We start from the raw sequence: 64,524 nt of genomic DNA, 5'->3' as shown, positions 1-64,524 counted from the left end.
AGAGCAGACTCGAGGTGTCAGTGACCCGGGTCCCTGGGGGATGCCAGCACAGCACTGGGGCCCCTCTGTCCCTCCATCACTGCTCCTGGGAGCTTTACTGATGCTTTCCCAATGCCAGGAGTTTGCTTCTTTCCCCTGTCCTTCCAGCCTACCTGGCCACTCCATCTGTTCCCTTTGACCACTGTGCCTTCTCTCAGGCGTCCCTTCTTTGTGTTCCTTCTTCGTGTCCCTTCCTTGTGTCCCTTTCCCTGCCTGCTGCTACCTCCCCCCATGGCTGCCACTCCCCAAGGATTCAAGAGCTGCTGCAGAGGAGTGGGATCTGAGGGATGTGTGCTGCTTCCTCAGAGCCTCGCAGGCAGAGAGCTCCTCATGGGGGTCCCTGTGAGCTTGTGCCCACCCCAGCACCCTCCTACCTTCAGATGCCTGCCTGGGTGAGTGTGGGGGGATGCAGAGGAAGGGAAGGGGAAGTTCAGGAAGGGAAGGGGCTCTGTCCAGGCTGTGGGTGGGCAAAGATGCAGCCCCTGAGGAGCTGAGCACCATCCTGGCTGCACACAGAGGGGTCAGGGGAGCTCACCTGCTGGAATGAAGCTTCAACGAGGTTAGAAGGAAACATGTTTCTGTAAGAGACCAATGACACAGGGTTAAAGTGAGTTATGAGAGCATAGGAAGCATCCTGGGAAGCATTTCTGGTGGGCACAATGTCTGCAAGAGGACATGAAAGCCTCTTGCAGACAAACGGCTTATGACAGCTGTGCAAGCTGAGAGCACAGAAAGGCTGAAGGCGAAGGCAAAGCAGGACTGAGGACCATGTGTAAATGGGTTTGGTGGAAAGCCTGAGCTTCAGATAGACATCTGCCATCTGCAACCCCCTGCTCAGAGCCTGGTCCAGTAGCCCCAAAAATGGAGCTTCTCCCCCAGCCCCTGGGTATTTGCTGCAACCCGTCCCCAAGTAACCTCATCCACTGCCTTAACCCAGCTTGGGCCAGCTCTGGGCTTGGCATGGCCCAATTGGTGCTGCAGAGGAAATCCAAACCTTGCAGGGAACACGACTCTGATCTCTGCTGCAATGCAATTCTTTGCTGATGGCTTTGGGAGAGCAGTGGCAGTGTGGCCAGAGGGGCATGGGTGGGGAGAAATGAACCCCGTGTTGCTGGGCTTGGAGGTGCCAGCACCTGGCCAGCAGTTCTCCTGTTCCCCTTGAGATCTCAGGGTCTTCTGGGACCTCAAAACCTTCTGGGAAGATTTTGTTATCACAGCCTTGGCTCTGCTGAATTCCTGTGACACACCTGATTAAATCCAGTAATGCATCAGCAGAGCTGAGCACCACTTTCCGCACAGAGTAGTTGTCCTTCTGGGCAGCTGCACCAGGATGGATGCTGACCACGAGGATGATCCCCACAGTCACTGCCATGAAGGTTGTCCAAAGGTAGTAGGTGATGGTGATCACCCCCATCTTCCCGCAGGCCTTGGAGTCCATGGTGGCCAGCCCAGACATGAGGCTGCAGCACAGAACAGAGTGGTCACTGACTGCTCCCCAGACTGCACAAGATGCACCTGATGGGCAAAATCTCCAGGGTGGCAGGGGTTTCCACAGGTTTTTTAAACCAAAGTCTAAGGGCATCACTGAGCTCTTGCACGTTCCTCTGCCAGCGCCCACAGGATCTCACACCCAGGATGAGCTTGTGACAACCCAAGCTGAGCTGTGAAGGGCAGGAGACACCTCCAAGCCCCTTCTCAAGGTCTGGCTGTGTTTTCTGTTTTCTGTGAGGGTTAGGAAGTTTCTATTTTTACTGTAATTTTACGTTGAATAACTGATGCTGCCCTTTTTCATGAGATCCTGTTATATCTCCATCACCTCGTGCCACTGCTATGTGTCATTGTGAGGAGCAATGGAAGGTACCAGCAAGGTTCATAAAATCCTGGTGGAGATGGACTCCATGCCCCCAGGAGAGGCCTGCAGGTTCAGATTTCATGCACATGTAAGCTTTCCTAAGAAGTAACCCATAAGCTACTTCCCAGCAAAACTGGGCTAAAAATAGAGAGGGCATTACAGGCTGCCCCAGCAGGGAGAGCAGTGCTGGTGGTGGGGACAAGTTGGGTACAGGGCTGGGTTTGCTGAGGCCACTCACTTGGGAGGAACTGCTGACATTCTCAAGGACAGAGAGGCCCCACAGGGAGACCCTGACAAGTGTGAGGATTGGGAAATCCCCAGCCATGTGATGTTTAACAAGGGCAAGTGTCGGATCCTGCTCTGGGATGGGGCAGCCTGGGATGCAGGGACAGGCTGGGAATGAGAGGCTGGAGAGCAGCACCGTGGAAGGGACCTGGGGGTCCTGGTCAGCGGCAAGTTGGATCTGAGGCACCGCTGAGTCCTGGCAGCCCAAAGGGCCGCCCTGTCCTGGGGGCAGCAGGCCAGGGAGGGATTGTCCCACTCTGCTCTGCCCTGGGGCAGCCTCAGCTCCAGTGCTGGGGGCACTTTGGGCACCACAAGGTCAGAAGGGCCCAAAGCTGTTGGAGAGTGTCCCAAGGAGGGACACGGAGCTGGGGAAGGTCTGAGGAGCGGCTGAGGGCACTTGGCTCGTTCAGCTGGAGCACAGGAGATGAGGGGAGGCTCCTCGGGGCTGCAGCTCCTCCCGAGGAGAGGCAGAGGGGCAGGGGCTGAGCTCTGCTCTGGGACAGCTCCTGGAGCCCAGCGAGGGCTGGAGCTGTGCCAGGCCTTGGCATGGAGCTCAGGGAAAGGTTCTTCCCCCCGAGGGTGCTGGCACTGCCCAGGCTCCCCAGGGAATGGTCCCGGCCCCGAGGCTGCCAGAGCTGCAGGAGCGTTTGGACAGCGCTCTCAGGGCTGCTCAGGGTGGGGCTGTTGGGGGGTCTGGGCAGGGACAGGGCTGGGCTGATGATCCCTGGGGGTCCCTTCCAGCTCAGGGTATTCCAAGATTCTATGAAATGTGAGTGTTTGGGAGCTCCAGTGTACCCCCCATGCATACAGACCCACACTGAGCCTCTGCAGGACCCAGCCAAGCCCTGACCCTGAGACAGGACACAACTGAAGGCTGCAAGGGTCAGTGCCAGCCTTGGGGACACACAGGGTGGCTGAGGTGGTGGTCAGCCCATGGATGCCATTCAGCAGCCACACATCCAGGAGGTGAAGGGCCTTGGAAACTCAAGAGAGTCCAGAAAAGCAACATTGGCATAGGTGGTGCTTTCCAGCTTGGGGCTTGGAGATCTCCAGAGCTCCATCCCAGAGCACACCAAGTCCCCTCTGGGATGGTGCATAGAGGGAAGACACCACTTCACCATCATTCACACCTGGTTCAATCCAACATGAAAGAAAACTCCCAGGAGGCTCTGCAGACCCCACACCCACAGACAGCAGAGTGATCAGAGGAGACCACTCAGCAACTGAGCTGCAGGGAGGGCTGAAAGCAAAGGGAAACCCTCAGGAACCTCAGGGAGGGATGTGAGGTACAGACCTCTGTACAAGGGCTGGTCCTCAACAGGTCAAGAGTGGCCAGGATAGAGACCACTCTGTTCTCAGAAATGAACCAGAGGCAAATGGGACAACAAGCAAACTCTGACAAACAATAGAGAAAAGACACCTCGAGGGAACATGGACTTGATCATTTGTGTGTGTCTGATGAGCACATGCCAACATATTGTTTGCAATACGTTAATCCATACAAGGTTTTCAAGAACTTTCTTAGACCCCAGTAGGAGTGCTGGCTCTGTTCCTTATTTCTAGGTCTGTATGGGCCAATAAAATGAGGATTGCAAACACAAGACACAGCACTGGGGAATGCTTATGATTTTTTACCTGAACTTTCTCAAATCCCTCTAAGAGAATCTGCTTTGAGGTTAAACAGCGCATCACAACTGCCCACAGATGGTCCTGGCATCACCAGCTGCCCAAAAGAAGGGAAATACCCCAGCCAGTGCAGGTATCTGAGATGGGGGCAAGTGCCTGCCTCCAGGTGAGGATTTGTCCTAGACTGTTGCTGGGAAATCATGGGGTTTGATGGACACCAAGCCATCTGCTTGACTGCCAGCTGCTTGGAGCCAGGAGTATTCTCATCCCATGCAGTTTTGGGGTTATCTCCTCAATGGGTGGGGTCGCAGGGTGATCTTTTCAATGTGATGGAAAGATGGTCCTTTAGAGCAGAAGGTGATGTCTTACCTGGAGGTGATCAAGGGCAGGATCAGCATCTTCAGCATCCTCATGAGGAGCTCTCCAGGAAAGGAAAAATACTGCTTCTCCTGCACATAGAGCAGAGCAAGTGTCAGGCAAATGATTATGGGCTAAGGGCCCAAACTTGATCAATCTGCCTTTTTCCCAAGCAGACCCAGCTCTGAGCTTGGTTCTGAACTGGCAGCCACTCCTTGAGGCACTCCATGATGCCATTTCTCTACTGTCCCTTACTGGGAGTTGGCTCAGGGATGGGGAATCCTGGCCACATGGCAAACCTGGCTGTAAGCAAGGGAGGAGCATGTGGGGTTGGTCCCCTCCCAGAAACATTCTTGGTTCTGTAGCCTTCTAGGGAATGGTTCACATGGCCCCACCACTGGCTCCTCCCAAAAGTCATTGCACTTGTTATCAGGCAGCAGAGTGCCCCAAAGCTGCGGGCAGCAACAAAAGGTGGGAATTATCTCATGGCTGCAGGTGGAAAAGATGAGCTCAGGGAGAGCCCAGGTGTCTGACCCATCCATGGGACAACTTTGGTGCCATGGCACCTCTCCACCCGCTACAACCCTCATGTGGACATGGGGTAAGGGCTGCAGAGACATCCCCCAAAGTCTGGATCCCACAGCCATGACTAAGGGGAGAGTGAGGGGTCTGTGGGACCAGCGACCTGGTCAGCATCCCTCCTTCCTTCTATCCTAGCTGTACCCACCATCCATCCATCCATCCATCCATCCATCCATCCATCCATCCATCATCCATCCATCCATCCATCCATCCATCCATCCATCCATCCATCCATCCATCCATCTTCTCTCCCTCCATCCCTGATCCCCCCATTTCACTGTGCCACTGTAGAGGTGTCAGGGAGGGATCTGAGCTGTCTCCAAGACAAGAAGCCACCACCTCATGCTGGGGCTTTGAGCATTGCCAAGGCAGCTGTTCAATTACTCCCCTGTGCTGCCCCTGCACTGTCCCAGTGTGTGACCTGGACATGGCTGATGTCCCCAGGGAGCAGAGCTGTGATGGGCCCAGCAGGGTGCAAGGGGTAATGCCAGATCTGAACAGCATCTCTTTGCCAGGGGGTCTCTGAGCTTTGTGACACTTTCTCATTGCAAGGAGGAAAGCAGGGACTGGCCACCTCTCCAGCTCTCCTCCACATTTTGTGACAAAAGTCTCTAGTGGGGACAGTCTCTAGTGGCTGCCAGGCCCACAGCAGAGCTGTGGCAACAGGGCAGGATGGGCTGGAGCAGAGGATGGATAAACTTGATGCATGGCAGGACGAGGGGCTGGAGCCCCAAGACTCTGCCAGCGTCATGCCCACCATGGGTGGCTGCTGGGCTCTCACGGGTGTATGCACTGGGAAGCAGGGAGATTACACCCAGCTTCAATTAAGTAACGAGATCATCCCTGCCGTGCTGATGCTGAAGGGCCTAATTGAAATGACAAGACTTTGCTAAATCCTAGTGGGCAACACAGGGATGTTCCAGCATCAGCCGAGCTCTCCCGGAGCAGCATTCCCCCCCAGCAGACTGGCTGAGAATCAGGGCTGAGCCTGACCCAGCTGCCCCAAGTCAGAGATCTCAGCTCGGCCCCGTTTCGCAGCACGATGCTTCTGGAAAGGGCTGAGCCAACTGTGCCTTTCTCGTGTGTGTTCTCCAATCCATTTGTCTCCAAGGCTCCTCAAAGGAAGGTGACTCCTCAAAGCGCTCCAGGCTCCTCACCAGTCCTCTATTTATTTGCTGAGTCCTCTCCAGAGCATGGAAATGTGCTTTGATTGCACACAGCTGGGCAGACCCCATCCCTTGGGCCCCATCCCTCTAACCCCATCCCCTGGACCCCCTCCCTCAGATCCCAGCGCTGCTGGTGGTGTTGGGAGACCCCATTTACTGAGCATAGAGCCCCTAAGTAAACATTCCCCCCTTTCCCATCCTGATCCCAACTTGAGCTCCTGCTGCCCCATGGAGTCCAACTCAGAGCTCCCCACTCTCATTGGAGGGAGGTAAGATTTGTCCTATAGCTTGGGCATTTGTTAGCACTTTCTTGAAAAAAAAAAAAGAAAAAAGAGAAAACAGAAAAAAGCCACGGGCAGAAATGTGCCTTGAGGTGGTTTTCTTGAGCAGGTCTCTGCTTTTGGGGCTGTGCCCATCTGGAACCCTTACTTGGGCACCAGGGCTTGCCGCCTGCCCCACTCCATGCCCCTCACTCCCATCACTATCCCAGCCAGGCTTACCAGGTCTGTCAGCTCCAGCGCCCGCAGCAGGAACCCCAGGAGGCATCCAGTGACAACTGACAGCATTGAGAGAGTCAAGAGGCCATTTTTGAACCAAAAAGCTCGTACCCACTTCCAGAGGCGCAGGAGGGCCGTGGACAGCGAGGGCAGCACAGCTCTTCTGACCCACTCCCACATGGTCGTCCTCAGCCACCCAGATTATGTCCCTGGGAGCAGCTCCCAGCCCCACTCATGGCCACGGGCCCCGCGGCACCAGTGGACCCCTGCTCTGTGCCAGGAGCTGAGTGTGCTGGTGGTTAATCCCCAGAACCAAAAGCTTCAGGGATATTTGGGAGCCTTTCCCATAATGGAAAGTGACGTCTTCAACTGGTTAATCTGGGCTTGGCATCCCGCCGTGAGGTGCTGAACCCTCCCAGTTTAACCCTCCAGCCCCTGGGATGGGGACCAGTGTGCAGACTGAGAGCAGGGGCTCAGCCCCAGGACTCCTCACTGTTCCTGATCCAAAAGAATCCACCAAAAGGTGGATCCTGCCACCAGATTTGTGCTACCCACTGGCTGTGAGTGCACCCCGATCCTGCCCCTGTCTGTGAGATCTTCATGGGCAGGGTCTGCAAAGGGAAACTTTCTCAGTGAATGAGAGAACTTCCTGTGGCACCTGCAGACACAGCCCAAGGCACCAACAGGTGATGCTGAATGTTCCCACACAAATATCTGCCCCAACAGATCCAACCTCCTGCCAGCTCCCCAGGGAATCTGCCCCAAGGCCATGAGATGCTGCTGGTTCCATAATTCGTGATATATTAGAGTATTTCTCTGTCCAGTTTGCCTCTGGTTCAGGCCAGGAGTGCCACCAGGGCCAGAGTGTGGTGCAGAAAGGGCAGGTAGCTCCCAGGCTCAAGATGCTCTGGGAATGGGAAAATATTAAAATCTTTATGGGCCTGATTTCACCCCTCTCTCTCCCTAGTCCCCAGAAGAAAAAAAGGGCCATAAACCCCTCTTGAACCATTGCTGTATTTTACAAAGACAAAGCAGAGCTATGGTAATGGTGTGACTCGAGGATCTGGGACAGGATCTGTGCAGCCCCAGGTGCTGAGCAGCCATGCTACTGTTCTGCTCTGGCAGGAACAGAAAAAGGTGGTTTTGAAGTCTGTCGCAGAGGAAGCAGAGCTCCTTCACAAAAGGAGCCTGGTGTCTGGCGCTGTTCATGTTTCAGCCCTTGGGGAGGTCTCTGTGGTGCTGTCTTGTGCCTTTGGCCTCAGCGTGGTTAGCTCAGCCTGCCAGAATTAGATAAAGTGTGTGCTTGTGAGCAGAGATGAAATACAGTTGTCTCTATTCAGCTCCATCTTCAGAGCCAACTGCCAGCCAGGGATGGAGTTTGCATGTCAGGACAGAACATCTGCTTGGGAAAGGGAAGTCTGAGTTGTCTGGTGGATCAGGGACACCTCAAAGGATATTGAAGGGGCTCTGGGGCTGGCAGCGAGTAGAGGGAGCAAGCTGAGAACAGGGTGCACAGAAGTCCAAATAACTGGGAACAGAGGAACATGAAGACTTTTAGGGAACTGTGAGTAAGTAAAGGAAACCTCAGGGAGATGAAGAGGAATTACACAGAGGGAAGAGAGAGAGGGAAGGCAGCAAAACAGCAAAGGGTCAGGAGGAGAGGAATCCTGGTGCTTGGTGTGGTGGTCACTGTGGTCAGTGAAGGGGTATGGCAGCAGTTCTGTGCACCTACCATAAATCTCAACGTCATCATAGATGTCAGTGTCCCTGCAAGGACAAAGATGGGGTGCTGTGGGTAGTGTGGTGTCCCACATTCCACCACCTCCCAACCCTGAAAGGCCAACTCCTGCTGCCGTGTCTGTCTCACCTCCTCCTGACCTATCTGTGGTCTCTGGTGTTCCACCTGCAGCCCTGTTTCCCCCTCCCAGTGCTGTGCTCTCCCTGCATGGCTGGGACCATCTGGAGTGAGGTTAGGATGACTTTGGCCCCTCTCAGGATGGTGGCCCCATCCTGAGCTGCCAGGAGCTGCAGATCTGCCCCTTCAGAGGGGCTGCACCCTCATCCTGTCCCAGCAGCAGCCTCTGAGCAGTGTCTGGGCAGGTCTCACACGAGGAACCACAGCCTGGGGAGTGCTTCCAGTGCCCCAGTGACAGAATCTCTCCTGACACCAGAAATGGCAGATTCCAGCTCAGGAGAATCTGCTGGTGTTAGGCTTATGGTCACAGCCTGAGCTGGGTAGTTTTGAGTTGTCAGCCAGGACTAGTTTGGTACTGGCCACTCATGGAGCAGTTGTTGCAGCTCATGGAGTGGAGATAAGGGGCTGGGAAAGGGTACTCACAGAGGCAGCATCACGGCCCGGGGCACGTAGCCATCTGCAACAGAGTGAAGAAAAACATGTTAGGTTGTGCTGGGAACCAGGGCATGAGCAGGAATCACCCCAGCACCTGTCCCTGCCCAGGGTTTAGCAACACCTCATGTTCCTAGAAAAAGTTGGGACAAGGAGCAACCCAACTCTGGGCAGCTGAGCTGGACCTTAGGAGGAACCTGCTCTGGGCAGGGTCAGGAAGGACCCTGCCAGGCCTAATGGCAGCTGGCAGGGAAGAGCCTGATCCCTTCCCCTCTCCCTGGGGGATCTGCAGCCCATTGCACCTGGAGGTTTTGAGGACGGCAAAAGCTTTTAGCAGAGTGAAAGGACAAGCCCAGCTCACAGCAGAAATGCTGCTGCTGAGTGGAAGGAAGAGCAGGACATTTGTGCAGAGAGAAGTGGGAGCCTTCTCAGGGTAACAGGGTACCTGTCAGATCTGTCCAACAGGTAGAGGAGATCTGTCAGGAGGTCTGCCAGGGGGCATTTGCACGAAGAAGCTTCTTCCCAAAACTGTGCTGTGCTCCCTGCTGTGGGTGAGCCCCATCACCCTCTAGACTTACACCTCCTCTGGCTGTTCCGGCAGAGGATTTGCTCCTGATTTGTAAACTGAATGACATCAAGGATTTCTCCCCGTCTCAGTGGCAGGTTCTTCGCTCCGCCCCTCTTCTCTGTCGCTGCAGGGTCGACCATCATCTGAGTCAGGACATTGATGCTGCCTTCGAACTGAAACACAAACAGCAGTGCCCATGGGAGTTGAGTCAGGCATGTCTGACCGCTCTCCCTCCTTGAAAAAAAAAAACTCTCTGGCCAAATAGTCTGTGGGACTGGTCTGATCTGGGGGAATGGGGCAGGTGTGACCTGGGGGAACAAGGCAGGGTGTGATCTGGGTATCACTGGTGCCTGTGGAGCACAGCTCCTTTCTGCCATTGCACTGCACCCTTCTCAGAAGGGGAGAAGAAGCTCAGAGGGAAAAGTGATCACCCACTGCAGCTCACCTTGAATTTCTTCTGAAACTCCCTGTCCATTTTCTCTTCCTTCTTGCATGCCTTGAGTGTCATGTTCTTCATCTTCTGGGAGAACTGGGATTCTCTGCAGCCATTGAAAGCCATGGGAAGGTTCAGATGACCCCATGCTCTCTCCCTCCCATCCACCCCCTTCTCCCTGCCAGCTGCTCCCCATTGCATTTCCCTGTGCCAGCCCCGGGGCAGTGGAGGCTCTCGGGGCAAGGTGTACAGCCTGCAGCTTGTGCTCTTCATGAAAGACCTTCCTATTGCAAGTCCAGCAGAGACCATTAAAGCAGCAACTTTGTCAGAGCAGCAAGGAGCCCTGGCCATTTTGAGACCCTTAGAAAGAGTAAAAACTCCCCATTACCTCAGTGTAGTTGCCAGCAAGGTAACCCTGTTAGAGGCTTGGCCTGCATTTCCACCTGTAAAACCAAACCCCGGGAGAGGTGCTGCCATGAGACTGCTGTGAGGTGTAAATACTTGCCAAAACAGGATACAAAGAGCAGCAAGAGCTCTCTTCTCCTGGGACCAAATCCTGAGTTTGCCCCCAGGTGTGGGGGGATCAGGGTTTCCTGTGCCCATTCACAAGAGGAACCCGCTGCCCTCCTGTGTGGGAGAGCAGCAGGCTTAGCACAGGCCCTGCGGCTGCCCATGGCTCACTGGGGCCTCGCAGCTCTCAGAGCTGCAGGTCTCACCCCAAACAGCACCCAAGCCCCTCCTGCACTCACCCCCTCTGGGGCAGGGATACACTGCCAGCTGGGACACAGAAGGAAGCAGAAGGCCTGGGCATCTCCTGGCCAGCTCAACAGGCTCAACATCATCGTATAGCTCATCTTCATCCCTGCAACGAGGCAGAGCACCGTTAGCAAGTGCTGCTGCAGTGATGGCGCTGGGGGCTGGGGGCAGAATCAGGGCTGCCAGGAGGAGGGTGGGCTGGCCATGCACTGGCCCTGGCTCTGGGCCAGAGCTGGACAGTAGCTCCGTGCCCTGTGCCAGCAGCTCCTCACACAGCTGGATGTGGATGGACAGCAGGGTGCAATGGCCACAGTGAGGTAACACAGCCCCAAGGGATGGTCACGCTTCACTCTGTGGGACCTGCTTCCACACCCTGGGCTCCAGCAGCAGGCAGGAAAACCCAAACATCCTCTTGCTGTCACACCTCATGCCCTTCCCAGTGGCTTGGCACAGCCTAGAATAGCAGTGCTGCCTCAGTCCTTACCCTGTGCCACTCGGAGCATCCTGCAGAGGGAACCATGCAGGTACTGATGCAGCACAGCCTGGTTGCGGGTGACCTGTGACAAACAACATAACAGGAGGGAGCAGGGAAGAATTATTTCGTATTTTCTCTTCAGCTCTATTAGCCACCCTGAGGGCAGAGCCATTCCGGGCTGGACTTAGTGCAGGGGAAGGTGGGGAGATAAAAAACTGACTACACATCTTGATAGAGCAAGGAGTTTTTTACTCCATAGCCGATCTAGGGATTTTTTCCAGCACACTGGTGCACAGCTCATCAGATTCCTCACTGAGGGCCTTGAATACATATTTTTCCATTTGCATATTTCTAATGTTACTTTCTTCTTGCACAAATGATGGAAGGAGAGGGGAAGAAGCCAAAACGGGTATCACGAATGTGGAAAATCCCTAAATTTCAGATATGTACCAGAGTCAGGGCAAGTCCATGGCTCAGGAGCATCATAACCAGAACATACTGATGCCCCTTTTAGAATTGCCAGCATGACCACACCCCTGCTAACATGCCCTTATTTGTATCACAAGCCTTGTCTCCAGCCTGGTCAACCAGACCAACCAAGAATGGGCACAAAGACCTGAGTACAAAATCAAATCTCTGCTGTTTTATGGTACCAAATAATACACAATCAGATACTTGGTCCTAAAAATAATAAGATTGCCCTAAAAATTAATAAAAATTATCAAATCAAGGCAAGGCATGATTCTAGATGTTGCAGCTTGCCTCAGGACCCATGAGACAAATAAATACTTGTAGCTAGTCATGTGAGAGAATCTCCCAGCACAACAGCATGGCCAGTCCTGGTAACACCTTTTAATTATAACATAGATCAGCTTGATTTTTCGGTTCTCTTAAGGAAAGGAAGTTTACTCTTATGGTTAGAGAAACTGAGCAAGAAATGTTATTTGAAACAGCTTTCATCACCTGCAGTGTGGATTAGCAGAACAGCAACTGTGAGAAACCACCACAGTGGCCTAGCTCTGGAAGGCCACTGTGGAGCGTGGTGGGGCAGTGTCTGACTGGCACCTCCCCTGCTGGTCATGCCCATCACCCCCTGGGCACCTCTGGGAAGAGTCTGGCCCCATTTTCTCCCCTTTAGGTAGCTGTGGGCAGTGAGATCTCCCCTTCTTCCCTCTCCTCCCAGCTGAACAAGCCAGGGTCTCAGCCCTTCCTTCTCCGTGTGCTCCAGTTCCCAGCCATCTTGGGCTCACTCCAGTTTGGCAATGTCTCTCATGTTACTTACTCCAATCTTACTTCCTACAAACACTCCAGAGATGGAAACTTGTGCCCAGCCAGGGACAGGGCACTTTATTTCTTTCCCTGCCCTCCTCTCTCATTCTCATCCTCATGCTGTTGCCTATAAAAGCCCCTCTGGTAATACAAGCCCCCACCTCTCCATAAACCCTCCTGATATTTCCATCTCCCAGGAGCTCAGGCTCTAACTGCGGAGATTTTCCTTCCTAAATGAGCAGCTCCCTTCCCTGAGGGAAGGCCATACCCAGCTGAGCACTCCGTGGTGGTTCTGTAGCAGGACAGATGGATTTCCCAGGATGTGCAGCTGCTCTGAACTTTGCCAAATCCACATCAGGAGGGCGCCGGGGCTTGCCTGGCTTCACTCCCAGTGCCCTGACGGGTGGCAAAGGCTTCCTCCGGGGCAGAGCTGGGTGCTCTGTCCTTTGGGGGCTTCCCACAGCAAGCAGGGGGGCTGCAGCAGCTGCACCTTTGGCAAGAACCACTGGAGCCCCTTTGTCTTTGGCAGGTGGCCATGTCTGGTGGGCTGGCTTCCTGTGGGGAGGATCAGAGCTGGCTTCCACCTTCTTGTTCAACACATCTCCTGGTTTTGCAGGCACTGGGTGGAAGTTGGCACCTGGAGCCGTCTCCTTCTTCCGACACACCATTCGTGCTGGGGTCTCACAGGCAGAATGAGGTGGATGCTGTCCCATGCTCTGACCTGTACTGTGAGGTGGAGAAGGCCTGGTGCAGTCCCTCCTGCTCCAGGGAGCCTCCTGAAGAGGATCACCCTTGGAGGCACTGACAGTCTGTCCTGGCTCTGGTCCATGAGAGGCTGCAGGGTGACTCTCTGGCCAGCCACACACGTTGGGAGGTTCTTTCCTGTTCTGTTGGAACTTTGCCCGAAGGTGCCTCACCACAGCGTCTCTCCCCTCCAGATGCATCTGCAACCATTAAGAAAAACAGTTACAGTTAAAACACCATGGAGGAAAATAAGTCAGAATTCCCCCTGGGAAATGTGGTATTCCTTCAACATGGTCTCACACCAAGTCTTCTCCACAAAACAAGGTCTTTGCTCAAAAAGGTCCTGAATATATCTGAAAAAACAACATGCGGCTGCGCCAAACTGGGACCAGGTTACTCCACCATGAGGGCACCCAGGAGACCTTTCATGGTGTCTTTTGGTCTGATCCACCCTCTGTCCACTACCAAGGGCCATCAAATCAGAGGAACTGGGTGGTAGTAGCAAAGCTCTGGAGGGCAGAATCTGAGATCCAGAGATTTCCCAGAGCTCAGATGGGAGCAACCTGCCTTGCACTGGTCCTGTTTTCTATGATGAGTTGGTGGGGGAGACCACACAGGGCAATTGGATCCCTCCCTGGAGGAAAAGCTGGGATGGCACTGCTGAGACTCATCCCACCAAAGCCTGTGTGCAGAAAAAACAAGGCCAAGAGGCAGCAGACTGCCCTACTTCTCTGACATGTGTCTTTCCTGTGTGGTTCACACTGTGCACACACAAACCAGGACACATCTGCTCCAGCACAGAGCTGCCTTTAGCTTCCTCAGTGACCAAAATTCACCTTTCTCTAGAGCCTCCAGAGAAACACTGCCAGGAGGAGGCTGTGAACTGCTCTTGGAAGAAGACTGCCAGGTTGGAGGTATGGCACAAAGCTATGAGAGGGGGCTACATTTTTTCTTAATTCTTCTCAGATGGACCTTGTGAGAGGGGAGGGAACACCTTACTCTCCCCATCTTTCTCCCACGCCCCTGTCCCCAGACCACAGTGTCCTTTTGCACTGGAGCTGGCTGCTTCACTGGAGCTGTACACTTTGATTTTAGAGTTTTAATCCTTCTGGGATTTCAGTTTGGGTTTATGATTGCATAATTTTTATTTTCACAAAGGAAAGGCTGCTATGGAGAGAAGCTGATGCAATATTTTTAGACATAACTGATCAAATGCATATATAGAGACTGACAGAAGTGCAAGTTCCCCAGGCAAACACCCCAGTTTTCCTGGTAAACCCTCAAATGCACACTTGGTATAGCAGTGCTGAAGAAGCATGAATGTGCCATTTCCTGTATACCATCACTGGGGCTTTCACTCAAATTAGTGAAAAAGGTAATGTTTTCCAGATTCCTAAACATGCCATTGGAATTTTTGACACGTGAATGACTTGGTGGTTTGTAATGATCAGTTTGGGGCCTGTTCCATGAGCTGGGACTTGCTCAGAGCCCTTGGATGTACAGCACTGCCATCACTATGATCAGTTCCAGCTTTTCCAATCCATTTTGTATTGGTGGGGGCTCTCCTGGACTCGGTGGGAGTGTGGCCTCCTCCTTTCACATATGTTTATATTCAGCCTAAGTTCACCCAGCAAACCTTCCTCTGAGCCCAGAAACCAGTCAGAGACCTTTGAAGCTCCATCCAGCTCAGATGTACAGGAGGACTGCCTTTCAGAAGGAGTGAGGATGTTAGCCAGATTCAGCCCCTCACAAGGACATCCCCCAAACCCTTCCAACCAGGATGTATGGCTCCCAATGTCCCATTCCATTGTCCACTAAAGCCCAGGTCTGGTCCTTACTCACCATCTTCCATCAGTAGATGCTTTCCTGTGTGCTCACCTCCTTGCTGAAGACCACCTGAAGCATTCTGGACAAGCCTCTCTGAGGCCTCCTCCCTTGAAACCAGAAGCTCTTTCCTGACAGCTGGTGAGGAGCTGTGTGCAACACCAGGAAGTTGCTTCTGCTTGATGAGACCTGGTGAGACCGCACAAGGAGGAGGAGAAAGAAGAGGAGGAGCAGCTCTTGGTACACTACTAGTTTGGCTCTGCTGCTGTTTGACACTTGCAGCCCACCAAGTCCTGCTGGCCATAAAGGAGAGCCCCAGATTTGGGAACTGACTGCGGGATGCAAGGGGATGGGAGCAGGAGGGTGGGCAATGTCTATCCAGTGGTGGCCCAAGATTCCTCTGCAGGTCAGGTCTAAAAGCTGCATAGGACTTGCAGAGAGGGGAGGTGCAGGGGGTACACAGCTGAGCTCTGTGGGAGCACAGAAAAGCTGGGTGAGGGCTTATGGCTTCCTGGAATTAGGCTCTTCATGGAGGACATGAGCTCTGCTGAAGAGCCTATTTCCTCTGGGAAGCAAGGGGAAGCTTTTCACGGCAGGGTGCTGTGCCGAGCCATCACAGTGCCTAGCTGTCCTGCTGTCACTGTTCACTGCCTCTGAGGCAGGAATGGTCTGATACCCTGGCAGGGTGCTCTGGCCTGCAGCTGGTCCTGGTGTCCCGGCTCCAGGACTGGCGCATCCCTACAGCCCTTTGGGACAGTGTCCCACCAGCAGAGCCCGGGTGCTCCTGCCTGCTGATGGTTTAAGGATAAGACAGAGTTTGAGGACATGGGGAAGGCTGGGGCAGGCAGGCAGGCCAAGGGAGGTGGTCCTGGGGGTTCTGTGGAGGGTGGTGGGTGCCCTGGGGGCATTGGAGGGCCTGATCCCACCAGCCTGAGATGGGATGGAGAGGGGCTGCTGGGAGGTCCCACTCTGGACCCACGGGGAGCTGGCTGGGCACAGGACGGGCGGACAGCAGCGACAGCCGCCTCCCGCCTGCCCCGCTGCCCCCGCCGCTGCAGGGCACGTCCCTGTCTGTGGGGAGAGGAGAGAGCCGTGCTGGGCACGGGGCTGGCAGGGAGGCACCGAGGGCCGTCTGTGGGGAGGAAGGGACGGGGCCGTGGGGCTGAGTCCGGGACGCGGCGAGGGCAGGATGAGGGGCCGCGCCCGGGGCCGGGCCGGAGCCGCGGTGCCCGGCGCTGCCCGAGGGGAGGAGCAGCGGCCGGGCCGGAGCCGCGGTGCCCGGCGCTGCCCGAGGGGAGGATGAGGGGCCGGGCCGGAGCCGCGGAGCCCGGCGCTGCCCGAGGGGAGGATGAGGGGCCGGGCCGGAGCCGCGGTGCCCGGCGCTGCCTGAGGGGAGGATGAGGGGCCGGGCCGGAGCCGCGGTGCCCGGCGCTGCCCGAGGGGAGGAGCAGCGGCCGCGCCCGGGGCTGTCCGCGCGGCGGGCCCGGCCCGGCCCCGCGCAGGCGCAGCGCTCGGGCGCGATGGCAGCGGCGGCGGCCGTGCCGGGGCCGGGGCCGGGGCCGGGGCCGGGGCCGGGGCCGGGGCCGGGGCCGGGGCCCGCCGAGGCGGCGGCGCCCGGGGAGGAGGCGGCGGGCGCGGGGCCGCAGGGCCCGGGGCCGGCCCGCCTGGCCCGGCTGCCGCTGGCGCGGGTGAAGGCGCTGGTGAAGGCGGACCCGGACGTCACCCTGGCCAGCCAGGAGGCCGTGTTCGTGCTGGCGCGGGCCACGGTGAGGGCGGCCCGGGGCTCCTGCGCCCGGAACGCTGCGGGGACGCTGCTCGGGCCTGCCCGGGAGCTTTGTGCTTCCCTCCCGGGCGGCCGCCGCCGCGGACCCGCGGGGCGGTTCGGCTGCCGGGGCTGGGGAAGGGCTGCAGCTCCGCTTTGCTCCCTCACTGCTTCACTGCATCACTGTCCTGCCACTTCCTTGGGTATTTTCAGACCTGTTTGCTGGGAAGGGGTAATATTGGGATGAAGGTTCTGATCGAATCCTGAAGCCTCGTAGGACCTTTCTTTTTCCTCAGGAATATTCTGTCTCTCATCTGCTCTGTGAACCTGCCCTGTTTTGCTTTGCAGGAGCTGTTTGTTGAAACCATAGCCAAAGATGCTTACGTGTATGCCCAGCAAGGAAAAAGGAAAACACTGCAAAGAAAAGACCTTGGTATGGGAGCGTGTTCTGTGCTGGCCTTAGCAAAGGGTTGCTTTGATGGGGAATTTTTCCACCTGTCTGGAGGTGCTGACGTAAATAGGAATTTATTCTTTCTTTCTCTGAAGTTGGGAGAGAAAAATTTCTGCCTACTACTTCACTAATAATTTCACACACTATCTCCAAAACAAGTAAATCTTTTAAATTGGTCACTGTGCTGTGATGTAATTTCAAATGCTGCAGTTTGAAATAGATGCGAATATGGAGTTGGCTTATTTATTTTAATTGTTCTCAATTTCCTTTTCAGATAATGCCATTGAAGCTATTGATGAATTTGCTTTTTTGGAAGGTGAGTTTCTACTTAATTTCAGTATTTAGTGTAATAACCTACTTAGGAGAGAAAGGACTGAGTCATTTGCAAAACTCTCTGCTTCCACATCCTCAGTAATTCCTAGTGTGGCTTGGAGTGCCCTTCTGTGCACTGGAATGGCTCAGCTGGACCCAGAGGCATGTGCAGTGGGTTTGTTTGTTTGTTTCTTTTTGCTAGATTTCGTTGTACTTGTGTGTGATTTGCTTAAACTTTAAAGTTACTGCACTTTCTTTTACCAACTTGTTAACAAGATTTATTTCTTCACAGAACTGCACTTCTGATTCTTGAGACATTCTTAATGTGTTTTTTTCATTTTCAGGTGCTCTGGACTGAGTTGGACAGAGACAGAGCTCTCTGGAGAAAGAGACTACAGAGGTGGTGTGAGATGGAAAACAGGATGCTGAGAGCTCAAAGATAATTCCTAGAATTGAGACACTGAAATCGAGACATGGCAACCATGATAGTTTGTATAAAGTTGAAGTTGTTGTAAGTTCTTTATTTAAAATGCATATTTTTTCATAACTGTTTTGTATGTCCCTTCCCATGTGGCTGCAGTGCAGCTCTCTGCTCTGGCCAGGTTACACAGCAGTTACTCCCAGTAGCAGTCCCAGCCTCTCTGGATACTCTGCAGCACCATGGAGCTGTGAACAGAGAATGACTTGGCTCAGGTGCCCAGGCAGAAGGATTTTTTTTAATGGAAATATGGATTTTGTTAATATGTTTGTCTCTTAACACAATTAAATTGTTATTGTTGTTGTTGTTGCTGAGCAGCTGTGCTGATTTCTGTCTGGGCTGGGGTTCCTGTAGCCTGGTGGGAAATGGTGTGGTTTTGATAGGATGCCTTCTCTAGCATTTTGGTTTTGCTAATTGTTTTCTCAAGGCATCCATTCCAGAGAAACTCAGCTGTCCTCCTGGAACTGGGGATGTACTCCAGGGCAGCTCTGCTTGTTCTGAGGGCTGTGCAGCTTCTCTGTCTGTGACAGTTGCACTTGTAAGTAATTGTAGGGAAAAAACCCAAACCTAACCCCCCAAACCTCATTTTGAATGCCAGAGGAGTGTCCATGCTGCCATCACTGTTCTCTTGTGTGGTCATTCCTGAATCTGGCAAAACATTTTCCCTGGGGCCTGGATCTGTTCCCTGCCCTGTGCCCCAGAAGAGTAGGTGCAGAGACCCTGAGTTCTTGGTGAGGAGCTGAGTCCATCCTGTGTTCAGGAACACTGCTGCCACCAGCCGTGTCTGAGAGCCCCTGGCAGCACACAGGCACCAGTGCTGCCTCTGCTGCTGCCAGGACTCTGGTGACTGGAGCTTTTCCACTCTAACTAGTGCTTTCCTACCTGGAGTTAACAGCAGAACTGTGTGGCTGTGGAGGACATGCTGCCATCACTGTTGTGACATGTCCTGCTGTGTCCCAGTACCAGTTCCGACTCCATTTGGTGTGGAGAGGGATGGAACAGGGTTGTCTCCAGATAAAACCACTGAATGGGATGAAGGAGGATGAAGGATGCATGTTCTTCAAATGTGGGTATTTGAGAGTGGCTCCCAGTCACCACAAACTTAAACTAGTTTGGAAGTTGTGGTAAGAACAAAGACCTCCAAGGGAACTTCCCCAGGCTGTCAGCAAATCCAGTGGCTCTCAAGAAACACTTAGAAGTTTGCTAAGAGCCTGATACAAGCCTGATCATGTGGGAGAGATGCTCATTTTCCAGGCTGCCGAGATGTTTGTTCAGATCACAGTCAGGGGACATTTGCCAGGATATGTGAGCCCATTTGACTCAGACCTGTTCACCTTCTCACTTGACAGGGAGGGCAGGTATAAGTGTCAGAGGTGACACTTTCCTGTGCTTCCCAGGGTACAGCATGCAGGACCCATGCAGGAGCTGTGGTCTTCCTCACAGGGCTCTTGCAGGCTCCCATCTTTGCCAGTAAGCTCCTTTTCCCTTCTTGTCCTTGGCACTGCTGTGGCCTCTAGCGTGGGAGAGCAGGGGGTGTGGTGAGGGGCTGTGGTTGGAGTGTGCTTTCCACAGTGAACAGCACAGAGAGCTCCACTTGCACTTGGCAGGCAGTGTGGGGTTTGTGTCAAAAGAAGCTGCTGTGCAGGAATCGGGGAAGGTTTAGTGCCCTTGAGGTCCTTTGTGTGGGAGGGGACTCGTTTTGCCAAGGTCTGCAGTAAGGTAGAAGAGAGCAGATAAGCAGTGAGAGAAACAGTGCCAGTGTTTTCCTGGAGTAATTAAACAGGGTGCTCAGGCAGGGTCAGATGTGTCATGTCCATCTAACAAAATCTCTGTGCTGGAGCCATTTAGTTCAGGATAAGGAGCAGCTGGAGCTGTGCTGGGCACTCAGTGCCTCATCCCAGCTCAGGCAGAAAAGGTGGACAATTGTAACTGGGGTAATGCTGGGCTTGGTGGTTTGTGACTGCAGGTGCAGGAGCTGTCAGCAGAGTGGAGGAGCGTGGAAATCTCTTTGCAGAGAGGGGCTGCTGCAGGAAGCAGAGCTCAACCATGTTGAGCACAGTGGGTTCACAGAATCATGGAGTTGTTTGGATTGGAAAGGACCTTAAAGCTCATTTTGTTCCACCCCTGTCACAGGCAGGGATACCTTCCACTATCCCAGGTTGCTCTAAGCCCTGTCCAGCCTGGCCTTGAACACTGCCAGGCATGGGACAGCCACAGCTCCTCTGAGTTCCCCTTCACCCTCCAGAAACCAAGATTCCTGATGCTTCCACACTCACATCCTGCCCATCCCTTAACTGTTTTTTTTATGTTGAAGTTTTCCAAGTGACTTTTCCCTTGGAGGATTAAGGACAGAAATGTGTTGAGCAACTGTTGCCCAGATAATCCAACACTTAAACACCTTTTTCAGCACAGGAATTTGTTGCAGCGCGCGCCATGCGGGGCGGCTGGGGTGGGGGCATGACTGTTCCCTGCGAGCTCTGCAATCCCAGTTATCGGCTGGGACAGACAGGGATGGCACCAGGCTTGGGGTGGGACAAGATGGATTTATTCCTGGGCCCCCAGACAAGACTTGGGGGGGTGAACAGAAGTATAAGGTGGGGCAAATACACAGTAACAAACGGGGTGCTGAGGGCAACGAGACAGACACATAAATCTGGAGAAAGGGCTAGGGATAGGGAGGATTGACAACTTGCAAAGGAGGAGGTTAGGGAAGGGCTTGGGAAAATTGGCAACTGGGAAAGGGAGGGGATTAGGAAGGAGAACAGGGGGCAAACATGGATTCAAAGCAAAACACACCACAACAGGAATTGATGAGTAGCCTGACCCCTGGGTCTGTTCCTTTGCACAAAGGAGCTCAGTTCCCTGGACCTGAGCTGCACCAGGTTTGATCCTGTGTTTGAATTCCTTGTTTACTGCTGTTTAAGTTCAGGGCAACTGCAGACTTTTGCTTCCCAGGACTGATGTTGTAAATGCTATCAGTAGGACAAGAAGCTGCCCTGTAAAAGTAGAGAAAGCAGATGAAGTAGAAAGTAGTTCCATTTGTTAATCAAAAAAGTCTGTGGCCTTCAGGAGCCATCTGCAGGCCCAATTCCCTTTTGCGGTGGCTATAAAGACACAACAGTTTCACTCTCTGAAGTTTCTTAGGATTTTTGCATGAGAGCAGCACTTGTACAAATTTAATCTTTAGTGCTTGCCAAATACCAGCTTCTTTTGTACAGTAGGAATGATAAAATTATATCCAAATTACAAGCAGTGACAGCTTGTTAGCTCCACCAGAAACACCAACTTTAGAAGAGTAAATAATGATGAAAGTATAATCACAGAATCACAGAATATGCTGAGTTGGAAGGGACCTGCAAAGATCATCAAGTCCAACTCCCTGCCCTGCACAGAGCCATCCCCAAGAGTCACATCATGCGCCCCAGAGCATTGTCCAAATGCTCCTGGAGCTCATGTCAGGTTTGGTGCTGTGACCATTTCCTGTTGCAGTGCCTGACCACTGTCTGGGGGAAGAACCTTTTTCTAATACCCAGCTTCAACCTCCCCAACATGACTTCAGCCCATCCCCTTGGGTCCTGTCACTGTCACCACAGAGGAGACATCAGTGTCTACCCTTCCTCTTCCCCTTTCAAGGAAGGTGTGAGGTCTCTCTTCAGTCTTCTGCAGGCTGAGCAGACCAAGTGCCCTCAGCCGCTCCTCAGACCTTTCCCAGTTCCGTGTCCCTCCTTGGGACACTCTCCAACAGCTTTGGCTCCTTCTGACCTTGTGGTGCCCAAAGTGCCCCCAGCACTGGAGCTGAGGCTGCCCCAGGGCAGAGCAGAGTGGGACAATCCCTCCCTGGCCTGCTGCCCCCAGGACAGGGCGGCCCTTTGGGCTGCCAGGACTCAGCGGTGCCTCAGATCCAACTTGCCGCTGACCAGGACCCCCAGGTCCCTTCCCACGGTGCTGCTCTCCAGCCTCTCATTCCCAGCCTGTCCCTGCATCCCGGGCTGCTCTCTCCCGGGTACAGGGTCCAGCCATTTCCCCTGTTGAGCTTCATGTGGTTGGTGATGATGTAGCCCTCTGATCTGAGGTCTCTCTGCAGTGTCTCCCTGCCTTTGAGGGAGTCAGCAGCTCTTCCCAGTTTTGTATTGTCTGTGAACATGCTCAGTGTCCATTCCAGTCCTGTTTCCAAGGCATTTATGAAGCTGTTGAAGAGCACAGTGGTGAAGATGGACCCTGCAGAACCTCACTGGTGACTAGTTCCAGCCTGATGTCACCGCAGCCAGTGTCACACTTCGTGCCTGACCCATGAGCCAGTTGCTCACCCATCCCATGATGTGTTTATCCAGCTCTGGGATGGACAGTTTGTTCAGAAGGATCCTGGAAGAGACAGTATCAAAACCTGTACTGAAATTCAAAAAGATTACATCAACTGGCTTTCTGGAGTCAACCAGGTGGGTCATGTCACAAAAGGTATGCAAGCAGTGTTTTTACAAGAGTGTGTCCCCATTCCCTGTCTTGTGCCACTGCAGGTGAGAACCCCAGGGGTCCTGCTTTGAGCCGGCCCAGCTGTGCCTGGAGCTGCATCTAGAGCTGCACCTGGAGCTGCACCTGGAGCTGCACCTGGAGCTGCTCCTGGAGCTGCATCTAGAGCTGCACCTGGAGCTGCATCTGGAGCTGCATCTGGAGCTGCACCTGGAGCTGCACCTGGAGCTGCACCTGGAGCTGCACCTGGAGCTGCACCTGGAGCTGCACCTGGAGCTGCTCCTGGAGCTGCACCTGGAGCTGCGCCTGGAGCTGCGCCTGGAGCTGCATCTGGAGCTGCGCCTGGAGCTGCACTTGGAGCTGCACCTGGAGCGGCTCCTGGAGCGGCTCCTGGAGCTGCTCCTGAGCTGCATCTGGAGCTGCACTTGGAGCTGCACTTGGAGCTGCTCCTGGAGCTGCATCTGGAGCTGTGCTTGGAGTGGCTCCTGGAGCTGCATCTGGAGCTGCTCCTGGAGCTGCTCCTGGAGCTGCATCTGGAGCTGTGCCTGGAGTGGCTCCTGCTCCTCGGAGGCCTGAGGGAGGTGGAGGTGAAAAGCAGGGACTTATAATATGAGGGGGTGCTGGACAGGACAAACATAGGTCGAACTAACATGGTTAATCAAATGTTTTCCCTTTATTAGTGAGAAGATGGCAGTTTATATACACTTCATATAGTTTACAGTTTACAAAGGCACTCTCATTGGCAAGCTAACATTGTTTACCTTTGCCTTGTGGTGGTCAGGCTTTTCACACTGCAGCTCTACCCTAATTCACACTCAGATAGCTCATTACTTTGTAGTTACCTTGACACAATTTCAAATTGTGCCACAACTAAATTCTTACTGCGTCAAAGGCTCCTAGGCCCCACCAAGGCCGCTTATCAGGGGCCTAGTCTGAGGGGTAGCTCAATTCTCACTCCAGACATAAATCATGCTCTCTGTCTCTCAGAAATTCTGCAACAGAGGTGGTAGAGGGCTGCCACTGCAGCACCTGCCCTGAGGAATGGCTTTGGCTCCTGGCTCTGAAAACCTTTCCAGATGTGCATGGGAGGTCACAATCATGCTCTGACCCAACCTACAGTGCAGGGAGAGCTTCTCTTCCTCCCTTGCTCCCTCCCTCCCTCTGGGAAGATGGGAACAAGCCATTTTGTGTGACCAGCACCAATGTCCAAGCTCAAGGGCACCCAGACTGCTGAGCAGAGCCTCTGCCTTTGGGAGTATTGAGATTATGTTTTGGGATTGAGTTTCCTGTTGCTGGGCCTTTACCACACAGGTCTGCAAGCACAGTGATAATTCTGTGCCGTGTGCATGGGTGAGGATGGGGATACAGCCACCTCATGTACCGGGAGATGTCCTCTAGCCAGAGAGCACGGAATCAGAGTAACCCAGGCTGGGAGGGACCTCGGGAGTCTCTGCTCCAACTCTCCCAATCAAAGCAAGGAAACCAACCTGATGATAAAAGCTCTGCTGGAAACAGAGCACTGGAAAATTCAATTTCCTTACCGACAGTCTAAAATGCCCTTTTAGTACCAGTGAGCTACACTGCTGGTTCAAAAATCACTTGGAAATGGAAGCTCCAAACTAAATCATTCCAGATGGGTCAAGACCTCCCACTGGGACAAAGCTGAACTCATTCATTGTGAATTGGCGAGCTGTCTCACGAGTTCACTCATCAAATAACCCAAGACCCATCAGTGGAGATGAACTGATTTTATCAAAATTGAAAGTGGTGTTGAAATGATTTACCACAACTGTTTGACAAATTCCATGGTCCTGGAATTTGCTGATGTAACTTTTTTGGCATTTCTAAAAGCCAATCCGCACAAACCTCCCGGCAGCTGCTGTGGCAGGGCTGTGGCACCGCCGCTAGAGAGGGACAGAGCCCACGGGAGCGCTGAACGAGCCCAGCGCAGCGCAGGAGCCGCGGAATTCCTCCCACTGTCCCGTGAGGGGCCGCGGGTGGGCGGCGGAGCCCCGAGGGCTCTGCCCGAGGCCGGGTCCCCTCCTGGGCAGCGCCGGGAGGGCCGCGCAGCTGCAGCAGCAGCTGGTTATCCCGCTGCAGGTGGAAAAGGCAATTAGGCAGCGTGAAGTGCTTTCTTCCAGAGCTGGGAGAATCAGCATTTACTTCCCAGACGTGTTAGTGGAAGGCGCTGGACGATTCTGTTGCCCCGGGCAGGGGAATTCATGGAGTGGGGAGGGAGAATCTCAGTCACCGTGATAGCCCAGGGCTGGCAAATGTGGACTCGCCGCCAGCTTTGCCTCTGCCCTAGGGCAAGTCTCTGCACTTGCCTTCTGCAGCTTGCCGCATAAAGTCGGGCTGATACTTTCAGTGTCATAGTAAAACTTTGGAATCATCAGAGGAACGGGGCGAGGGGAGATGGGGACAGGGCTGGAGGAGGATGTTAAAATCTCACCCAGAATCACTGACGTTTAGAAATCCGTTCTCATTTTGTGTCCCACTCTTAAGGCATCCCAGAGATATTTGCTTTCAGAAATCACTTTTCCTTCCCCTGGAAACAGCTCTATCCTGGAACAAAGAAATCTTCTCCAGCAGCTGCTGAAGTAGTTGGGAGGGGGAAGGAAACTCTCCAAACCTGTTCAAAGCCAGGAGCCAAACAAACCCCGAAGGATGTACACCCAAGGGCTGGGGCAGGACAGGACTGGGTCCTAGATAGAGTCCAAACATACTTGGCCATCAGCTCAATCATCCTTCTCCCCCTCCTCTAGCTCATGCAATGCAGATTTTTAAGTGTAATTTACTTGGTGAGGGGCAAAAAGCCAGGAGATTTAGCACAGAAACAATGTGGTTTCTTTCTGCACAGAACATCAGCTCAGGCTGAGCCACGTAGGACAGTCTGTGCCTCTGCCCTTCCAAGGAGATGTGGTTCCAGCTGGAGGACCCTTGTCCTTTCTCTCCAGTTTCCAAGCCCCTACCTGGGCCATCAGGACCTGCCACAGTGGCATGTCCTGATGTGGTGGTGACACAGCAGCAGGGATGTGGCTGTTGATGTGCCCACCCAGAGCCCCTCCCCCCCGTCCTCCCCCAGCTCTCTATAACCAAACAAGGAATGTCAAATCCAGACAGAACTTCTTTGTGTCCTGGGAATTTTCCATTGAGTTAAAGCTGGAATAGGGAAAGAAAAGGCAAAGCAGGATTTTATTCTCCACCCTCAGACCTGGGGTCATTGTCCACCTCCCCCTTCCAACCCTCTAGTACCAGCCTTCCTTCATCCCACACCCCAGAACTAGGCCCTTCCCTTCCCTTCCCTTCCCTTCCCTTCCCTTCCCTTCCCTTCCCTTCCCTTCCCTTCCCTTCCCTTCCCTTCCCTTCCCTTCCCTTCCCTCCCCTCCCCTCCCCTCCCCTCCCCTCCCCTCTCCTCCCCTTCCCCACCCCACAGTGCAGCTGCCATACCGGTGCTCCTGTGGGGACCCATTTGGGGCAGACCTATGGAGGTGCCTGGGGAATGTCTCTCCAGGAGAGCCCATAACACTGGCTCCAGCATCTGAGAAGCCCATTCAGGGCACAATCCCTGGCAAATCCAGAGGGAAATGCTGAAGGAGTTAATGCTAAACCACATTCCCCCATCCCTGGTGTGAGAGTGTGCCTCTGGGAGAAGTGCTGCCATCAATAGTTTGTGTTCAAATAGAGTTTTTCTCAGCAATAACGTGGAGTGGTTTGTGCTTGCTCCCCCAAACTGGGGCTTTCACAGTGTCAGGGACAGCAGTCACCACTTGCACCCTTTCCTCATGGTCTGAAACTGGCATGGAGGAATAAAACCTACCACTATGGCCCTGAGCTGGTGAAGGAATGAGCCCCAAACTCCCAACTGGGACTCTGACACAAGCACAGACTTTTCCAGTGGGTGCTGGGTGCCTACAGCTGGATGGTCTGTGCTGCTGCAGCAGGAAACTCAGGTGCAGCTCCAGGTTCATTTTCCATCTTGTTTCCTTGCAGATGGACTTTTCTGTGTGCCCACAAAGTTCAGCACTGCTCTGGTCAAAAATTCACATTGGGGGGAGGTGGTTCAGACACTGGAGTTCTGTGTTATGAAGGAAAAATACTATTGTGTCTCCCAGGTGGAATACTATGAAGTTGTCTGGAAATCTGCAGGGCACAGGGAGAAACAGGTCAAGATGGATTTCCAGGGGTTTGGCTCCTCTCTGATGGGCTCAGCTGAGCCCTCATGCAGGGTTTGAGCTGCTGGGTGGACGCTCTAACATTGGCAGCTTCACAGTAGCATCAAACTAGAGTGGTAAAAACCTCACATTTCTATTCTCTTGTGCTATAAAATGAATTTTGCTGCCACTAATTTGTGTATGTATCAGGGCCATAAAGGAATAAATGGCTTTTTCTTTGGAGTGAGGATTTATTTTAAAAAGTAATTAAGGAACAAGGATATTTATTTTAAAAATATTTAGTTGTTAGGTATGTCTTCAGTTTAACAGAGACCCTACTGTGTAGTTGAGTACACTTTTGTGCACAGGGGTCTCTGACTCAAAACCCACTGCTATGCCTCCAAAATACTTCTTGCCAGCTGTGCCTTGCTGCTGCCCTTCTTTGGGGATGGATGCTGAGCCTGAAGCTGGAGGGAGGGTGGAGGGTCCTGGGGTGTCCCTGCTGAGGTGCTGCAGGGGATTTTTGTGCCTTTGTTTTGCAAATCTTTGCAGGAAATCGATGTGGAAGGTGCTTGGGCAGCTGCTCCTCGGGGGATCCCTGCTTGCTTAGGTAAGCACAGCTGCCGGGCTCCGTCCGCCCTCCTCCCGCACATCCGCACCCCTGTGGGAGCCGCCCCCGCTCCTCTCCCCAGCGCATCCGCGGCTCCCGCCTGCGGGGACACGGAGCCGGGCTTGGGGAGCGCCCCCCGCTCACCCTCCTGGCTGTGCTGTGCCTGGGGGAGAGCTGGAGCTGACAGGGCTGCATTGGGCTGGTTACAGAGCCTGTGGTGTCCCGGGACAGCAGACACGGATCCTGACAGTGGCTATTGCAGCCTGGAATGTGCCACTCGTGTCCCTCACCTGCTGGCAAAGCTCTGGGGCAGGAAGAGCAGGGAGTTGCTGGGGCAGGGTGAGTCCAGGCAGTGTTTTCAGGCTGAAGGGGCAGGACTATGTGTTGATTGTAGACATAAAAATATGAGTCCCCAGCACAGGAAGGACATGGACAAGCTGGAGCCAGAGGAGCCACGGAGATGCTGCCAGGGCTGGAGCCCCTCTGCTCTGGAGCCAGGCTGGGAGAGCTGGGGGTGCTCCCCTGGAGAGGAGAAGCTCCAGGGAGAGCTCCGAGCCCCTGGCAGGGCCTGAAGGGGCTCCAGGAGAGCTGGAGAGGGACTGGGGACAAGGCCTGGAGGGACAGGACCCAGGGAATGGCTCCCAGTGCCAGAGGGCAGGGCTGGATGGGAGATTGGGCAGGAATTGTTCCCTGGCAGGGTGGGCAGGCCCTGGCACAGGGTGCCCAGAGCAGCTGGGGCTGCCCCTGGATCCCTGGCAGGCCTAAGGCCAGGTTGTGCAGGGCTTGGAGCAGCCTGGGATGGTGGAAGGTGTCTCTGTCCATGGCAGGAGATGAGATGGGCTTTAAGGGCTTTAAGGTCCTTTCCAACCTAAACCATTCTGGGATTCTTTGCATGCAAAAGGAAGCAAATCAAACCATGCAGGAAGAAAGAGCTGTTCTGCTTATCCAGGGGGAGGTTACAGCTCACGAGTTACTCCAGGAGTAAGGAATAGATGCTGTAGGAAAAGCTGCTTCCCTTCTCCCCCATCCTACTCCAGGGCTTGTACCCTTTTCCTGAGCGTGAGCAGAAGGTCCAGGATGTGGGGGGCCGGTGGTGTACTGGGGCTGTACTGGTTTTTCTCTAACTGCAGGAGTTAGAAGACAGAGAGGAATGCCTGGTTTGGGCAGAAGGTGCCCTGAGACGCTGTGCCCCTCGCGGCTCTGACATGCACCGGTTCCAGAGCCGCCGGGATCGATCGCACCGTCGCTGCCATCCAGGAGTGCCGGGGACAGCGGGGCTGGGACCTGCGGTGGGGCTCCTGGAGACCCCGCCAGACTGTCTGTAGGATATGTAAATGAGAGAAGGCTATTTTTTTTTTTTTTTTTTTTTTTTTTTTTTTTTTTTTTAATAAAAGCTTCCTTAACCAGGAGGTAAAAGTGAGCCCTCTACAAAATGTTTTGCAGCTTGTAAAATAAACATCGTGGGCAATTTGCAGGTCCTTGGGGCTCCGCTGTGCAGCTCCACGGCCCCTCCGCATCCAGCATCCCAGGAGGATGCAGCCGTCTGGCACAGGCTGGGGGTGCACGAATTGGCTGCTCCCGGTTGCAAACTATGGAGCCGGAGACAGGAGAGAGAACCGCGAGCTGAGCATGTCAGGGCAGAGCTGTCTCCTCTGCAGGCACCCCCAGATATCCTGTGGGACATGCTGCTGGTGAGCTGGGAAGAGGAGGGAAACCATCCCGGGAATACAGATAGTTTCCCCTCTCCCTTAACTCCAGCCAGTCGGTGCCGCCGTGCCTGTTCTGCATAATTAACAGCCCTTTGGGTTGGAATAAACTGTGGGCACCGCTAGACATTAGCCTTCACCTTGTCTCCCATCAGGTGGTCCTAGCAGGGCTTCAGCCGGTAGATGAATTACTTAATTAATGCTAATTTTTTCCCGTTCATTCCCATGGCAGCTGTACAGTGTGACCTGCCCACCTGGACCAGCTTGGTTTCTCTGGGATTGGGAAATAAGGCCTAAAGAATTGGCTTTTTTCTCACTACTCGGATATTTTATTAAATTCAAGCATTCAGGAATTAGCAGTAAATACCTTTTAATTCCCAGGAAGCCAATAGCCTTAAAAAAAAAAAAAAAAAAAAAAAAAAAAAAAAAAAAAAAAAAAAAAAAAAAGCACTGGCTCCCGCAGCCCGGGGCTGCAGCACCGCCGGCTCCTCTGCTGGAACCTGCTCTGCCCCGTGGCCTCGGCTCCCTGGGACGCACAGCCTGGGCTGCCCCCCGAGAGAGGGGACCCGGGCACCCCACCCTGCACAGGGACAAGGATGGGGACACCAGTGCGACACTGAGCCCCCGCCACGATCCTCAGCAGCGACTGCGGGATGCTCATCTTGATGGGCTGCATTCCTCCACACAAAGGTCCTCCGATTTGTCCCATTAGTGCCATCATTAAAATCCAGTTAGTCTCCTATGGAGAGCAAATGCAGCCCAGGCAAGAGCCTGGCAAGGGGCTGCTGGCCCCAGAGCCCCGTTTCCCTGCCAGCCCTAGGAGCGCCTGGTGAGCCGTCCTGCCTCCCGCTTGTGTACTGCGGCTAATTGATGCGGGGGGCCCGGGAGCCGGGCTTCTCACCTTGTTAGCACGGCAATTAACTCTCTTTACCCTCCTGATTGCTCCTGTGCATATTTCGCTCCAGTCCACCTTTCCAGTGAGTTATAAATGCAGCAGCAGGGCGGCCGGCGGAGCTGTGCAGGGACAGCGAGCGCAGAGCCATGCTGGGGACTGTCCTGCTGCTGCTGGCCCTGGCCAGGACGGCGTGCCCGAGCCCAGCCAGCGTGGCGAGCCGGCGGGCTGAGGCGCTGAAGAAACTCCTGGAAGTCTTCGGCATGGAAGACCCGCCGGCCCCCCCAACTCACTTCAAGCAGCCACCCCAGTACATGGTGGATCTATTCAACACTGTCGCCAATGCGGATGGTGTCACCAAGAACCCTGACATCCTGGAGGGCAACACCGTCCGCAGTTTCCTGGATAAAAGTAAGGGCGGGGGGGGCCGTGGTGCTGGGATGCGGCTGTGGGGAGGGGCTGAACCGTGCCGCCCCTGGTTTTGCTCTCCTCAGCACTTGCTTCTCTCCAGCTCACAGCGAGGAGATGCGGTTCCTGTTCGTCCTCTCCAGCGTGGCCAAGAACGAGAAGATCCTGACGGCAGAGCTGCACCTCTTCCGCCTCTGGCCGAGGGTCACAGATGGGCCCAAAAGGCACCACTTCTGCCAGGTGAGGAGAGGGATGGGAATCGGGATGGGGACAGGGATGTCCCCTGGCCTGTGCCCAGGGCTGCCACTGGCACACTGTGGTCATTTGCCTGCAGTGGGAACACAGCCTGGCTCTAGGACAAATATGAACAAATATTTCACAGAGAATCATGATGATTTAACTGTAGCACGTTCTTAAATATCCTTCTGGCTTGTGCAAACATCAGCAAAGGCACACCAAGGTTGCTGCAGATCCATGCTGACAACTCCCCATCTACCCCCACACCTTTGTCCAGGGTCAACCCCTCAGGGAGAATATGCTGGGGTGACCACCTTTTGCCTTCCCCAGGTCAGTGTGTACCAGGTGCTGGAGAAAGACAAGCCAGACACCCCTGGAGGGAAGAAGCTGCTGGCAGCACGGCTTGTCTCACTGCAAACCTCGGGCTGGGAGGTCTTTGCCATCACGCCAGCTGTGAGTCACTTTTCCTCTGTTTTCACCTTTCAGGCTCCTAGTGTAGTTTCCTGTCTGCAGTCTCTGCAGTGACATGGGGGATACATCCTCTGGGAGGGGGAGGAAAAAGGTCCTGCCAAGAGCCCCGGGGCCATTTCATCCCTCCCCAAACTTGTCTCACTGCTCTGCAGGAAGTGCTGGTGCTGGCTCCTGCCACAATGCCCTCTGTGCTGCAGCCCCAGAGCAATCCCTTCCCATGGCACACAGAGTGTCATCAAAGGGGTCCTGGTTCACGATGTCCTGCTGCTGGCCTGGGACCTGCCTGTGGGGACACTGGTGCCTGTCCTGGTCCATGCTGACAGTGGTTTGGTTCCCCAGGTTCGTGACTGGACCGAAGATGAAAGCAGCAACCAGGGTTTGTTGGTGACAGTCCAGGGCCTGGGGGGGAGCCCACTTGATCCCCCACCACTGCAGTTTGCATCTGGTCGGAGTCACCATGAGAGCAAGAAGCCCATGTTGGTCCTTTTCACAGACGATGGGCGCCGCGGAGCGTCGCTGCCCACAGCCGGCTTCCCAGGTGGGTCCCACGCCTGGCACAACTCCCTCGGTGCCAACATCTCTTTCTCAGGAGGTGCTCCCCACATGTGGGCTCCGCAAATCCAAATCTCCTTCCCTGGCTGGTGGGACAGGCTCTCTCCTTTCTGGTCCAGCCTGCTCAGGGCTGTTGCCTGCTTGCAGATGTGAAGCTGGATTTGAGTTCGGCCGTGAGACCGAGGCTGTCACCTCCTGGTGGCTTTGTCTGGGCTGGTGACAGGCTGTGAGCAGAGAGTTGCAGACAAAACCTGTGGGGAGAGGTGGCTGAGGGGGCTGCAGCATCTTCTCCCTCTGCCCAGGCTCACACAGTGACCTCTGACTGACATCAGATGCTTCTTTCTGACAGATTTAAAGCCTCAGGCTCCCGATCTCCCTGCCAAGATGCTGGTGCCCAAGCTGGGCAGGACACGCAGCACACGCTCGCTGGACCGGCTCCAGCCCTGCCAGAGACATCCCTTGTCTGTGGACTTTGAGGAGATTGGCTGGTCTGGCTGGATCATCTCACCACGGGGGTACAACGCCTTCCACTGCAAAGGCTCCTGCCCCTTCCCTCTGGGCGAGAACATGCGGCCGACAAACCACGCCACAGTGCAGTCCATCATCAACGCCCTGAAGCTGAGCGAGGGCGTCAGCAGCCCCTGCTGCGTGCCCGACAAGCTCTATTCCATCAACCTCCTCTACTTCGATGATGACGAGAATGTGGTCCTCAAGCAGTACGATGACATGGTGGCCGGGAGTTGCGGCTGCCACTGAGGCAGGAGGAGCAGGGGCTGGAAACACCACTGCAGTGGGGGCTGCACCCGCTCCCTGCAGAGCATCAGTGGGGTCTCTGTCCCACAAACCCTCTAAAAGAGACCGGGACGAGCAAAGCAAGGGGGTTCTGGGTCTGCCCAGGATGGTGTCACCCCCTGACAGGGCCAGCCAAGGAAGGCTCAGGGCCAAGCTCTGATTAAACCAACCTGAATGAGCCCGTGTAAACCAGCAGCCCCAGGGCAGCAGCTCCATTTTGGGGTGCCCTGTGTGGGGTCATGGGTGTCTCTGCCCATGCAGAGGCTCCTGCAGGCTGTACTATATGTATATAGAAGAGCACTAATATATGACAGAAGCTGCCTGTACAATGTCCTGTAAATGTCTGTACATTCCTGCATTGCTGTGACTTGTAAAATTATTCAGAACAACTATTTAAAAGTGCCGTTCTCCAAAGGCTGCCTGTGGACTCTGAACTGCTTCCAGGAACAGGGCAAGCAGGGAAGGGGATGCACATGGAGGGATGAAGATTCAGCTGCAGCACAGTCTCCAGGGGCAAGGGGATGAGGTTGATGTGCCCCATTCCTTGAAAGCTGAATGATCTCAGGACACATCAGTCTGCAACTGGGGGTGCAGGGAAATGAGCAGGTGATGGGGGTGCTTGGAGCAATGTGGTGACAGGGTCTGGGGTGGGATGAGGGTGTCTATAGAGGTGCCAGGAAATTATAATGCTGGGGTGGGTGGGTGGTGGTGGCTGTCGTGGTTTATAACCCCAGATGGCAACTAAACACCATGCAGCCACTGCCCTCCCCCTCCACCCTGGTGGGATGGGGAGGAAAATCAGAAGAAAAGGTAAAATATGTAGGTTGAGATACGGAAAGTCCAATAATAGAAATAAAATAAAATACGGTAATATTTAATAATATTTGTAATGAAAAGGGAGACACCAAAAGGAGGGAATCATAAACCCCAAGACAGACAAGTGGTGCCCAATACCCAGTTGCTCAGCACCTACTGATCTGTGCCCAGCCTGTCTCCTAGCAGCAATTGGCTGCTGAGAGATCAGTGTGTGATCAAGATTATTCTCACCCTGAATCTAAAATACAGCCCTGTACCAGCCACTGGGAAGAAAATGAACTGTATTGCAGCTGAAACCAGGACAGTGAGGTGGGAGAGCTCTGGGGGAAGATGGTCAGAGGAAACTGCTGTACCCAGAGAGAACGTTCCTCACGGAAGAGAAATAGGGTGGAAACCAGAGCTGTCCAATGCTGTGGGGTAAGGTCAGTGCTGGGGAGGTGTACAGAGGGTAGGTGTCAACGTGGGTTACCAGGGAATGGGTATAGGTGTTGGTGGTCAGGGCAGGGGTCCCCTCACACCTGGTGGCACAGCCTCCTTGTCCCCTGCAGTCCAGCTCTCAGTGGGGGTGTGGCTGTCCCTGCCAGAGCACTCAGCTCCTCCAAGTCTCTTTCCAAGTTTCCAAAATCAGCAGCTTAGCCACAGTCCCAGGCTGATACCAGGAGACCCCTGGTACCTCTGCATCTCCAAGCCCAGCTCACAAGTGAGTGAATTGCACCTTGGCCTGGCTGGCATCTGTTTCTTCCACCTGTTCACCTGGAAGCAGCAACAGCAGCTGTTGGCCTTTCCCCATGCCAACCCTCCCTGCAGCCTGAGGTTCCTCTCTCCTCTCTCCTCTCTCCTCTCTCCTCTCTCCTCTCTCCTCTCTCCTCTCTCCTCTCTCCTCTCTCCTCTCTCCTCTCTCCTCTCTCCTCTCTCCTCTCTCCTCTCTCCTCTCTCCTCTCTCCTCTCTCCTTCCTTCAGGAGGCTGTTTCACTGGACATGGTCCCACACCAGAGGGCAAATCCTTCCCCTGTGCCCCCCAGACATGCTCCCCACTGCCTCCCATGATGTGAATACAGGGCAGAGCCAACTGGTGTGTCCTGATCATATGCACGTGCCAGCTCCAGTTCCAATGCACCCAGGCACCTCATTCCAAAACTAATGCAGGGACAGGCTCATCTGCATCCCTGAGAAGACCGATGGACTTGTGAGCTCTGGGGGGGATATCCCCTCCTCCCCCCAAAATGATGAGCAGTTTACTGAACCACACACAATAGCTGGACAAGAATCCATGACAATGGAGGTTTGGGCCTGCTTTATTAAATCCTGTTCCTGGGGGTGCTCTGGCTACAAGCTCTGTATTGCCTATAGTACAGGTGGGTCCTATCACAGCAGCACCCCAAGTCAGGACTGTGCCCCAAACTGCAGGGCAGTGGGAAGAAGAGCAGATTTGGCTGGAAGAATGCATGGCTGTAAGCCTTTCCTCTGGGCTTCACCCAAATCCCCACACTAGACTAGGCCTGGGCTGCTTGGCTGGGAAGGAGTCACGGGGGCAGGGGGAGCCTGTGTGTGTCCCACTCAGTGGGAATCAGAGCAGCACCTGCACATGAGTCACACTGGGCTACCTGCCTCACACAGGGGACAGTTCAGTCCCATCCCTCACTCCCTGTGATTCTGGGTGCCCCTGGCCTCAGCCCATGGCAGACAAACATCCTGCCCTGGCCATACTGCTCCCTGACTGACCATTCTGCAGACAGCATTGCCCAGCATGCAGCAGTGAGGGAGGTCCCAGCTGGGAGCAGCCCCTGTGCAACAGCAGAGCCTCTACCCGCAGCTTGGAGCGTCCCTGGGGGACAAGACCTACTGGGAGGATGGCCAGGACAGGGGATGTCTGGGGGTGTGGAGCCTGGGGTCAGCGGTAATAGCGGGGGTCAGCTCCCCAGCACTCTGAGAACTTCCGCAGGACTCGCTCTTTCAAGCGGATCCTCCTGGAAAGCTGAAGTGACTGGCTCATCTCATGGGCCTTCAGCTTGGCATAGTAGTCAGAAAATTTGTTGTAGAGGATGGAGATGGGCATTCCATTGAGGATGATGCCGAAGGAGATGCAGACAAATGCCACCATCCTGCCGAGTATTGTGTCAGGCACAGTGTCTCCATAGCCCACAGTGGAGAGGCTGACCTGTGCAGGGACAGAAAAGGATAAAATCCCATGGGAACAAGCCCAACAGACCCCACTGTCTGGTGCTGGAATTCACTCCCTCCCACCCCTCTGTGGAGCCACCTGTCCCCTGTGACCAGTGCTAGACCCTGACCTGACGGCAGCCAGCCGAGCTGTCCCCTCTCCAGAACCTGCATGGCCAGGGTGCCACTGTCCAGGCTGTGCCTGGCAGGCCTGGAGAGGCAAAGGAAAGGCCTGGCTGAGCCCCAGAAACACAGATCAGAGGCCTGACCCTGCTCCCTCACTGCTTTTGGGTGTGTCTCTTCAAAGGCAGCTGGACACCCCTGAGCTGCGCCTTCCCCAGCAGCCAGTGTCTGCTGGAGCTTCCTTCCCCGTCAGAGCTGTGGCTCCAGAGCTTCCTGGCTGTGAGCTGCCTGGCCCCAGATAAACAAAGCTTCCCGGAGCCTCCCTCCAGGGGAAACAGAGTCATTGCCTGGGAATGAACTATGTTTAGTAAATGGGGAGCAGGGCTATGGTGAGATTCGAGACCAGAGAGGTTTGGGCTTGGCAGGGAGCTGTGCTCCCAGGGAAAGGCTCAGCCTGGGATGTTGAAATGCTTGAACCTGGTGATGTTGCAGAGTGATTTTGCCCTTCCTCAAGGAGGGATGAATTTGAAGCTGATAGGCTTTGGTGGCCAAAGGGGATTATAAGAGCAGAAGTGATTTGTGGGATCATTTAATCTGTAAATCAAAATGCCCTCATAACCTGTGGCTCTTGAGTGCTTTAGCTGCTCCCCATCTCAGAGGTAATGCCAGGTTTATTATAGTGCCTAGCTCTGCAGAGCTGCTGGCTCCTGGCACAAGCAGGGCAGTGAAGGGGCAGCATACCACAGTCCATGTCCACTCTCATGACATGGGCTGAGGCACAGGGTGACTATGGGTGCCAACGCAGCCCTGGGTTCCCCATCTCAGACCCACGAGCTCTTGTGCTTCTCAAGCTCAGCAGGGCTGCAATGCTGCCCAGGCCTTAGGCTGTCCAGGGTAGCTGTCCCCATACCCACAGGCTACATCCACTCAACACTTGGGTCCCATGACAGATAAAGCTGAGTCACATCTCCCTTGTTCAACTCAGGCCTGGAGATTCCCAAGCCACAACCTCTGTCCCACCATCCCACTCCAGCACCAGCTTTTGAGCTTCTGAGCTAATCTGAACCTCTGACTTTTTTCAGAGCATGCAGGGCTCTGGTTTCCCACCATTACTGAGCTGGTGAGAAGACTGGGCACTTTTTGCCTCCTGCCCAGCAGCAGTGGTGAATCCCCTGAGCACTGGGGTAGCCCCTACCCACGGAACCTCCCCCACCCCCCTCTGGAAGAAGCTGCTCACACCTTACCGCTGCCCACCACCATGCGCAGGGGATACTGGTGAAGTCAGTGCCAGGGACATCATGTTCCACCGAGTGTATGAGAGCAGAGAAGGTGAAGACCCCCATGGCAATGAAGAGGAGGAGGCAGCAAACCTGCTGGTAGCACTGGCGCATGGTGAAGCTGAAGGCCCGGAGGCCAGTGGAGTGACGTGCCAGCTTGAGGATGCGGAAGATCCTCATGAGCTTGATGAGCTTGAGGACTTTGCCCAGTTTGCTCACATTCTCCACCTTGTGCAGCTCCTCGTGGTATTGCATGTCTCCATCATCCAGATTTTCAAAGAGGATCTGGATGTAGAAGGGCAGGATGGCCACCAGGTCTATAGCATTAAACGCTGCCCGCAGAAAGTTCTTGAAGCTGGAGGAGGATATGAGCCGCATGAGGTATTCGGAGGTGAAGAAGATGGCACAGATCATCTCCATCTGCTCCATCCACATTTTCCCTGTCTTGTTTTTCATCTCCTCCACTGTGCTCAGTGTCATGCCCACAATGGAGATAAGCACAAAGAAGCTCGACATAACAGCAATGATCTTGGCTGGGACAGAAGAGTACGGGTTCTCAATGAGGTTCCAGACCATTTTCCGAAACGGACCCAAAAATTTGCCATCAAACTGTGTCCCTGACTCCAGGGGCTCCAGTTCTGCCTCCAGCTGCTTCTCTATTTTCAGGTACTCACTGAGTTCATCTCGCTTTTCCTCTAACAGGATCCGGCAGCAGCGCTGGGAGTATTTCAAATGGATTCCCCAGTACTCGATTTCCTCCACGAAATTACTGGGGCACATCTCATCCATCACCCACAGGACCCCACTGCGGTAGAAGTGGAAGATGTAGTGGAAAATTGAGGGATCTCTATCAAAGAAGTACTCATTCTTCTGCACCAAGTAGTCATCACAGAGCTGCAGCTTCTTCACGGGGTCTGTATAGAGCGCCAGCTTCCCAAGCCGGGTGACGGGATACCGGGCCAGTACCTTATAAGCTATCTGGAACAATTTGCCACCCACATTAATGTTGAGAAGGTACTTGTTCCTTTGGATGGGAGTCTGGCTCTTCTCCTGCTTACCATCTGCCACGTTCTGCATGGAGTTCCATTGCCTTACCAGGCTGTCCTGTGCAAATGGGATGTAGGATTCCTCTTCCTCTGGGGTCCGGCAGTGGCCCCGGTGATCCCCTATCTTCAGGCTGGCCGAGAGACTCGCGCGCCTGCTCCACTGTCGCCTCATGGTGCCCAGCCTTCCGGAGCGGTGGCTCCTGTCACAGGCCACAGGACAGCAGCTCTGGCTTCATGGGAACACTCCCACTGGCCACACGCTGACTGGGACGAGTGCTGCAAGCCTGGGGCAGCGGAGTGGCTGCCCACAGGGCACGGCTGTGTCCCGGTGCCACGCGGCACCTGCCGGGCCCCAAAGCCGATTGCTGATCAGATTGGGGTTTGCATCGCAGCAGTCGGAGGCGGCCAAGAGCCCGCTCCTTAAGACACTAATGAGATTGAGGCACTAGTCCTTTATGTAAGGAACTATTTCTAGCTCTGCACTTCTCTTTTCCCTTATTCTGTTCTAATTAGCTGTTTGCATTTGCTGGATGCTGTTTCCTGGAAGGACATCCATGACAGCAAACTTGGAAACAGAACAAACTTGCCTCCATCTACCCTCTGTTGATGAGACAGGAAGGTGCAGAGATGCAGGATTTGTACTGGCTTTGTATCCCCACACCAGATGCTGCTCTTGGCACCAGCCCTTTGTTAAAGGCTAATGTAGCTGCCCCGGCTGTCAGCTGTCACAGCCAGGGAAGGGAGATGGTCATGACCTCTCAGCTCATCCCTCAAGTTCCACAGTGCAGATTTAGAGGAGATGAGGTGGAGGAACCACCTCCACCTCCACAGTGTCCGAGAAGATCCCCTGAGGGACAGGCTGCCGCCGTGCCCCTGCTGTGTGCCATCACATTAGCCTTCAGCCCAACTCACCCAGGCAGGGGAGGAACAGGGAACAGGACACTGGAAATGTAAGTAGGCAGTAAAAGTTCCTCTGAAGTATTGGAACTGAAAAAGTAGGAAATAATCTTTTGAATTTGCAAGTAAAAGGGGAACCAAAATGAAACAGGTTGATCTTTGAGGTCTTATCTTGGAATACGATCCTACTTCAACATGTAAAACATCACATTGATCTCCATGAACTGGTCTAATTAAATACAGACGTGGAGCACAAAGATACTCCTGGCCTGAAAAGCAGCTCAGGCTCCACTACAATTGAAGTCTCTGAGCCTGGGGATTAGAACAACAAAAACAATTCCAGCACTGTACAGGGGAAGGGAAATTGCTGTCAGAAACACACAGCCCAAAGTTTTGGCAGAAGATCCATAAAAATGTGTTTCTTTCAACTCTGTAGCACTCAGCTCAGGGACCAGAAAGCAAAACCTGCAATGTCTTGTGATTTTGCCCCAGGGCCTCACTCATCATCACAAGAGCAAGCACTCTGCCTTGTACCACAGAACAGCCGGGCTTGGCCTGGCAGCTGCAGCTCAGACTCTGATCTGGGACCAGCTGGTGACAGCTGACCTCGGCCACATGGCCCTGCCAGCACCAGCGCTTCAACTGGCCCCAGCTCAGCCCTGTCCTGCCAGGACTCCTGGAGCCCTTCCTGCCCCACAGTGCTCCCCACTTCACGCTCTACTCTGGCAAAGAAGGGACAAGTTCAGGCATTTTTTTCACCTTGCTTTTGGCTGAGCTCCCACTTGTCCACAGTTCAGCAGCAGCACCAGAGGCGCTACTGTGATATATGTTCCTCCTGTCCCCACCCTCTCTGTTTGATATGCTCCTGTATTTCATTTTCTCTGCTACAGCTGGTGTGTGCTGGAGTCTCATCTGTCCCAGGCAGGCGCAGCAGCACCCCATGCCAGCCCACCCATCCCAAGTCCTCTTTCCCAGGACGTGACAATCCAAAGGTCATGCAGCCCCCAGCCTCCCAAATACAGAATCCATGCAAATGCACGTATCCAGGAAAAATAAAAACTCCAGAACTTGTTAATGTCACATCCTTTATTCTCCTGTGTCAGTCATCACAGCCATCTCTGTCTGTCCCTATGGAAACAGAAGGTTGTGTGTGCCCTTGCAAATGACTCCTTGGTACTAAAAATAGCAGCCCTGGAATAACCCAGGACTCCATACCACATATAGAAGTTTCTCCTGTGGGGTATGGCAGCACTCACATGCTATCCAAGAGCAGAAGACTGCTACTCCAAGGCTGATGACTGGTGTCTGCTTGGCAAGTCAAGTTCCCACCTTCAAGGCACAGAGGTCAGCAGCCAAGGCAGCAGCTTGGTGCACTTAGTGATCACTTGTGCAAGATGCATGTGGCCAACGCTGAACCAGAGGCACTGGGCACTGATCTGCCCCTGCACAGTCAGTTCTGAGAGGTACACAGCACTCAGTGCTTGGGTCAGACACTATCTGTGTGGCACATGGAGCCCTGGCCAAAGACATGACTTATTTCCAGGGACACCTCCACTAGACCAAGATGCTCAGAGCCCTGTCCAGCTTGGTCCCAGGGATGAGGCATCTGCTCTGGGCAGCCTGAGCCAGGGCCTCACCATAAAACCCTCCTTCGTGTCCTACTAAGCCCACCCTCTGTCAATTTATACCTGTTGTCCCTTGTCCTTACAGGCCTTGGTGAAAAGCCCCTCTCCATTTTTCTTACAATCCCCCTTTAGACATAGACAAGACACAACAAGGCTCCCCAGAGCCATCTCTTCTCCAGGGTTTGCCCTAACAAAAGTGCAGGGCATTATCAAAATTCATGAGGTTCCTGTGGGCCTGAAGGTCCTTCTGGATGACATCCCCCTCCCCAGCTGCTCTCCTCAGCCTGGTCTCATCCTCAGACTGGCTGAGGGTCCACCTGATCTCACTGTACACACTGAAGAAAACATGGAATAGCACTGGCCCCTCAAGGGACAGCACTCAGAACAGTTTTAAGGAAGACACCTTTAAGAGTGTTAGGAGGAGCCCCATGCAGCAGTCAGCATTGGGGTAGGCAGAGCAGGTCTGCCAAGCACGGAGATGTTGTGGAAGGGAGTGTGAAAGGAGCTGCTGGCCCAGGGCTGAGGAGCTCCTTGCTCCATGCAGGCTCAGGTAACAGCACAGCAAAGCCAGAGCAACTGTCACCCCCATGGAGGCACTGTCAGTAAAAGCCTCCTGTGCATGGGACTGGGCAGCATCAAACAGTAGTGCAAACATGGAGTATTTGTCTGACCTGTGCAGCCAGTGAGTGCCTTTGGAAATAGGTGAGAAAGCTCCTGTTCCCTGACAAACTCCAGGGGGAAGAATGGGACAGATGAAAAAAGGTTCTTGGCTGGAAGTGGAAGGAGACAGTTGAACAGCACCTGGCATTTCAAGGAGAAAAACATCTTTGAGTCCAAGGCCACAGTGGTGGGCATTAGCAGTAACGACTGTCATGCAGAACAATGAAGACATTTCTACCACCTTTGGGAGGGCTGACGTCACAGTGCCAGGGAAGGTCCTGTGCTATTTCTGGAGCCAAGGTAGTCCTACAATCTAAGACATTTACATTTACAAAGGGAGCGTCCTCTTGGTATTCCAGTGTAACAATCTAGATTTGAGAGCTGATGTCCAATTCAGTCAGACTCTGTGGTGAGCAGGAGACAGACCAGGCTAGTCTCACCTTATCACCTTGGGATAAGGATCCCTGTTACAAAGCCAGAAAAACACCTGGTTATTGACAGTCCTTTGGGAAGAAACCTAGTTTGACTTCAATTTGTGCAAAGCAGAGGAAAAAGTCCCACACCAGAAGATCAGTATCTCAGCAGGACTGCTCCATGTCCTTGGCAGAGGGAAGGAAATGGGAGAGTTCTGCTGCTGCAGGACAGACTGAAACCCCATGCACCTGGTTGGCAGGCATTAGGGAAGCTGGGAAAACCTACCCCCAAAGGGGAAAGCTCTAGAAGCCAGAAACACAAGGCAAGAATGAATTTCTCCCTCAGGCACATGGAGCACATGGGATGCAAAAACACTTACCCTTCAGGGCAAGGAGCCTTTCTGGCACTTGCCAGCCATCAGCTGTTCCCTGGATGCTTTTTCAAGACCGAAGGTGTCAGATCTGGGTTTTGTTTTGGACAGACCCCACACAGCAACAGAACTTGCTGCTACCAGGATGACCAAGAGCCCTAGAGAGGAGAGTGCACAAGCAGAAACCCACTCACTGCCCTGGTCTTGGGACAGGGCACTGCTGCTCAACACCATGAACCAGCAAGCAAAGATGAGCAGTGTCCCTCGAGGGCAAGGGACAGACGGAGAGGAGGTAAGCTCGTGGCAGATTGCATGTAATGACCTTTCCAAAGACACAACACATCCAAAGCAGAGAAATAATTAAGCTGTGGTGCCAGGCCTCCCTTAGTCCTTCCAGCGCAGCAAAAGCAGCTCCTGATAGAGGTCTGGAATTGATCCCCTCAGGATACTCAACTTATAGCCCAAGGTAGGTAGGTCCAAGACCACATGCAGTGCTCCTGAGTCTCACATACCTGCAACAATCAAGATCCATGTGTAATCTTGACTGCTCGATGGCACAGAGACCTCAGGCATAGCTGAAGGCTCTGTGAAAAAAGAGAAACAAATTCATGAGACTTCCAACTCACGTTATGGTCAGCACTCAAAGCAGTCTTCAATCTACACCTGGCTGAATTCCCAGCTCACCTCAAGAGCACCAAAAGGCCTTTTTCAATTTAAGCAAAACCTTATCTGCTGCTACTGGAGGAAAAAAGTTCTATTGGAAATGCAAAATAGGGAAAGGTGGGAAAGTTCCAGCTGGAGCTGGAACTGCAGCATCCCAGCCTGTCCTCGTGGCACTGAGAAGCCACAGGCACAACCAAAATGTAGCTCTTCACCTCGCCTACCAATTGAACAGGTGCAGGCATCAAACTCAAACCCAGTTGCTCACATCTTCAGTAATCCCGCTCCTCTACAAACCCTTGGAAACTGGCAGGTGAGGGAAGCCAGAAGCACCTTCCCAAGCACCCCAGACAGCCAAAGGTCTGACAAAGGATGCTGCAGGGCTCTGGTACTGACAGTACTGGGGTGCAGACACAGCCAGACACAAGCCCAGACACTGTGATGCAGCTCCTGGCCAGCCCTGGTGGCCCAGACTTCCTCCTCATCCTCTTCCCTTCAGCCTGCCCATTCCCCAGAGTTCAGAGGAGCTCTGCAGTTGGAGAGATTCTCAAAGCAGCTGCTGGGAATTGCATGTTCTGGAAGAAGGAAGGATGTACTTCAAAGGCCCTTCCCGAGGGCGCCCTGACGGGCGTCACTGTCGCTCCCAGCAGAGGAAGCTGAAGGTGCGGGTCCCTCACAGCGCTTCCTCCACTCACAGCGACCCGCGGTGACCGCAGCTGCCCGGATCGGCCAGAGACGGCGGGACACAAGGGCTTCGGTCCAGCCTGCCGCCCCCGCCGCACCCCGGGGCCCCGTACCTGCGCTGCCGGTGGGCGGCACCGCCGAGCTGCTCGGCGGGGTCACCGCGGGACCGCCGGCGCTCGGCTCGGCCGCGGTCCCGCAGCCCCGCTCGTCCTCGCCGTCCTCACAGTCGGGGTGGCCGTCGCAGCGCCAGTCCTGGGGGAAGCAGAGCGCGTCGGGCGCGCACTGGAACTGGTCCGGGCGGCAGCGGGACGGGGCGGCTGCGGGCAGCGGGAGCGTGAGGGGAGCGGGGGCCCAGCGGGGAGAGCCCCGCGCCCCGCAACCGGGCACCCGCCAGCGGGGCGCGGGGCTCCAGCCAATGGGAGCGGAGGGCGTGCGCGGAGAGCCAATGGGCACCGCCCGCCCGGCCGCTCCCCCAGCTCACCGTCGCCTGCAGAGAGCGGCAGCGCCAGCAGCAGCAGCAGCACCGGGAGCCCCGGCGGCAGCAGTCGCGGCCCGGCCATGCCGCGGGCCCGCACCGGAGGGACTGGCGGGGGTCGCCGCGCCGCCACAAACGCAGCGCGTGCAGGAAAGGCGCGTGCGCTCAGCCCCGACTTCCACCAATGGGGTGCTCGCGAGGGCGGGCGCGGCGCGCGCCCTTGGGGAAGCCCCGCCCGCCGCCCGTGCCCTGGGGGCGGGGCCGGGCCACGTGACGGGGAGGCCCGCCCATGGCGAGCGGCGGGACCGGCCCGCGGCGGAGCCCGCGCACGGCGCTGCCAGGCACGGCGCTGCCAGGCACGGCGCTGCCAGCGCCGCCCCGAGCGCCGGGCCCGCCCGCGGCTCCGGGGAACCCCTCAGCACCGCGGTCGGCAGTGACCTGCTGTCCCCGCGGAGGGCGGCACGGCGCTCTGCCGCAGCGAGCAGGGTGCGGTCACGGCAGGACAGCGGCACTGGCGGTGGGGGGCGGCTGCTGAACTTTTCTCGCAAACCTGGGCCCGGGGGGAGCCCTGTGAGCGAGGCTGTGCTTTACTCAGCTCTGTTCTTCATTGACTGACAACAGCTTACAGATGTGCCCATCCTGTGTCACTAGTCCAAACAATCAAATACCCTGGTATTAAACAGCAATAACTTAAATAAATCAAATAAAATACACAAAATGGGGGGGTAGTAATCACAGCTTTATTATATACATTTATTAATCAGACACAACCTCCCTCCAGCAGCTTGGAGCCACATGCAGCACAGCCTCCCCATCAGACCTGCTCTGGAACCACCTGTGCCTATCATACAGCCTCAGCTTGCTCCCTGCTCACAAGTATGGCTCGTCCCTGGAAATTTCCCACTTCCTAGGTGGTGGTCCTGGTGTCACTGGTTTCTTGCCTGTTGCTGTCAGTGCAGCACCTGAACTGGGGTAGAGAAAGGAAGAGAAGGAAGAGGCTTTAGCAACACTCTGGAAATGACACTTGAATTTCATCAGAAGTCCAAGCTGTGCAGGGACACCTTCCACCACTGCAAGTGGCTCCAAGCTCCGTCCAGCCTTGAACACCTCCAGGGATCCAGGGGCAGCCACAGCTGCTCTCAGCACCCTGTGCTAGGGCCTCACCATCCTCACAGCCATGAATTTCCTCCCAGTATCCCATCCAGCCCTGCCCTCTGGCAGTGGGAGCCGTTCCCTGGGTCCTGTCCCTCCAGGCCTTGTCCCCAGTCCCTCTCCAGCTCTCTCAGCCTGACTCCAGAGCAGAGGGGCCCCAGCCCTCGGAGGATCTCTGTGGCTTCCTTTGGACTCGTTGCCACAGGTCCCTTCTTGGAGGCCCCACTGCTAGCCACAGATATTCCAGGTGGGGTACCGCCAAAGCACAGTGAGTGAACTTCCTCCCGCCTCACTTATTTGCAAGGAAATATAGACCCAAATAATCTGGGTAACTTCCCGCTGCTGCTGAGCGCGTTCTGTGCTCCTGGTACAAATCAGGAACAAGGCTGACCCCGCTCCACGGCGGCAGCGGCGCGGCTCCGCCCGCGCCACACCCACCTGCCGGCCTGCGCCCCCGCGGGCAGGGTTCTCTGCGCCGCCGCCACCACCACGGGCGGCAGCGACTCCCGGCGCCCGTCCCGGCTGCAGTAATAGTTATCGGCTAGCTTGTGGCTGGGGCCCACCGGGAGCCGCGGCGGCGGCTGGGTCCTAGGCAGAGAACGAGCCGAGTGTCAGCGGCGGGGCCGGGGCTGGGGCGGCTCAGCGCCCCGCCCGCCGCCCGGCCCGGCCCGGCCCCGGCACCTCTTGGCAATCTCTTCGTAGCGGAGCTGCAGCTTCGCCTGGAGATCCCGCTGCAAGGCAAGGCCAGAGCAGCTCAGGCGGAGCTGTCGCCGTGCGCCGGAGGCTCCAGGGAGCCGGGGGCGCAGCGCGGCGTCCCGCGGGGCAGAGGAGCCGCGGGCGCGGGGCTGTTCTTACCCCCGCCAGGAAGTTGCGGAGCCGCTGGATCAGACGAGTCGCCGTCGCCATCTTGGCCGCGGTGAAGGGCAGGGCGCGAGGGGCGCCGGGAGCGCGCGGGCGGAACGCTGGGTCTCGCGAGACTTGGGGCTATATAAGGCGCCGCGGGGTTTCACCGCCCCTTTCCGCGCCCCGGAGCCGCCATGGACACGAGCCGCGTGCAGCCCATCAAGCTGGCCAGGGTTGGTACGGGGGCCGGGGGTACCGCGACACCGCGCCGCGACACCGCGCTGACCCTCCACTGTGTCCCCACAGGTCACCAAGGTGTTGGGCCGGACCGGCTCTCAGGGGCAGTGCACTCAGGTGAGCGGGCGGGGCGGGGCCGGGCGGGTGCCTCAGGCCGGGCCCGGCCAGGCTGACGCGGGCCCGCCCCGCAGGTGCGTGTGGAGTTCATGGACGACACCAGCCGCTCCATCATCCGCAACGTGAAGGGCCCGGTGCGCGAGGGCGACGTTCTCACCCTGCTGGAGTCGGAGCGCGAGGCCCGGCGGCTGCGCTGAGCTGGGCCCGGGCCCCGCTGCCGGATCGTCCGTCGGGGGATGGAGCCTGGCGCAGCTCGTTCGGCCGTGGGGCGCCGGTGGGGAGGAGCGTGCCGGCCGGGTCACTGCAATAAAGGGTTTTTTCAGTAGCCCCTTGCCCGGGTTTCACTCACCGAGCGCCACTCGACACCGCTGTTTTCTCTCACACCTGAGCACCTGCCGCTTTCCTCGGGTTCAGCAGCAACATATGCCCCTGCTTGTTACTGGGGTTACACATAGTGTCTTCATTGTACTATCACTGTTATTGCATCTTTGTTGACCTGTCACAACAAAGAGAATTGTTTTGATTACAGTAGCCTTAATCCTGACCTTCCAGTTTTCTGTATGTGATGGTGAAGTGGCACTGGAAACTTACTGGACCTCGGTGTAATTAAATCACAAGTTAAAAGTCAAGCTTGGTACCAGCTTTCAAAGCAACAGCCTGCTGCTTCCAGCTGTCTCTTGTCAGTGAACTGCTCAGTGAATTGTGCCATAAATACACCTACTTGCTGTCATTCCTGGCAGTCATCCACAGAGAGCAAGTGCTTGTCACTCCTGCTGACTCCTCTGTCTCTTTCTTTGGCTTTCCACCACAAACTCAGCAAGATGTGTTTTTTTAGAATACTACATAAATCAAAAGTAGGGCTGAAAAGTTAGAATGAGCCTTAAAACTCTGCTGGTTCAAGGGCAGGTTTTTGAGGATTGGCGTTTTTTACCTGCTTGTAGAGTGGTTCAGGTTTGTGGTATGTTTGTGCAGTCAGATCTGCAGCCTCTCGTGTATGGTCTCTGATGGGAGTGATTTTTGTCTACAGTATCCTGAGCTTGACTGAGGCAATTTAGTGGTAGGTGTGACTGAGGAGTTGGGTGTCCTGAAGCTGAGAAGAGCACTGCTGGGACAACTGTGCATTTTGTTGAACTGGAGCAGGCACTGAGGATTGTTGTAGGGCTGATAGTGTTTGTGGGATTTGTCCTTTCTGCTAGTTTTAGTTGTGCCCTGGGCAGTTCATGGGCAACATGAGGTGGAGTTTGTGCCATGGAGAAAGCCCTTGTGTTTGTGCTGTTGCTTGATGTAGTTTGTGATTCTTTGGGTTTCAGTTTCACAGAATTAGCACAAGGCTGTGCTTCCTGACTCGTGTGATGCAGCCAAAAATCCTCTCTGAGTTCAGTTCTGTGGCTGTTGTTCATTTTCCCACAGTTTCATCAGTGACCCAGGAGTGTTTGCTCTGGCCCCTGCCCACCCTCAGTGCTGGGTGACTTGGACAGAGTGGCTTGGAGAGCTTCTGGAGAATCCCTGTGGGGTCAGCCTCGTCCCTGGCCACCTGAGGAGGGAGGCATTTTGCATCCTCACTCTTGGTCTGGTGATTGCTCTTTAAGGATGCAGTGTAATATCAGCACCACAAATAACCAGGGGTACTGCAGGGCTGCAGAAAGAAGTGGGCAAGGACACTGCCTGGGGCCACTTGAGCAGGAAGAAGACCAGACTGAGGGATGTGGCAAGTGCATAGAATTGCAGTGAATGACTTGGGATGTGGGGTCACCTGCTCAGGTTGGGGGCTGTGCCTCTGCCGCAGCTCTTGCAGAGTTTGTTGTGAGCCAGACAAGAAGGCAAGAGATGCAATGTCACTGTAATATTCAAAATAACTTTAAATTTTATTTATATCTTAAAAATAAACATCAGTATTAAAATACCAGTAAACAGAGTAGTGTATTAAGCAGTGGCAGCGAGCGCTGTATATTAACTCCAGTGCAAAGCTGAGAGCAGGTTTCTGGGGAGGGTTGTGGGGCTCCCTGGCTCAGAGCAGGTCAGGCAGGGGCAGAAACGGGGAGGCTGGGCCAAGGTACAGGGATGGGGGGCATAATACTACCTTTGTCAAGGGCTCAGAGCAGAGCTGCATTCCTATGCTAAACCCTTCTTCTTCCTGGTCCTTGTCCTTACCCTCTTCCCACCCCCACATGGTGCTCACACTCTTGCACAGACACATTCTCTGACATACATGTTCCCCTTTGCAGCTTCCACGTGTGTGCTCTGAACGCTCCTGGCCCATGTGTTTTTCCTGGTGCTGTCTTCAGCAGCTCTCCTCCCCTTTGTGATGGAAAGTGGGCAGAGAGGGACTTGCCTGTAGGCTCTAGCTGTCTGCAGAGTCTGTGGGACTGGCTAATTGGGGAAATGTTCAGGAGGTAATTGGTCTCTCTTCCTTGGGAGAATGACCTGCTCCGCCTGGGGGTTGTAAGATAGGCAGATTCAGTCCCCAAATGCATCCTCAGCCCCTTTTGTCACTTGGCTACAACCCCAACTACTCAGAGGTTTTGCTCCCATTGAGCAAATCAAATCTCAAGCGATTTCATGTTGAACTTCATCCCTTGGCCAAGCAATATATTTTTTTTGCTTTGTATGCGTGTGCTTGAAGAGAGGAAAAAAAAAAAAAAATCAGATTTCAGCCAGGAAAGGAAATGCTAGAAAAGAAGGGCAAATATTTGAGTCTGGAAACACTCCCAGCCCCTGTCCAACGCAGAATTCCCTCTCCCATTGCTGTACAGGATGTGCCTGCAGAGCACAGTGTCCCTGCTGGGGCCAGGACCCCTCACTTGCCCTCCTGGCTCCATGTCACTGGTACTGCTGCCTTCTTGGCTTCCAGAGAGCACAAACCAGGTGCTGTTTCTGCTGGCTTGGTTCTCTGCTGTTCCTCCTTACTGAGGGCTCAGAGGTGGCACAGCTCTGGTGGTCATGGCAGGGAGCAAAGGGGATGGGGTGGCTTCTGCTCACTGCATATCCCACTCTGAGGTCACTTGGTGGTGAGGTGGCCACGTGTGAGCTACATCCAGTGGAGGAGACAGGCGAGGGAGGCCCAGGGATGTACTTGTGACAGGACTAAAGCTGCAGAGAGCGGTTTGGCACAGAGAGGTGGCAAGTGAGGGGATGTGAATCACAGCCCAGTGCTGATGGTGGCCCCTGGCTGCATCCCACGGTCACTCTAACTTGGTTTCTTTGGACTCCCAGGGCTTTGTGGCTGTTGGTGAAGTCCCCTGCTGCAGAGTGCAGTGGCCTGAGACCACTCCAGTGACTCCTGGTCAGGGCCTGCAGGGCTGTTCTGAGCACGTGGCACCTGTACTGCTCTACTCTTGCTCCTGCTGCCTCTTCCTGGAGACACTCGTCTGTCTCTCAGCCCTCTCCCCTCCGCTGGGGAGTGATGTGGTACTCACGGGTACCTGCACCTTCGTGCTGTTGAGATGTTCGGAGAGGAGCGCAGCGATGTCACTGTGACCAGCCTCCAGCGCAATGGCAACAGCATTGTTACCATCCTAGAAAGTAAGGGAGAGCATGCAGAAAGGAGTTTGGGGACGGGACATAGCATGGGCTGCCTAGGCCCAGTGGCAGAACCTTACACTGTCCACGATGGAGACGTTGCAGGCGGGCTGAGCCAGCAGCAGCTTCACGGTCTCCAGGCGGCCGTGCTCACAGGCGCACATCAGCGCGGTCGAGCCCTCCTCGTCCTGCAGGTTCACGTCGGCCCCGCAGGCGAGCAGGGCTTCCACCATCTCCTGCCGGCCGTGGCTGACAGCCAGCATCAGCGCCGTCTGGCCAGCCTGCAAGGAAGGGACACTGCCAGGCCGCCCCCGCTGTGCTACCTACTTGTCCCCACACCACAGGACCACTGCTGTGGCAGCCCTGCTGCCAGGCAGGAGGAGCTCCTAAGGTGATGCCCTCCCCATGCACTGACACCTCCAGGTTTTGGAGCCATTGTCCTGCCCTTGGAAGAGCGGAGCGTGGCTCTGCCATCTGCCTGGGGGTGTGGAGGGTCAAGATGTGGTGGCCCTCACACCATACCAACCTGGCTGGCTTTGGCATTGACGTTGCCCATGCTGAAAAGTCTCCTGACCACATTCATGTCCTCCTCCTGCTCAACGGCTGCCAGTGCTGCCAGCATCAGGGCAGTGTACCCAGCTTTGTTCTGGTGGTCCACGTTACAGATCCCTGTGGGAGTCAGCAGAGGGGGCTCAGAATGCTGCAGGGCTGGCAGGAGACATGGACCAAGCCATGTGCCTGGCTCCCTCTCCCAGTCTTGCCCAGGGTGCTGTGAACCTTCCCACAGGCACAGAACTGCTGATGGGTCTCCCCCATGAAATCTGGGCTCCCAAATGAGCTGGGGTGACTACTGACCCCCACACCTATGAACAGACACAGCCCAGGGCAGCTCTCCTTGCCCCTCTGCTGCCAGTGCCTTTCATCTGTGCTGTCAGGGCCAGGACGTGACCTGAGGTACAGCGGGATGGTGGCCAGGAGATGTTTCTGGGGCTGGGAGGCACTGACCCGTATCCAGCAGCAGCCACACGATGTGGAAGTTGGAGTGGGAGACACTGTAGTGCAGAGCTGTGTTGCCATTCCCGTCTGCCAGGTTCACCACGTGGGCCAGGAGAGCCGGTGAGACCTCAGCAAAGGCCAGGAGATGGTTGGCAACTGTGTCAGGGATGGACGACTTCTGACTGGACAGACGGAACCACTCCTGAAGGACCAGGCTGCTGCTGGCGAGCTGTGGGCAGAGAGGGGCTGAGCTCCCCCGAAGCTTTTGTATGCCCTCGCACCCTGGCACCCCCCCTGCTGCCAGCCCAGGTGGCAGGGAGCAGAATCCCTGCTCCAGAGGGGGTGGGTGAAGGCAGGACCCTGAATTCCAAAACACATGCTGGGCATGGCCTAAGCTGAGTCCACGTGTGTTTTGGGGTTTCTGGACAAAACTTGCAGCAAAGGGTTGTATTTTGGGGGAAGGTGCTGAGCCAGGCTTTGCTGGCCCCTCTCTGAGTAGGGCCAGCTCTGGGGATGTTGGCAGGGGCTGAGCAATCCATCCCACCCCAGCACTCCACTCACCACCTCTTTGCTCTTGGCAGCACCTGGGTGGCCCAGGTGGGTCTTGACAATGAGGCAGGCCTCCCTCATCCTGGGGCTCAGCTCGAACCTGTTGAGAGCATGAGGATGTCCGTGGTGTGGGGCCACATCACCCCATCAAACCTGTGAGGTCCCCAGTATCTGTAACTCTCTGCAGAGTGCAACCTCCAGCCCGATCTGATGGCTGCACCCTGGCTGCTTCTGCCTCTGCAAACTGCCATAGAACGGAGCCTTATATGGATGTGCTCAGGCACGAGTCGCCCATTCTTAGGCCACATTTTTTCCTTTTGTTGAAAAATGCTATTGAAGGCTGTTGGTTTTTTTGTTCCCCTCTAAACTATCTTCTGCAGCAAAGAAGCATCTGAAGCCTCTCATCCTTTCCTTAGCAGACCCAAGAAACTGGAAGGATTGTTTCCTGATGAATAGTCTCTGCAGCTGAATGGGTTTTTCCCACTGGCAGCACTGAAACTGGGACTGATGCCCCAAGCTGGCAAGGCCAGTGCCATGGCTCCCAGCCGAGCAGGGCCAGGGAGCAGGGAGCCTTCTCCACTGGTACTTACTTTTCCTTCACCTCGGAGGGCTCCAGCAGGCTCACATCAGTCCCCTTGTACTCCAGTCTGGGCTCACACGTGCCTTCCTCGGCCTCCTCCTCTGAGGTTTCGGTGTCTCCCTGCTCTGAACTGTTGGAGCTGTCAGTGGAAGCCTTCTCAGAGGAGCTGTTTGCTTCTTCTTCCTCCTCACTGGATGTGCTCTCATACCTGCACAGAGGGAGGATGCTCAGTGAAAACACAGTACCAGTCTGGCCCCCTTCAGGCCCTGCCACTGGTCCTAGCCCAGGACAGAGATGCAGGGGACCAAGATTGGCTCATGGCGGTGGCAGGAGCCCCTGAGCACGTACTCCCCGTTCAGCACGCCCACAAACTGCAGGCTCTTCTTGCTGCCCTCTGCCTCGCTCCGGGGAGGACCATCTCGCTTCTTCATAATGGACTTCAGGGCTCCTGCAGGGAAAGAGATGAGTATCAAGGGCCAGTGAGCAAAAATCATAGAATTTTAGAATCATGGAATGGTCTGAGTTAGAGGAGACCTTAAAGATCATCTCACTTCAACTCCACTGCCATGATCAGGGACACCTTTCACTAGATCAGGTTGCTCAGAGTTCCATCCAACCTGATTTTAAACACTTCTAGGGATGTGACATCCACAACTTCTCTAGGTAACTTGTGTCAGGGCATAACCACTTCATAGTAAGTAATTTTTCCTAATATCTAATCTAAAGCTACGTTTTGAAACCACTCACCCTCGTCTTGCCACTACATGCTCTTGTAAACAGTCTCTCCTGGAGCTAGCCAAGTACCCCAAACCCACTAGACCTGCGGGCAGGCAGGGAAGGGACATGGGCAACTGCTGAAGCACTGGGCAGCATTGGCCCTGCAGGCATTGTCCCCAACAAGGCCATCCTCTCCGTTCCTGGAGAACATTTCAACCCAGAACCTGGCATCATGCCTGGTGACACTCACCGGTTGCAGGGCTTGGGGCAGCTCCAGTGTCCTGTGCTGGGGCTGGGTCCCAGTTGCCGTGTGTCATCTCCAGCGCAGCCGGCCCAGGGCCTTGGCTGACGGGGGACATCACCCCTGTTGTTCCTGCACCCAGCACTGAGGGGCTGCTCAGGCCATCAACCAGGCCAGGCTCCATCACCTCACCCACACCAGGCTCCTTCTCCTCTCCTGCCAGGACAACGCTGCCCACATCTGTCTGGCTGCCCTTGTCATCGCAGCTGGCAGCTGAATCGGGTCCGACCGCCACGTCCCGCCCGTCAGGGCGGCAGCCCACGGCGACACAGGAGGTTGGGGGGCAGCACTCCACACCTGCCTCCGCCGTCTTTGGGGAGTCGCCAGCTGCCCGGCTCTGTGTCGCTACCACAGCCTCCACCAGTGCCTCAGCCACCTGCGGCATGGCCATCACCTCCTTGTCCACCTGCCTGCGGGGCCGGCGGGCGCACACCTCCAGCCGCAGCTCCTCCAGCTCCCGCGTGGCCTCCTGCAGGTGCCCCTCCATCAGGGTGATTACCTCCTTCTGGTGCCCCACCGTCTGCTGCAGCAGCTCCAGCTCCCGCTCTGCCTCAGTGGCCAGCCCCAGCGAGGACTCTATCACCCAGACAGCCACATCCCTGCGTCCCCGTGTGCCACCGTCTGGCGCGTCCCCACTCTCCTGCAGCGACCGGTAGTAGAAGACGGCATCTGTCATGGCCCGATCCTCCCCCACTGCCACAGAGCGGCACGGCCTGTCAGCTACCCTGGGGCTCTTGCCTGGCCAAGCCCTGATGTTCCGCTCTGGCACAGCCAGCTTCTCTGTCAGCTTCCTCAGCTCTGCAATTTTGCTCGTTCGCCCCTTCACTGGCTCTGCTTCGCTCTCTGGCCCTGTGCGGGGTGCCTCCTCACCCCCTGCCCCTGCCTCAAGGCCAGAGGGGTGACACAATGCCTCGCCAGGCTCTGCCGATAGCTTCTCCAGCAACTTGGCCTTCTCCCTCTTCAACTCGCAGATCTGCATCTCCAGAAGTGGGATGGTTTTCACCTGCTCCTCCAGGTCTCGGAGCTGCCGCAGGGCTGCAGCCATCTGCTCCCGCACGTGCTGCAGCGGGGCTGTGCTGAGCCCTGCAGCTGGAGTGCTGCGCCCTGAGCTGCCAGGGCTCACCCGGCCCCAGCCTGCCTGGCCCTCAGCACCCACTGGCACCCAGTGGGGTGGCTGGCCCAGGGCACCCGGGAAGCCCGTGTGGGAGGGACCGCCACCATCCTGCAAACGGCCCTGCTCCTGCTCCAGCCTCCTGCTTGTCTCCAGCAAGGTCTTCTCCACCCGTGGGTTTGACACGAGGCACTTGCGGGTGGGAGGTGGGAGCAGCCGCACTGGCGGCGGCGAGATGGGGTGGGAGGTTGGCTTGCTCACAGGCTCCAGGGGTGCTCGGCCGTGCGGGGAGAGCAGCAGCGCAGTCCTGCCCTCCTCGCTGGCTGTGGAGGTGAGGGACTCGGTGGAGGTCCAGGTGCTGGTGTGGCTGCTGGGGCTGCGCAGCGTGCTGGGCGTTGGACGGGACCCTTTCACCCTGCGAGGCAGTGGCACTTTCTTGAGTGTTTGGCCACTTTCAATATCATCAACATATTTCAGGAAATCAAGGTCCAGCAGGAAGCCATAAGGGGTTTGAACGGAATATGAGCTCTTCTCTCCATCGTCCTGGTCCTGGTACAAGAATGGGCCCCCAAGATCTACAAGAGAAGGGACGGTTAGTGGAGACAGGCTGGCTTTTCTTACTGGGTTATACTGGAATTTACAGCCTGCAGGGCCATCTCCTCCATGATGTGTGATGTGTCTGTCTCCAGTACCCTCAGTGCCATAGGATAGCACAAGGCACACAGTCCATGTCAGGATTGGTGCTGGAGTGAGCTCCACTGGGATGGGACAGGACAGCTCAGCCCTGCCACCCCCCTTGCACCCCTTCCACTGTCACTACCTGGTGACAACCCTGCTCTCTTTACCTGGGAGGTTCTGATTCAGGGGTGCTGGCTGAGCCATCTTCTTCCCAGAATGCTGCTGACCAGAAGACCATCGACCTGCAACGAGACCAATCCAGCTAAACCCTGTGACGCCAGGGCTGGTTAGCCCCAGGCAGCCACAAAGCTCTGACCTCCACCTGGGGAGAGCCCTCTGGTTGCCCCCTGCCATTTGCCAGGTCCCCTGGCCTCCCCCAGCCCAGGGCTAACACTGGAGCTGGGTGAGTGCGGTGCTGTCTGTGGGGCCAGGATTGTTTGTACATTTAAGGAATGCCCCACAGCTCAGCTGGGATGGCCGTGCTGCCAGCTCCGAGGGTCACGAGTTGGAGCTTGGCCATACAGTGGGAGCAGGCCAGGAAAAAAAGGAGGCTGAAACCTGTATAGATGCAATACTCAGTGTGAAGTTTGCTTGGGATAAAGGGAAATGATGCTTTGGCAAAGGCATGTGACAGCAGGGAGCTGCCAGCACCTGTCAGTGCTGGGTGTGATGCCCATTCTTGCCACCCAGGGTGCCCCACAAGAACTCAGAGGTGTCCTGAGAGGCCAGTGATCCCCAGGAGGGACCTGACTGCTCTCCTCTGTCTATAATGTGAGATAAGGCAGAGGGGAATGAAATGGGAGCCTGGGTTTCCCAGGAGCCAGGCATGGACACACTGGAGGAGGGCCAAGAGGATATGGCTGTGGTCTAGAAGTGAGCTCATGACTGGGGGTGTGACCAGCTGTGAGCACTGAGCTAGGACCTTCTGCAACATCTGGCAGCATCTGGATGGTGGGTCCCAGGTGTGAAGTGCTCCTGGCAGGAGCAGGATGGGACAACAGCACCTTGGGAGCACCCATTACTGCTGTGCATGGCACTAGAGTTCTGATGACTGTGCCCAGGGGGCTGAGCAGCTGGTGGTGGGCAAAGCATTTGGCACTGAGCTATTTTCAGAGGAAAGCAGGGGAGGAGGAATGCCATGGTGGAATGGTGGCTTGGGCACAGCCCTCAGGGAAGCTGAGGCTCAGAACTGCCCAGGGAACGGTGCAGGATCTGGCCTTGGCTGCACAGAAACACCCACGTCTGCCCCTCATGCCGATGCTGCAGCCACTCCCCGGCCCTGGCGCTGCAGCTGCCAGCCCTTGGCCCTCCTGGCCCTGTGGAGCCAGCAGAGCAGCTGAGGCAGTGCCAGGCCAGGCTCGGGCTGGGCACCAAGTCCAACTGCTCAGAGATAAGACACTCGCCACTAGCCACCAGGAGAGATTTTGGGGCTCTCCCACTCCTCTGCCAAACCACCCACAGCTGATGCACATCCCGAATTCCACCTCCCTCAGAATCATCCCACCTTTGAGCAGGCACCCATTCCACCTTCCCTGGGAACATCCCGGCTCCATGATGGCATCCACCATTCCAAGCTGCTGGCCTCATGCCCAGGAGGGTCCCACACATCCCCCACCTCCTTTAACCCCTCCCACCCTGGGAAGAGTTTGGCTTCCTCCTCTGCATGGCCCTTACTGCAGGTAATTAAACAGTGCTGGGGCCAGGACAAACTTCCCGCTGGGCTCCACACACGTTGTAAATCAAAGAGGAAGAGAGAGCAACAGGAGCCAGAGCCAGCGGGAGCGTTTCCTCGGGGGAAGTGGCCGGCAGCTCCCTTCCGCCGCCCAGCCTGGGTATTGTCCTGCCTGGGGACAGGAAAAGCCTCCTCTGCCAAGGCCTGGAAACCTCCCACACTACTCCAGCAGCAGAGGTGCCCTTTGCACCAGCACTGCACTGAGCTGGGGACAGGCTGCTTTTCTCCTGCCATCTCTATGTCCCCTTCAGCCAATGTCAGCATCTGCATCCCAACTGTGGGGGACATCCACTGCTTCCAGACCCCATTTCTTTTGGTCTGATGGGATGGGCTGGACCAGGGCATGAGTTTCTATCTTCACCCAGCTCCAAAAATGGTGATGGGACCTGCCAGCTACCAACCATGTCTAAGTGGCCCCAGGGACCCCAGGATGTTCAAACCCCCCTGCAAGGTGCAAACACCCCCCCAGGCTCCTCGGGCTGTGCAAACTGTCCCTGGACTGGAGAAGAGGCGTGGGGCTGGATTGGACAAGTGGGGGCAGGTGGTCCCAGTGTGCAGCAGGTTGAATCCCCACACCCATGGCCCGGGCACTGTCACCACCAGCTGGACTGGCTGCCACAACCATGGCACTGCTCAGGCAGCTGCCCTCCCCCTGGGCTGAAGTCTTTCTGGGGCCAATTATACCAGCCACTTTGGGGCCAAAGGCTGATTTTCAGCAGCTCCAGCTGCTCCCTTGGGCACTGGTGCAGATTGCTGAAGGATCTGGGCACATGGACCCCTGGGGGGAGCCCTTACATGATCCCAACTCTCTTTGGAAGCAATGAAAGTGTTGTTTCTAGCACTGGTGTTTCAACAGAAAAGTAGGATGGTACAAGCAAAGGACTGGTAGGGAGGCTTGGCAGTGAGGAGGAGAGGAGGAGGATGCACAGGCACCCAACCACCCCTGTGGAGGCAGGGCTATGCTTTGCCCTGGGCTCACACCTGTATTTTCCTCTCGTGCTGTTGTACCAATGCCAACATGGGAAACCTGGGGCCAAAACTGGAGCTGCTCTGCTTGATTATAATCAGAAGTCATGTCAGGGATGAGGGAGGCTGGGCACCTTGGCACAGCCGAGGCACCACCCGGGCTTCATGCCCCAGCTCCAGCTGCAGGCAGCACTTTGTGACCCCTGGCTTCATGGAGCGATTTCCCCTTGGGGTTCCGAAGCTCCTGGACTGGCAGAGGAGAGGTCTGAGGGAGCTGCTCCTAAAGCTTGAGACCTTTGGGCCCTTTTCCTCCCTGGGGCCACAGCTGTAGCAGCCCTCAGCCCAGTTCAACCACCTGCTGCAGGGCAGCCCGAGCTGCTTCACCAGCAGGGCCGGGGCTGGACACAGGCAGGGTTCTCCCTGGCTCTCCTCCTGAGCCAAAATACTGAGGTCATGAGGAATGTGAGAAGAACAGAGTCCAGAGCAGCCCTGGCCAGTGCAACTTGATTTATCTCAGCCAGGCATGCTTCCCTCGTAGCTGAGCAGGCGATAAGCCCTGAAGCTTGGAACTGAGGCTGTTCCAAAGTTAAAGGGAAACCACTGAGCAAGCACACAGCTTCCTCCACTGCCAGCAGCCTGCCAGGATTCGGGCTCCTCGCAGTCAGCTGTGCTTGTCACCTGCAGTGTTACCTGCCAGCACTGTGGCTGGGTGCAGCTCTGTATCCAGGGCTCACGACACCCTCCTGTCCCTGTCCCCTGCTGCAGGGGCTGCATGGGAGGGCCTGTGCCTATCTGCCGAGGCCACCGTGGCCATGCTGTCTGTGCTGGAACTCCTCCTGCAGGAGCTGAATCTGGGTGGGTGGATACACAATGCTGACCCAGGGAAAGGGAATTGATCATCTCAACAGCCTAATTTCAGGGTTGGACTGTTATTTCTGGAGTTGTCGTCATCAATGGCCTGGTTGGCTGGGAGGCCAAAGGGGCTGCCCAGGCTCTGCAGCCACTCCAGCCCCTCAGGGACCTCCCTGAGCTCACAGACTACAGGTGTAGAGTCCACACACAGACTTACCCACGCGGGGATCAGCTCTACCAGCCCCGTCACACCTACAGTGCTATAGGCTCCCTACAGCTTCACTAGAGAACATCAAACCCTTTCCTCGCACCCTCACCACAGCTGCCCAGCAGCACCTTCCACCAGCACCTCCCGATTCCCTTGGGGCTGCTAACAACACACGCATCAATAGCGATGGCCTGGGCTTGTCCTGCTGTGAGGAGGAGCTCGGAGATCAAACTAAGTTTATAAGCGGGGAGCCGAGGTACAGCTGGGGTACACACAGAGCACTGTGCACAACGCCACGGTGGGGTCTCACTGCCGGAGCGCCCGAGCCCCGCAGCGCTCCGGTGCCCTTCAGCACCGCAGAGGGGCTGCAGCAGCCGGGGACCCACAGCACGCCCGGCCTGGAGCGGTCCCCAGGACCTCAGGGAGTTGCCAGAACCCCCAGCCCTGCGGTTCCACGGCTCCCTGGGAGTCCATCAGCACCCCCAACCCTCGGGGGATGCCCAGCGCCCCGCGGTGCCAGCGGCGCATTCCGGGCGGCCGCACGTCGAGGCGACAGCCCGTCCCCAGCCCCGGGACCTCGGGGAGCCCCGCCGCCGCCAGCTCCGGCCCGGCCCCGGCCCCGGCCCCGCTCCCCTCCCGCCGCCGGCCGCTCGGGCGGCGCCCCCGGGGCGGCGCATGCCGGGGCCGCCCCATCCCGCCGCGGCCGCGGGGCTCCAGCGCGGCCCGCCCGGGGCCGCGGCCGGCGGCGGCCTCCGGGACGAGCTCCCCCCGCCGCCGCCGGGCCCGGCCCGTCCCGCCCGGCCCCCGCCGTCCCTCACCGTGCCGCCGGGCTCCTGGGCTGCAGCCTGGGCACGGCCGGGCCGGGACTCCGGGGCCGCTCCGCGGCGCCGGGCAGCGCTGCCCGCCGCAGCCCCGGGCCGAGGGCGGGAGCGGCCGGGGCGGGGCGGGGCGGGCGGGAGCGGCCCCGGGCCCGACGGGACGGGCACCGCCCCCGGCCGCTCGCCCGCGGCATCCCCGCCGCTCCTCCCCGCCCGCGGAGGGGATATCGCTGTCCCCGTTTCTGCCACCTGGGGAGGGGGTCCCTTACCCTTTGTCACCCCCCGGTCCCCTGTCCTGGCCACCCCGGGGATGGAGTGCGCCCACTGCAGTCACCCTGGGGACGGGGCTCTCGCTAACCTGTCCGCATCGGGGACGGTCACCGTGCAGAAAGGGGGATCCCCTGCCCACATCGCCCCGACGCTGGGGTACCCTCTGCCCTGAGCTGAACCCCGCTGCTGGCCGGGGCCCGGCGGGTGGCTGGGGTCCGGCTCGCTGCACCGCCGTGCTCCCCCAGCACAGCCACCCTCGCACATCTCGCCCTCGTCCCACCCCCGGCCGGGAGCAGTGTGCCTCTGGGCCTGGCTGGGCTCCCCGGGCCTGGCCCCGCTGGGTTCCTGGCAGCCCTCCCTGTCCCAGCAGCGGCTGTCTGTCTCCTTTTCTTGCCAGCTTTCTTCCCCGCCTGCTTCCCGTGCCGCTCGCTGAGCCGCGAGCTCTGAGCTCTCCCCCACCCCGTAAGGACCCCGGCCATTCCCCCCCTTACAGCTTGCCCTCACTAACTGCTGGGACCTTTTCAGCGCTGAAACCCTCAGCAAAAAAATTTGCTGCTTTTTCTTTCCTTTTCACCTCCGAACTTCACGGGTATTTTTCCATATCTGGCACTTCTCTGTAACACTACTCACGGGAAGAGCAGGAGAAACAAGATGTGCTTCCCGACGTCCCTCCCAGCTGCTGGCGGGCAGTTTGGGGACTTCCTGGGAAAGGGTTTGCATCCGGACGGAAGTACCTTAATAGCTCTAATGAATCTACCTCCACTGACAGACCTCTTCCCTCTCCAATTCATTTGCATACTTGGCCTCCTCAGCATCCTGTGGTAATGAACTTGGTGATTTCACGCCCTCGATCGGTTTCCAAAGCAGGTTTGGAATAGCACTTGACGATACTCTGGGTGCTTGGAGAAGAAATGGCCGGGTCCCCTGCAGTGTGGCTTTACCTTCTCTGTCCAGGTCAGGAAAGGTGAAGTCTGGGGCGATGAGCCAAGTCCCAGCAGTGCCCAGCTGGGCTGTGATGCTCATGCCCCACATCCTGGCTCAGAGTTCCATGATGGGCTCACATCCAGGTCCCTCACTTCTGCTCTTGGACATCTGACAAAAATGTCACCCACCTCCAGGCAGCAATTCTAGTTTCCTCCCTGCAAAGGGAAAAAAAAACAACAAAGGAGGAGTTGAGGAAACATGAGCTTGGGAAAGTGATGTCACCGTGGCTCTGTGGGTGCCAGACCCCCACATGACTGCTGCCACCCCAGCACAGGGGCTGAGCTGGGGAAGAGTGAGGAGACTAAAAACAACCCAGCACCACCAAAGAAATACAGCCCTGGGGCTCCCTGAATGTGGTGGTAGATCACAAATCTGTGGCAGCTCAGAAATATTTCCAGGCTGAGATTCACCACCATCAGCCTTTGAACAAGAGGGATGACATTGTTCCCTGTAGGGATCAGACTCCCCTGGCTTTGACTTCTGGTCACTGAGAAGAATCAAACCCAAAGGAACAGCCCTTGTTTCTAATATTCATTGTTTTCTGCAGAAACGACGTGGGACTCAAATATGAGGCCATGGCCAGAGGACTCACCTGGGCTGGTTGGTGTTCACACCCCGTATAAATCCCATCTGCATCCAAGAGCAGATCACATGGAACAAAGTGGTTCTGCAGCCTTGGCTGGACACCAGGGTGGTGTCTTCACCCCACACCAGGGACGCTGAGCCAGGACCTGCCCGAGCTGTGGCACCTGCTGGCCCAGCACGGGCAGCTGAGCCCAGGCTTGGAGGCAAAAAGCAGCAGCTGCACCCACACCAGTGCCAAGGTCTGGGTTAACCAAAGTGTGTCTGTGAGGTTGTGGGTGTTAGGACTGGTGCCTGTGTGGGTGAAAGATGCACAGATGCTCAGCCTGGGAAAGGCTACAAGTAAGGACCAGGGGCTTCCACAGTATGGGACTAAACTCTTGTATTCAGCATCTCTCCCATAACCCTGCATGGAGGGGTGGGGAGGGCTAGCCAGGCTTCTGTTCCTCTTGTAGGGGCAGTTCTGCCAAAAAATCCTCGGTCGTTTCCTGGTGGTAGAGTGCTGTCATTCAGCTGTCTGGGGCTCTGCTGACTTTCATGGCATCATTTTTGGGTCTGGCATAGCTGTTTCTTTACAATGACCATTGAAATCTGCCCTGACCCTTGTAAAAGTGTCCATCTGAACAAAAAGCTCCAGGAGTGGATGAGTTTTCATAGAATCAGATCTACTGAAATGACATTCCCACCCCCTTGCACAGCCCCCAAAATATCCTAGGCTAGCTCAGAGGTAAGCAGGCTGTGGGGGGAGGAATATCAGGAGATTGCAAAGATTTCCAAAAGAGGCTCTTACCCCAGATATGTTGGTTCAGCTCTCTTTATTCTGTGGTGTCCAAGGGGAGAGCGGGGCAAAAGACAACAAACAGGAAATGTCAGGGGTCTATACAGACTTTGGACAGGGTGGGCTTCCCTGGCTCTCCCCCAACCCCATTGGGGCAGGAAGGAGGGGTCCAGGGTTATCTGATCAGAGCCACAGGGTCCCGGGGAAGGGGAAATAGAAGTGCCCATGAGCTCACTGTAACACTGAAAAGCTTTTTTTGGTCCAGAAGAAGGTCTCAAAAAGTTACTTTCCTTGTGAATCCCAATCCTTTTCTCTCTGTCAGTCTCTGCTGGGACTGTGAATGTGATTGTGCCTCTTTTCCCATCAGAGCAGTAGGAAATGTGCGTGTGCCTGTGTGCATGTGTTGTGACTCACACCAGCACAGCTGGGTGCTTCTCCACAGTGTGCTGGGAACAGAGCCCCAGGAGCTGCAGGTGACTGCAAACTGACAGAACAGGTTGCATCTCTGTCCCTCTGCACACAGCACAGGCATTGCATGGTGTTGGCACATGGAAAAACACACAAAGCTTGTCTAGGCTTTGGCAGGCTACAAGCAGGCATTTGCTGTCTTTCTGTGTCATTCAGATGGCTCCTGGATGGAGAGACCCTGAGAAATGCTGCTGTAGATGCTGGTGGGACAGGTCTGCAGCCCCATGTGCTGCACCATGAGGCATTCCACTCGCTGCAGCTCTGTTTGTTCCTTGGGTACTGGGATCCTGACCCCTGGGCACCCTGGTCTCCCCCATGGGCAGCAGGAGCATCTTGGTCCTTTCTGAGGCAGTGGGCTCTGAAGTCCTAGGTGTCCAGACTGGCCAGTGGTGGCCCATGGAAGGGAGGAGCAGTGCATGCTCAGGGTGCACCTGGGAAACAGATGATCAGATGTATTCCAGCCATCTCCTGGCTGCCTGAGTTCATCTGCTTGCTCCAGCTCCACCAAGCCTGCCTAAGCTTGGCTCCTTGCTCCACCACCCCCTCCATGGCCCCCTGAACAAGCTGGCCAGGCTGGGCAGGGTATGGGACCAGAGGCAAAAGCTGTGAGGCTCTGTCTGGTCTAATCCCTGTAGGAAAGGGTGTCATTGCCAGCAATATCCCAGCCCAGCATGCTGCCCTCCCCACAGGCACAGCGTCCCTGCCCAGCCACCCCAGCAGGATGTCCTTGTTTTCTGCCTGCAGGTTTGGGACTGAACAGAAAGCTCATTTCCTCTCATCACCTCTCTGCTCAGATCCTTCCTCCCTGAGATGCTGCAGCAAAACAAGAGTGGAGCTGGAGCCACTTCCCCAGCAGTGTGGGATCTGGGGAAGGGTCCCCGAGGAGCTGTGGGTGCACATGTGGTGCTCAGACCCAGCTGAGCTGGCAGGGAAAGGGCTTGTGTGAAGGCTGAAGCCACTGGGGGAAGCCAAAGCCTGACAGCAGGACAACCACCACACAAACTCCTTGCCTAAAGCCTCGTGCCTTGCCATTTCCCAGCATCCGTCACCTCCTGGAGACCCCCTTGAACCTGAGACACCTGCACCAAACACAGACACCCTCAGTGACACCCTCTCCCTGGGGACCTCCTGCTCCATGCCACCTCCCGCTACCTTCCACTGAGGTATGTGACCCTCTTGTCCCCAGCGCGGCCCTGCAGGACCAGCCCCAGTCCAGGTGCACGGAGCCCTCGTCTCCTGTCCCCTCTGCTGTCGCCGGCCGCAGGTGACATTCTGTGCCCGTGCAGCGCAGCAGGCGTGGGCTTTTGTCTCGTCAATCCTTGATGTGCTTGGCACAGCACTTGGCTAGCCCGGGGAAGGCCGGGACAGCTTTTTTGTGGCTGTGATTGCAGCTCAGCCTTATCAGTGCTGAGGGAAATGCCGTGCGGGCTTTCCGCAGCTGGGCTTTGCTTTGGCCGCGGGCCAGCCCCGCCGGCAGTGCCCGGGGACATGCCCCAGCGGCTGGCATGTCCTGCTCTTGTGTGGCCTAAACACGCCCCAGCGGCCAGTGAGACCCGCGCCTGGGACATTCCAGTACTGGAATCATGCTGTGCATGGAGGATTTGCAGCCTGGGTTGCCTTGAGGAACTGTAATCTTGGCTGAAACACTACACTCCTTCAAAATGGCCATTTTCCTTTAGGGGCTCTGGGCCCTCATGTCGTTCCTGTAGCCAGGAGGCTGTAAAAAGGGTTTTGAATATTGGTGCCCAAGCTGATTGTCCCCAAAAGGGGTGACTCCTAGAAAGGGGGACACCTGCCCCTTTGAATTCCTGTGACTTCACCCACAGGAGGGTGGGGTCCCAACTGCAGCCCTGTCCTCTGTGGAAAATGCCCAGGGGCAGCAGCCCTGACGTCCCCAGCCCCTGGTGATGGGCAGGGACACTGGCCTGCGTGGGGACAAGGATGTCACCATCACCTGGTGGGTGATGTAGTCTCAGCTCCACCCACTGATTTCCAGCTCGACCCTTCACCCTGCAGAGCAGGATGGGGCTGGCTGTACACCGTGAGCACAAACTAGCCCCCAGATCCCTTCTCCTTCTGTGCTCTCCGCCCCCTAGCACCCAGCAGTTGCCAGCTGAGTCCTTAGGACAAAGAGGGAATTTCCTACCCAGCAGATGCCTCTCTGCCCTGCACAGCCAGACTCAGGTTTTCCCTGGGGAGTTATTTTCAGCTGTTTTCAGGTCTCCACTCTCCCTGCCCCAGCCCCCGCAGAGCCCTCGGGCTGACGGCGTCCGGCTCCCTTTTGCCATTGCCAGCGGATGGGAAGGCCACTCGTGTCCGGCACACCGAGCGCCCTTCTCGGGCCGGCGCCCCGCAGGTTCCCGGCTGCCCGGCATCTGGCACGGGCCGAGACGGCGCAGCGGGACCTTCCCGACGGGAACGGCACAGATCTGCCATTGAAAAGAGCAGAAAAGCCCCTCTGTGCCGCCGCCCGGAGCAGCACATCTGGCGCCGGCAGACAATCGGCCCTTTGAGCTGGCAGCCGCGGAGCGGGGCCAAGGGAGCGGCGCTGCCGCTGCCCGCCCCGGGGCGGGTCGGAGCCTGAACCCTCCTCCGGGCAGCGCCTCTGCCGTTGCTTTCTGCTCCCGGATCTCCGCTGGGAGCTTTCCGCTCCATCTGCAGGACAGGAACACGCTCCCCCAGTGTAGATCCGTCGCCGCCACTTCCAGGAGCTCCCTCCTGCCAGACTCTGTCCAGGAGCCCCAGCG

General features: G+C 56.1%; 9 protein-coding genes across 15 annotated transcripts in view; 3 read left to right on the top strand and 6 right to left on the bottom strand.

Annotated features, from left to right (window-relative positions):
* The window catches only part of LOC110469456 (excitatory amino acid transporter 5), a 13,954-nt gene extending 7,370 nt beyond the window's left edge, over nt 1-6,584 (bottom strand). The window contains exons 1-4 of the mRNA XM_021528205.3: nt 6,408-6,584; nt 4,172-4,251; nt 1,287-1,499; nt 575-617 (exon numbers count right to left, since the gene is read on the bottom strand). Coding sequence (XP_021383880.1) covers nt 575-617; nt 1,287-1,499; nt 4,172-4,251; nt 6,408-6,584 — 513 coding nt within the window. The remainder of the gene's footprint in view (nt 1-574; nt 618-1,286; nt 1,500-4,171; nt 4,252-6,407) is intronic.
* Nucleotides 6,585-7,399: 815 nt separating this feature from the next.
* Nucleotides 7,400-15,187, bottom strand: PRAM1 (PML-RARA regulated adaptor molecule 1). Of its 2 annotated transcripts, XM_021528290.3 has the most exons (10): nt 14,839-15,187; nt 12,521-13,196; nt 10,993-11,065; nt 10,502-10,614; nt 10,141-10,195; nt 9,765-9,858; nt 9,330-9,492; nt 8,743-8,776; nt 8,137-8,171; nt 7,400-7,681 (listed from the first exon to the last, which is right to left on the bottom strand). In XM_021528290.3, the coding sequence occupies exons 1-10, from the start codon at nt 14,839-14,841 to the stop codon at nt 7,677-7,679; spliced, it is 1,251 nt and encodes a 416-aa protein (XP_021383965.2). In that variant the 5' UTR covers nt 14,842-15,187; the 3' UTR covers nt 7,400-7,676. The 2 variants fall into 2 exon arrangements, with proteins under 2 accessions (XP_021383965.2, XP_021383966.2); XM_021528291.3 differs by lacking the exon at nt 8,137-8,171.
* A 1,030-nt stretch (nt 15,188-16,217) lies between these two features.
* On the top strand, nt 16,218-18,137 carry LOC110469510 (uncharacterized). The gene is made up of 5 exons (XM_077788721.1): nt 16,218-16,586; nt 16,931-17,015; nt 17,308-17,349; nt 17,446-17,507; nt 17,690-18,137. The coding sequence occupies exons 1-5, from the start codon at nt 16,218-16,220 to the stop codon at nt 17,786-17,788; spliced, it is 657 nt and encodes a 218-aa protein (XP_077644847.1). The 3' UTR covers nt 17,789-18,137.
* Nucleotides 18,138-29,801: 11,664 nt separating this feature from the next.
* LOC110469508 (bone morphogenetic protein 2) lies at nt 29,802-32,076 on the top strand. The gene is made up of 5 exons (XM_021528287.3): nt 29,802-30,063; nt 30,164-30,300; nt 30,628-30,750; nt 31,108-31,306; nt 31,670-32,076. Exons 1-5 carry the CDS (start codon nt 29,802-29,804, stop codon nt 32,074-32,076), a joined length of 1,128 nt encoding a protein of 375 aa, XP_021383962.1.
* Nucleotides 32,077-34,819: 2,743 nt separating this feature from the next.
* LOC110469491 (potassium voltage-gated channel subfamily V member 2) lies at nt 34,820-37,971 on the bottom strand. The gene is made up of 2 exons (XM_021528268.2): nt 36,456-37,971; nt 34,820-35,086 (listed from the first exon to the last, which is right to left on the bottom strand). Exons 1-2 carry the CDS (start codon nt 37,704-37,706, stop codon nt 34,820-34,822), a joined length of 1,518 nt encoding a protein of 505 aa, XP_021383943.1. The 5' UTR covers nt 37,707-37,971.
* Nucleotides 37,972-39,499: 1,528 nt separating this feature from the next.
* Nucleotides 39,500-43,480, bottom strand: CD320 (CD320 molecule). The gene is made up of 5 exons (XM_021528286.3): nt 43,326-43,480; nt 42,958-43,161; nt 42,013-42,084; nt 41,510-41,658; nt 39,500-41,180 (listed from the first exon to the last, which is right to left on the bottom strand). Exons 1-4 carry the CDS (start codon nt 43,402-43,404, stop codon nt 41,513-41,515), a joined length of 501 nt encoding a protein of 166 aa, XP_021383961.2. The 5' UTR covers nt 43,405-43,480; the 3' UTR covers nt 39,500-41,180; nt 41,510-41,512.
* Nucleotides 43,481-44,037: 557 nt separating this feature from the next.
* Nucleotides 44,038-45,414, bottom strand: NDUFA7 (NADH:ubiquinone oxidoreductase subunit A7). 2 transcript variants are annotated; one of them, XM_021528202.2, is made up of 4 exons: nt 45,327-45,414; nt 45,153-45,202; nt 44,910-45,059; nt 44,038-44,286 (listed from the first exon to the last, which is right to left on the bottom strand). In XM_021528202.2, exons 1-4 carry the CDS (start codon nt 45,375-45,377, stop codon nt 44,190-44,192), a joined length of 348 nt encoding a protein of 115 aa, XP_021383877.1. In that variant the 5' UTR covers nt 45,378-45,414; the 3' UTR covers nt 44,038-44,189. The 2 variants fall into 2 exon arrangements, with proteins under 2 accessions (XP_021383877.1, XP_021383878.1); XM_021528203.2 differs by having other exon boundaries at nt 44,038-44,281.
* A 5-nt stretch (nt 45,415-45,419) lies between these two features.
* On the top strand, nt 45,420-45,993 carry RPS28 (ribosomal protein S28). The gene is made up of 3 exons (XM_021528204.3): nt 45,420-45,547; nt 45,621-45,668; nt 45,743-45,993. Exons 1-3 carry the CDS (start codon nt 45,509-45,511, stop codon nt 45,863-45,865), a joined length of 210 nt encoding a protein of 69 aa, XP_021383879.1. The 5' UTR covers nt 45,420-45,508; the 3' UTR covers nt 45,866-45,993.
* A 1,514-nt stretch (nt 45,994-47,507) lies between these two features.
* On the bottom strand, nt 47,508-59,656 carry KANK3 (KN motif and ankyrin repeat domains 3). 5 transcript variants are annotated; one of them, XM_021528197.2, is made up of 10 exons: nt 59,596-59,656; nt 54,287-54,361; nt 52,280-54,016; nt 51,661-51,760; nt 51,323-51,520; nt 50,745-50,832; nt 50,193-50,412; nt 49,714-49,856; nt 49,268-49,468; nt 47,508-49,183 (listed from the first exon to the last, which is right to left on the bottom strand). In XM_021528197.2, the coding sequence occupies exons 2-10, from the start codon at nt 54,321-54,323 to the stop codon at nt 48,998-49,000; spliced, it is 2,910 nt and encodes a 969-aa protein (XP_021383872.2). In that variant the 5' UTR covers nt 54,324-54,361; nt 59,596-59,656; the 3' UTR covers nt 47,508-48,997. The 5 variants fall into 5 exon arrangements, with proteins under 5 accessions (XP_021383872.2, XP_021383875.2, XP_021383874.2 ...); XM_021528200.3 differs by lacking the exon at nt 59,596-59,656 and adding an exon at nt 59,483-59,551; XM_021528199.2 differs by lacking the exon at nt 59,596-59,656 and adding an exon at nt 58,965-59,011.
* Between the last annotated feature and the right edge of the window lie 4,868 nt (nt 59,657-64,524).

The sequence above is a fragment of the Lonchura striata genome, chromosome 28 (assembly GCF_046129695.1).
Source record: "Lonchura striata isolate bLonStr1 chromosome 28, bLonStr1.mat, whole genome shotgun sequence".
NCBI classification, from domain to species: domain Eukaryota; kingdom Metazoa; phylum Chordata; class Aves; order Passeriformes; family Estrildidae; genus Lonchura; species Lonchura striata.
This window is presented reverse-complemented; position numbering and strand designations above follow the sequence as displayed.

Bases quoted from the DNA above. Each gene is read 5' to 3' on its own strand.
- PRAM1 (XM_021528290.3), bottom strand. The intron at 10,615-10,992 runs GTAAGGACTGAG...GCCTCGTTGCAG, and splicing joins GATGCTCCGAGTGGCACAGG to GGATGAAGATGAGCTATACG. The intron at 8,172-8,742 runs GTGAGTACCCTT...TTGTCCTTGCAG, and splicing joins CGGGCCGTGATGCTGCCTCT to GGACACTGACATCTATGATG.
- LOC110469510 (XM_077788721.1), top strand. From the start codon at position 16,218: ATGAGGGGCCGGGCCGGAGCCGCGGTGCCCGGCGCTGCCCGAGGGGAG. The intron at 17,016-17,307 runs GTATGGGAGCGT...TTTCCTTTTCAG, and splicing joins ACTGCAAAGAAAAGACCTTG to ATAATGCCATTGAAGCTATT. The intron at 17,508-17,689 runs GCATGTGCAGTG...TTTCATTTTCAG, and splicing joins TGGCTCAGCTGGACCCAGAG to GTGCTCTGGACTGAGTTGGA.
- LOC110469508 (XM_021528287.3), top strand. From the start codon at position 29,802: ATGCTGGGGACTGTCCTGCTGCTGCTGGCCCTGGCCAGGACGGCGTGC. The intron at 30,301-30,627 runs GTGAGGAGAGGG...TGCCTTCCCCAG, and splicing joins AAAGGCACCACTTCTGCCAG to GTCAGTGTGTACCAGGTGCT. The intron at 30,751-31,107 runs GTGAGTCACTTT...TTGGTTCCCCAG, and splicing joins TCTTTGCCATCACGCCAGCT to GTTCGTGACTGGACCGAAGA.
- LOC110469491 (XM_021528268.2), bottom strand. From the start codon at position 37,706: ATGAGGCGACAGTGGAGCAGGCGCGCGAGTCTCTCGGCCAGCCTGAAG. The intron at 35,087-36,455 runs GTAAGGTGTGAG...GTCCCTGCACAG, and splicing joins GCGCATGGTGGTGGGCAGCG to GTCAGCCTCTCCACTGTGGG.
- CD320 (XM_021528286.3), bottom strand. From the start codon at position 43,404: ATGGCCGGGCCGCGACTGCTGCCGCCGGGGCTCCCGGTGCTGCTGCTG. The intron at 42,085-42,957 runs GTACGGGGCCCC...CTTTTTTCACAG, and splicing joins GCCGCCCACCGGCAGCGCAG to AGCCTTCAGCTATGCCTGAG. The intron at 41,659-42,012 runs GTATGTGAGACT...TCTCCTCTCTAG, and splicing joins ATGGATCTTGATTGTTGCAG to GGCTCTTGGTCATCCTGGTA.
- NDUFA7 (XM_021528202.2), bottom strand. From the start codon at position 45,377: ATGGCGACGGCGACTCGTCTGATCCAGCGGCTCCGCAACTTCCTGGCG. The intron at 45,060-45,152 runs GTGCCGGGGCCG...TTCTCTGCCTAG, and splicing joins TACGAAGAGATTGCCAAGAG to GACCCAGCCGCCGCCGCGGC. The intron at 44,287-44,909 runs GTGGGTGTGGCG...TCTCTACCCCAG, and splicing joins GCGGGGGCGCAGGCCGGCAG to TTCAGGTGCTGCACTGACAG.
- RPS28 (XM_021528204.3), top strand. From the start codon at position 45,509: ATGGACACGAGCCGCGTGCAGCCCATCAAGCTGGCCAGG. The intron at 45,548-45,620 runs GTTGGTACGGGG...GTGTCCCCACAG, and splicing joins AGCCCATCAAGCTGGCCAGG to GTCACCAAGGTGTTGGGCCG. The intron at 45,669-45,742 runs GTGAGCGGGCGG...CCCGCCCCGCAG, and splicing joins CTCAGGGGCAGTGCACTCAG to GTGCGTGTGGAGTTCATGGA.
- KANK3 (XM_021528197.2), bottom strand. From the start codon at position 54,323: ATGGCTCAGCCAGCACCCCTGAATCAGAACCTCCCAG. The intron at 49,857-50,192 runs GTCAGTGCCTCC...TGACTCCCACAG, and splicing joins GTGGCTGCTGCTGGATACGG to GGATCTGTAACGTGGACCAC. The intron at 49,469-49,713 runs GTTGGTATGGTG...CCTTCCTTGCAG, and splicing joins TCAATGCCAAAGCCAGCCAG to GCTGGCCAGACGGCGCTGAT.